The 55,917-nt window shown below is 44.6% G+C and overlaps 5 protein-coding genes across 6 annotated transcripts in view; 4 read left to right on the top strand and 1 right to left on the bottom strand.

Moving 5' to 3' along the window:
- The first annotated feature begins 3,460 nt into the window (after positions 1-3,460).
- LOC129840609 (claudin-10-like) lies at positions 3,461-5,749 on the top strand. 2 transcript variants are annotated; one of them, XM_055908603.1, is made up of 5 exons: positions 3,636-3,938; positions 4,509-4,670; positions 4,754-4,835; positions 4,968-5,066; positions 5,593-5,749. In XM_055908603.1, the coding sequence occupies exons 1-5, from the start codon at positions 3,719-3,721 to the stop codon at positions 5,747-5,749; spliced, it is 720 nt and encodes a 239-aa protein (XP_055764578.1). In that variant the 5' UTR covers positions 3,636-3,718. The 2 variants fall into 2 exon arrangements, with proteins under 2 accessions (XP_055764577.1, XP_055764578.1); XM_055908602.1 differs by lacking the exon at positions 5,593-5,749 and having other exon boundaries at positions 3,461-3,938; positions 4,968-5,126.
- A 3,034-nt stretch (positions 5,750-8,783) lies between these two features.
- Positions 8,784-11,149, top strand: cldn10e (claudin 10e). The gene is made up of 5 exons (XM_055908601.1): positions 8,784-9,015; positions 9,321-9,482; positions 9,588-9,669; positions 9,963-10,073; positions 10,180-11,149. Exons 1-5 carry the CDS (start codon positions 8,784-8,786, stop codon positions 10,577-10,579), a joined length of 987 nt encoding a protein of 328 aa, XP_055764576.1. The 3' UTR covers positions 10,580-11,149.
- Positions 11,150-13,682: 2,533 nt separating this feature from the next.
- On the top strand, positions 13,683-16,408 carry cldn10d (claudin 10d). The gene is made up of 5 exons (XM_055908174.1): positions 13,683-14,215; positions 15,265-15,426; positions 15,700-15,781; positions 15,884-15,991; positions 16,102-16,408. The coding sequence occupies exons 1-5, from the start codon at positions 13,984-13,986 to the stop codon at positions 16,280-16,282; spliced, it is 765 nt and encodes a 254-aa protein (XP_055764149.1). The 5' UTR covers positions 13,683-13,983; the 3' UTR covers positions 16,283-16,408.
- An 86-nt stretch (positions 16,409-16,494) lies between these two features.
- Positions 16,495-28,580, bottom strand: LOC129840359 (cilium assembly protein DZIP1-like). Its single transcript, XM_055908173.1, is given in 20 exon segments — positions 16,495-17,042; positions 17,133-17,295; positions 17,446-17,573; positions 17,757-18,142; positions 18,370-18,505; positions 21,435-21,639; positions 21,863-22,020; positions 22,410-22,469; positions 22,714-22,764; positions 22,934-22,982; positions 23,281-23,409; positions 23,574-23,636; positions 23,720-23,845; positions 23,970-24,116; positions 24,238-24,374; positions 24,702-24,786; positions 26,655-27,218; positions 27,220-27,252; positions 27,579-27,718; positions 28,455-28,580. Coding segments are annotated over 19 exon segments (2,715 nt in total). The 5' UTR covers positions 27,594-27,718; positions 28,455-28,580; the 3' UTR covers positions 16,495-16,962.
- A 17,422-nt stretch (positions 28,581-46,002) lies between these two features.
- Positions 46,003-55,917, top strand: part of LOC129840492 (heparan-sulfate 6-O-sulfotransferase 3-B-like) — a 33,042-nt gene continuing 23,127 nt past the window's right edge. Inside the window, exon 1 of the mRNA XM_055908409.1 lies at positions 46,003-47,180. Coding sequence (XP_055764384.1) covers positions 46,612-47,180 — 569 coding nt within the window. The 5' untranslated portion in view covers positions 46,003-46,611. The remainder of the gene's footprint in view (positions 47,181-55,917) is intronic.

Consider the following 55,917-nt stretch of genomic DNA (forward strand, 5'->3'; position numbering starts at 1 on the left):
ACACACACACACACACACACACACACACACACACACACACACACACACACACACACACACACAGAGATAATCTACCCATAACCTGTGCCTTTGCACCCACTATTTAGGGTCAGAAAGTGTGACCTCAATGGAAATTCACTGACCTTTGTAATGTCTACAACACAGTATACTAATGGTAGGAAAATGAAGTGGCATTCTGTCAACCGTAGAATCACTCTATTAAAAAACAGATTATCTTGTTATCTTATTATCTCGCACACCACATCCTCCCCTTGTTTATAGAGGTGCACATGGTCAATGTATCACCCTCTGTAATAGTTTATTGTAAATGGTTTTCTTGAGAGACGGACTCACTCTTCACAGGTTTTACTCACATCTACATTTCAGGTTTCTTTTTCTTTTTTGTTTGACTGGCTCTAATTACTGACACAGAGGGAAATTAGTCCACAATAGTGACTGTTCAGAGGAAAATGCAGTGCCTTTAATTGAACTGCCCCAACTGCATTTCTCCTATTTACTGAGTCAACTTAACAATTGCCGTTCAGGAGTGCAATAGCAGTGGGATGAGTCATTCAAACAGGTTGCTGGAAGTTGTAACGAGTGCGCTGAGAGTCGGGAAGCAAATTCAGGGAGTGTTTTAATAAATGAAACAATAAACACGTAACACAAACAACGCACCGACATGAAACAGAGTCAATAACATCTGAGGAAAGAACCAAGGGGAGTGACAGTGGTAAGGAAGATAATCAAGGACGTGATGGAGTCCAGGTGAGTGTCATGAGGCGCTGGTGCGCTTGACGATGGTGACAGGTGTGCGGGATAATCAGCAGCCTGATGACCTAGAGGCTGGAGGGGGAGTATACGGGACAGTAGCCCCTCCCCGACGCGCGGCTCCAGCCGCAGGACGCCATCAAAGGGAACGAACCCGGGGATCAGGAGCGGACCGGTCACCCCTGCTGAGGAACATGTCACGCCAGCTGAAGCACGGGAACCTGTCGAGTCAGCTGTGGTGCGGGAACCTGACAGATCGGTTGAGGCAGGGGAGCCTGGCGATCCGGCTGAGGCATGAGATCCTGACGGGCCGGTGGAAGCAGGGGAGCCTGGCGATCCGGTGGAGGCATGAGAGCCTGTAGCAGTTCCCAGATCCAATGTCATTACCCTGACATAAAAATAAAATAAAAAAATCACTCCCTGATGCTTCCCTTAGGTGAGGTGTTATTCTGTAACGAGTGCGCTGAGATGATGATAGTGATAGATGTGCAGATGATGATGTGCAAGTAGAGATACTGGGGTGCAAAAGAGCAAGAGGATGAATAACAATATGGGGATGAGGTGGTTGGGTGTGCTATTTCCAGATTGGCTGTGTACAGGTAAGCTGCTCTGACAGCTGATGCTTAAAGTTAGAGAGGGAGATATAAGACTCCAGCTTCAGTGATATTTGCAATTCGTTCCAGTCATTGGCAGCAGAGAACTGGAAGGAAAGGCGGCCAAAGTAAGTGTTGGCATTGGGGATGACCAGTGAAATATACCTGCTTGAGCGCGTGCTACGGGTGGGTTGCTATGGTGACCAGTGAGCTGAGATAAGGTGAGGCTTTACCTAGCAAAGACTTATAGATGACCTGGAGCCAGTGGGTTTGGCAATAAATATGTAGTGAGGGCCAGCCAATGAGAGCATACAGGTCGCAGTGGTGGGTAGTATATGGGGCTTTGGTGACAAAATGGATGGCATTGTGATAGACTACATCCAGTTTGCTGAGTAGAGTGTTGGAGGCTATTTTGCAAATGACATCGCCGAAGTCAAGGATCGGTAGGATAGTCAGTTTTAAGAGGGTATGTTTGGCAGCAGGAGTGAAGGAGGCTCTGTTGCGAAATAGGAAGCTAATTCTAGATTTAATTTTGGATTGGAGATGCTTAATGTGAGTCTGGAAGGAGAGTTTACAGTCTAACCAGACACCTAGGTATTTGTAGTTGTCCACATATTCTAGGTCAGAACTGTCCAGAGTAGTGATGCTGGTCGGGCGGGCGCGTGTGGGCAACAATCGGTTGAAGAGCATGCATTAAGTTGTACTAGTATTTAAAAGCAGGTGGAGTCCACGGAAGGAATGTTGTATGGCATTGAAGTTGCTGCAGGGGGTGCTGAGCTGTTGGCCTGGGCCTGGGTAGGGGTAGCCAGGTGTCCAGCCGTAGAAAAATGCTTATTTAAATGATTGATTATCGTAGATTTAACAGTGGTGACTACTCTTAACAGAGTTTTTGTAAAATGTTGTCACATAAAAAAACGGAGGAAGATTTTACCGTCATTTTGTTGCCAAACTTTACATTTGCACTGTTCTTCGAGCAAATGTGTTTTTGTAAAACTTGATGTGTAAATTGTTCAAAGTAGTCCTTGTGCATTAGACTGAGTCTCAGTCATTCTGTTACAGTGGAATTGCCCAGTAGCTATTCAGTCAGGTCCCTAGAATAGATACTTTGGTCTTTAATGTAAAACTGGACTTACAGTTTCTGGTCAATATGTAACCAGCCACAGGAAGACACATCCACAATAACAGGAAACTAAGGACAATATGTGTGATCTCTCTCGACCTCGACCTCCCTCCTTCAACCTCCCTCAGCCAAGCACCCCCTATCCACATGAATTACCATTTCTGCAGCAAAAATAAACAAACATGACAAAACATGTTGGCATTTGCTGAAATTTCAACTTCTACGTCATTTTCAATATACAGAAACAGCGTCTACTTTCCTTCCATCTGCACTGATGTGAAGGAAATTGCCCATGGCTTTCACCAATCCTGTGTTTGTTTGATCTGGATATTTTCAGATAAAACAAAGAGATGGCTCATCATGGCTCAGTACACCCTCATGTGGTTGCATGAATATTTTATATTTTCTCTCCACTGGGTGGGGCTGTGAGTCAACAGATAGGCCTACCGAACACCAGATAACTGCGACATTTATAACACATGTATGAAACATTTATAGCAGGACATTTTATAATCAAATCAATGAATTGTATAATTTCAACTAGCATAATTGTAAAGAAACTATGTGACACTAACCTTTGCAACCAGTGAACAACGGTCTTCCTCTGTCTATCTATATGCTGAACAGTCGCTTATTGTCAATTTCCTGTCATACACATGCCAGTGTCTTAGCGCTGTTTCCTGTCCACCAACAAACATTTCAAATCCTTTCAATTAGCTTACTGATCCACTCACTGACCCCCCTCCTATCACTCAAATCACTACTGTGGAGTGATGTGTGTGTGTGTGTGTGTGTGTGTGTGTTAGCGTGGCTGGGTGGATGGGTATGTGTGTGTGAAAGAGAGAGAGCATGTGTGTGTGTGTGTGTGTTTGATTCACTGTGTGTGTGTCAGTGTGTGTGTCTCTGTGTGTGTGCGTGTGTCTCAGTGTATATGTGTGTGTGTGTGTGTGTGTGTGTGTGTGTGTGTCAGTGAGTGATGTGTATCCTTGGGATTGGTCCACAGGTAGAGGTGCAGAGTCTTGAACACAGAGCCCTCCCTGTTGAGCATAAACCAGGCTACGACATCTTAACCACTGACACACTTCACCTCCTAACCATTCATCCTGGACTGCCTCTCTGCTCTGCTCTCCATCCACTATCCTCCACAGACATACAGTCTCATCTGCCACAATTGCTGTTTACCAGCTTACCTGACCCAGCTCTACAACAGACAGGACAGGACTATCTGAGGAGGATGAGCAACATGGCCACGGAGATCGTTGCCTTCATCGTGACCATATCTGGATGGATCCTGGTCTGCTCCACGTTGCCTACTGACTACTGGAAGGTGTCCTCCGTGGATGGGACGGTCATCACCACGGCGACCTTCTGGTCCAACCTGTGGAAGACCTGCGTCACGGATTCTACAGGAGTGTCCAACTGTAAAGATTTCCCCTCCATGCTGGCTCTGGACGGTCAGTTCAAGCTTTAGCTGGTTGCTATTTTAGCTGTGATGTTGTATTGTCATTGTAATTGTATGCGATTATGTGTATTTTTGTGTTTGCGTATGTGTTTGTGTGTGTGCATGCGTGTGTCTGTGATTATAATGGATATAAATATATATATATATGTGTGTGTGTGTGTGTGTGTGTGTATGTGTGTGTGTGTGTGTGCGTGTGTGTGCGTGTGTGATTTCTTTGACCTAATCACAGATGTGTTACATCCTGAGCATCCGTCTCCTAGGATGAATGGCTGGCTCTGAAAAAAGTGGTATTTGGAATTTGATAACCCTATTGGTTTGTTGGCTTAAGCCCAAGAGCCTCTAAAACATACACTACCAGAGGCCAGAGCAGCATTTGAACCGGGTGTTCAAGCTGCCATTTGAGGATACAATGCTTTTAAAGTGGCAATGAGAGGAAAACTGAGAAAGTCAGAGCACTTTTACAAGTGTGAGATAACTCTGTATTTGTCTCTTTATCTCTCTCTCCCTCACACCCACACACATCCACACATCCTCACACACACACACACACACACCCACCCAGTGTATATCCAGGTGTGTCGAGGCCTGATGATTGCGTCTGTGTGCCTGGGGTTCTTTGGAGCCACCCTGGCCCTGATGGGAATGAAGTGTACCAGGATCGGAGGCTCAGAGAGCACCAAGGCCAGACTAACAGGCCTCTCAGGCCTTCACTTCATACTCAATGGTGAATATTCATTATATTGTGTGCTTGTTGAACTACTCCTTGCTATTTAGACCAGAGCTGAGTCCTCTCCGTTTTCTCTGCAGGGCTTTGCTCCTTGACTGCATACTCCCTGTACGCACACAGGATCACATCAGAGTTCTTTGACCCACTCTTTTTTGCTCAAAAGTAAGTGTTCAGCTTAACTGTGCTACTTAATGTCCTACTGTACTGCATGTCGACAAATGAAAATGCAGCGAGCACATGTATTTACTAACTGGTCACTGGCTTTACTGGCTATGCCCGTCCTCTCGTGGCCAGGTTTGAACTGGGCGCAGCGCTCTTCATTGGCTGGGCTGGCTCTGTGCTCTGCATTTCAGGAGGACTCATATTCTGCCTCTCCTTGTCAGAGGGCTCCAGGCAAGTTTGTACAATTAATTAAATGATGATCAATTACAGAAAATGATTACTTCGATAGACGTGTCCCCCCCCCCCCTCCCATTTACTCAGTGTGTTATGTAATCTGTAAGTACTGTACATTTCTCAACATCATGTTGACTGAGACACAGAAATCGAAAGTAATCCATAATAGAGTAGACGGATCGTAAAGCTTGTCATTCAGTAAGTCAATGAAGCAGTTTAATATGAACTGTAATTAAGTTGTTTAAGTACTGGCATATCCAGGGATCACTGTCAACATCTTGTCTCATAGTGATAACAGTATAAAGACATGCACTGTATGTTGATGACTGAATATTTTCTTTGTGTATAGTATCAACGTATTTATGTGAAAGTCACCTTGGCTAGCGAGCCTAGGGAACTAGTGTATGGCGTGGGATGAATTGGCCTAGATCCGGAGACTTCTGTCTTCTGAACTAGAACTGTTTTTACCATGGAAATGTACACTGTATATCTCAAAGGAGTAACCCTTAGTGTTTTCCTCTAGTCGAGCAGAGTACTCCTACAGTGGTGCTACGTCTATGGTAACCAAGCGTCACAAACCCGGCAAGTCTGCCAACAGTTTCTACAAATCGCCAGTTTCCACAGACCCCCGAGACCCAGCAGAACACTCAAGGCAGTTTGGAAAGAATGCCTATGTGTGACAACGGACGGACCACTGGCATTGGCATATGGTCATATGAGGTGACCGTGGACTATTTGACCCTTGGGTTAAGCTTGTTGAGGTCACCTCTTCATACCTCTTCAACCAGAACCCCAATTCCTTATTGAGACGGATTCCTGTGTGATTACATTACCCAAGGGTGTGATGCATGCTCCCTGCTTTTATTTTCCTTAATATGGCCCTTCGTTCCAATGCACTGTTCATAGAACATCGTTTTTGATATGCCAAAGGAGACTCCTTCCTGTCCCTGTGTCTCTGCTGTATACCTGACGACTTGAGCGATGTCACCCCCTGTGGCACAAAGAATGCTGGGGGAAATAACCCTTGAAATCAGCAAGAGGAAATAGATTGTTGGCTCCTCTCTAAAACCACATTAGGTAATAGGTCTCTTCTGTCAACGGGCGATAAACTAAATAAATCAGATAAGATTGTTTTCTTCACAGGGCAGGAAATTCGGTTGGCTAGGATCACACTATGAGCTCCTGGGTCACCTTGAAGGGACAAACGAACTGGTGCTCTGCCAAATCCATTGTTGTTCATTAGATATGCCTCAAGAACAAATATCAGGAATATGTGTCCGTTTGAGGTCATCTAAAAACATTACTCAGTTGGTTAATTCCTGTACATCTCCCAATATGTTGTAATCAGTGGCAATGTCAATAAATGTTAGTTTTTTTTGCATACAAGAAGGAATTCAGTGATAATTTTCTCTGAATGATCTGTTGAAAGAACATTAATTCAGTATAAAGGAAATGGGGATTGAATAAGTGGACTTTTTAATTGGGGGATTTAACACTTTGACATGGAGCTCTGTATGAGTGTCTCATGACAATTACCTCCGGAACTCAACTGTGGAGCCAGTGCCTGTCTGCCGTATGCTGTCACTCTTTAGCAGACCACAAGTGAAGCCTAGATGAAGAAAGAGTCAAAAAGAACATTGTGTGCTCTCAAGAACTGTCAAGTTATTGTATTTTTGCAATATACCTCACACTGAAAGATGGCCCCCTACCAGCCACCACGGACAGAAAGGGGCTTCCGTTGTCTCGACTGATCACAGAGTTACCAATCAACAAGTCCTGCCCCAGTTGATCTTTGTTCAGACTCGGATATGGCAATCGGAAGTTTCCTCCACCGCCTGCCATCTATCTCCACCTTCTGATCAATTGAAACCTTAACCCTGTTACGTGAATCCTCTTGGCCCTCCGAGCCGGGGGACTCTCACCAGCTGGCATGGAGCTACAGCTGGCAGCCGCCCCGTGCTCCCTGCTCCAGTCCTGTGTATCCGTAAACAAGTGTTAGGTGTCCCGCAGCTCTGGTTGGTCAGAGGACCTACTCTGACTACACCACTAAGTTAGGATGATAGCCAGACATCTAGACAAAATCAATAATGGTGAGTGATTTCACATTTTGATGTCCATATTTTTCAGAATGAATCCAGAGATGAATGCACCATTTAAAAAAATATACAGTTTCATTGCGTGCAATAAGTCTAAGATTCCTCATTTGTATGGATTGAAGCATCAGAAGGGCCACCTGATTCACAAGCATCCATAATTCATGTCTATATTGTTACATCAGATTCTACATTCAAACATGAAGGCCACCAGCAGAATCCTTGCCCCAAAAAGCAGTTTATTTATGCCAAATGTACAGCTATTTGTTTGTGCCAGAAAACCCATTATGGACAATTATACTACTTTTAAACATACAAAAGAATCAAAGTACTTTTCCGTACAAAATACACAAGTTGAGTGTGATTTGGACTGTGGTTGAAGTACGGTTTGGTTGCCTTTCAACAAGACACCACCAGACCTCTATACTTTTATTTAGAGGACCATAGAATCAAATTATTGACAGATAGAAATTCAAACAATGTTCTGTGCATGCATCTTTGGATGGAATCTTACTTACATTTCTTAAATGATCATGGTAGGTTATTATGCAGCAGGTATTTGTGCTTAATAACCCATAATTAACGTGCGGCCCTGCCAGCGAACACAACCCCTCTTTTGTTCTTTCTCCATTATTAGCCCATCATTAATGAAAAGCATGAATTACCACCATATAGGTCCATGCATCACAACAGTGGGTCCATTCCAATGTCCCATCTACTTTGCCAATAACTTTGCCAATAAGCCGAGGGACTCGGTACAAAGAAGACCCTTCTCATCTTCACTCACCACAAGAAAATCCATCACTCCCCATGCAACTAATACCATCAGAGAGAGCCGTGGATTTAAGCATAATTATATGAGGTCAAAGACGTTATGTTTTAATTATATAAGTGAAGCAGGCAGCACACCTAGCTAATAACCTACCGCAGCCCGAGGCAATGTCAACGGACAATGGAGGCGCTTCAACAGACTCTGAAGTTGTAATTCCTCAGGTAATGAGTTCTTATTGAACTAGTTAAGGTCATACCAGCACTGTATTTAAAATAATAATAATCTTGAGATGAGGTCAAGTTTTGCCATAGCCTTTGGGCCATACTAGGTCATGTTTATGTCCTTCGAATACATTTGATTAGAATTAGTCAAATAATTCAAAACCCAAGGAATCAGCTTGGGACATAGAGATGGAGGTTTTTGAAACGTGAGATAAATGCTTAGGTCAACATTTTTAGCACCCAAACAAGGTCCTGGGAACCTGAGCAGCAACAGACCCATATCCACCCTCATGCAGTATGGGAAAAGTGACAACCAGGTAGAGCGACAAAATGACTGTCTCATTAGTCATACCTGCTACCAAGCTGTATGACTGGGATGAGCAGGTTTCTTCTCTATCACAGCACAGCACAGCACAGCACAGCACAGCACAGCACAGCAGGAGACTCAGGCTCCACTGGACGGTGGCTCCACCAAGGGGACACACCATTGTATAGACGAGAGAAAAAGGAATCGCCAATAAGTCAGATCTTGAGAAAAGAAACGCAACAGAGACGGTCATAATAAGATAACTTGAGGGTTATCTAGATATAGAGCATATAGACTGACTCCACACACCAGAGTATCAGGATGAAAATCCGCGTGATGCAGATCTGGGGCTTCCTGATGACAGTGCTGGGATGGATCTTTGTGGCATGCACCATGGCCATGGAGGGCTGGAAGATCACGTCCATCGGGGGCATGGGTGGCTCGGCTGTCATCAAGGTGGCCTGGTACTGGTCTAACCTGTGGAAGGCCTGCTTCACCGACTCCACTTCTGTCACCAACTGCCAAGACTTCCCTGTGCTGTGGTCCGTGGACAGTAAGTACCGTAGAGACATGCATAATATATAGTGTTCTAATTCTATTTCTATGGTGGGTATGAAGTTGTATGTAAACAAGAGGGACACATCTGAAGACAGCCTGTTATTAAGTTAATTTACCCCCCAAAAATAGGTTTAAAACGAATTATGTTAATATGTGACTATTACTGCACTCTATCTTTTAGGGAAACTTCTGTGAGTTTAGACTGTTTCAGTATAGTGACATTGGTTATTCCACTGAAGTTATAAAGCCTACTGTAGTGTAAAATGTGACCTTGCGTTCGGTTGTGTTCTAATCAACCAGACCACATCCAGATTGTGAGGGGCCTGCTGATGGGTGCTCTGTCTTTGGGGATGCTGGGGTTCGTACTCAGTCTCATTGGGATGGAGTGCACCTTCCTCGGGGGCAAGGACAAGGCAAAGCACAGGAAGCTCTTCACTGGAGGAGTCTGTCACATCATCAGCGGTAAACATATTCTTTCAGTTGACTTCTTCCTCTGTGAAAGCAACCTGGTAGATGCACACTGTAGCAGATTGAGAGTAGCTGACTGACTCACTTTGTCTTATGCAGGCTTTCTGGCTGCGTCAGGATATGCTGTCTACGCAAAATACGTCTCCGGGGAATACTTCAACCCCTATTTTGACGGATTAAAGTGAGTTGACTTGGATGCAGGTTTTTCCATTCAGTTACAATATAATATTGATTCTCTCTCTCTCTCTCTCTCTCTCTCTCTCTCTCTCTCTCTCTCTCTCTCTCTCCCTCTCTCTCTCTCTCTCTCTCTCTCTCTCTCTCTCTCTCTCTCTCTCTCTCTCTCTCTCTCTCTCTCTCTCTCTCTCTCTCTCTCTCTCTCTCTCTCTCTCTCTCTCTCTCTCACCCCTCTCTCTCTCTCTCTCTCTCTCTCTCTCTCTCTCTCTCTCTCTCTCTCACACTCTCTCACACACACAGGTTTGACCTGGGGACTCCTCTGTTTCTTGGCTGGGTGGGATCAGCTTTCCATATGACAGGGGGTTGGTTCTACTTGGCCTCTGTGTGCAAACTGCTCTGTGAGGACGAGAGGTGAGTACAAGCATAGCCAGCCTCACCATGGAATAGTTATTCATTTATTAATAACACACTTGTCATTGATTTGTTCTTTCTCATTTTGTATTGTTATCTCTCCCAGCAAAACTCTAGTCATCCCTGAACTTTCCGAGGTTGAGAGCGACCAGGCCAAGTCCACCACAGTACAGTCCCCAGTATCCCAGATCACCTCAAAGATCAAGGTTTCATCTGCATCTAAGATTTCTTCAAAATCTGCACGCTCAGATGTGTCTGCCATCTCCTCAAGGTCTGGTCAGTCCGGTCGCGCATCCAATTCAGAGCGGTCTGGACGGTCCTCGAACTCTGGGCAGTCCTCGAAATTTGGCGGTGGGTCTTTGACGTCTGGTCGTCCATCGAGGTCGAGGTCTCATGGGTCAGTGCACTCTGAGGTGAGCAGCGGCAGCAGTAGTACAGTGTCCTCTTTATCCAGTGGGTCAAGAAGGAGCGAGAGAGAACCGTTTATCAAAAACTCCTACTTATGACCTGGTTCTGTTCATTGTATGTGTGATATTGACTGGATCGAACTGAAGTAACAATTGTATATACTGTATATGATGATTAGGGCGGTCAGAGTTATCCGTTAACTCAAGTGAACTTTTTTGAATTTTAGTGAACTAATGTTTTTGAATCGCGATTAATCACATTGTCTGAAAGCTTTCAAAATACAGTGAAACTTCCAAAATACATAATTTATACAGCTAAAAACAACAATTCGATGTCAAAACAAGTTGACAATGAGGTTCAATTAAGTGTGCTTTGTCAATTTACCTGATTTGCTAACTGTTACTTAGGACAACTCAATTTGAGCAAATTCTGAATTTGCAATGAATCACAACAAATCCTTTTGATGAACTCAATTAAATGTTTGAATCGTTTGACAGCCCAATAATGATCCAATTGAGATTCTGTATGTGGGGGAAAGTCTCTGTATCTAATGGCCTGTTTCCTGGGAGTGTTTCATTATCATCAAATGAACTGCTTCATCACATGTATTGTTTCATGTATTGCTATTGATAATGTCATTAAAGCAGGGCTGTTGTGCCTTTCATCAAGTTCTGTCTGACTCCGTGTTGTGTTGTTCTCCCTTTCCAAATGATTCAACTGTAGTCTAATCAAAATCAAGATATTTTAAGATATAGAAATAATCACTTTTAGATGTTACTTTCCTAATATTGTCAGCACAGTCATATCTGCCCAAGCAGTCAGAGAGGTTGCCTGTAAACAGTCTCTGTTTTTGGTGTTGCCACTCAATTCTGCCCGGACACCGTTTCCTATTTAAACCAAGAGTGATATTCCGCACAGCTGACAGACAGATGCTCCAATCTTGTGCTCTTCTAAGTGAATATGAAATCATTTTTAATGGATGCATTTTTGTGAATTCCGTGACTAGATTGGATGAAATCAGTAACTTTGTAATAGCTCCAGTAACTTACCCTCGGTAGTCCCTGTGAGCGATCCTCTCCACCTGTCCAGACAGAGGAATGTGGAGGAAGTTGGTTCAGATCCTGGGCCTCGAGGTGTCCATGCTGGACTGGGTGTTTGTAGCCTGCACCCTGGCTATCGACTACTGGAGGGTGGCCCAGGTCGGGCGCCACGGTGGGTCCTCAATTGTCAGTGTGACCTGGTTCTGGTCCAACCTGTGGAAGCACTGCTCTGAGGACTCCACCACTGTGGTCAACTGTGTGGACTTCTGTGGATGGTGAAACGTGGTTTGAGTACTAGAATCTCTCGTCTCGTATCTGGTATCTCTGTGTGGAATAATCAGGAGTCTTATGGGTGCAGTGTCTGCTAATATGAATTTTTCTCTAAATTGAACTTAATTAATTAAAGCATATTGGCAAGTTAACACAGCTATGATACAGTGACTAATACAACAATACATGATAGTTGCGATTTATTTTATTTGGCTAAGCTAGGTTCGATTCAACTTACGTTGGAGGAAACCAGAGAACCAATGACAAGCTGCTATTAACAGCTGCCTCTCTCAGGACACATACAAATCACCTTAACTTAGAGGGTTTAAAGTTCTTCATCCCGACTGTGAAATGTTTTTTCTTCTTTGTTGTTGGTTCCTGATCACACAATAAACAAGTCAATGACACAGTAGAAAAAAGAAAGTCTATACACAGTGTGTGCATAAGGCATGAGGAGGTAGGCTATAAATAGGCCATAGGAGCGAATAATTACAATTTAGCAGATTAACATTGGAGTGATAAATGAGCAGATGATGATGTGCAAGTAGAGATACTGGTGTGCAAAAGAGCAGAAAAATAAATAAAATAAAAACAGTATGGGGATGAGGTAGGTAGATTGGGTGGGCTATTTACAGATGGACTATGTACAGCTGCAGCGATCAGTTAGTGCTCAGATAGTTGATGTTTAAAGTTGGTGAGGGAAATAAAAGTCTCCAACTTCAGCGATTTTTGCAATTTGTTCCAGTCACTGGCAGCAGAGAACTGGAAGGAAAGGCGGCCAAATGAGGTGTTGGCTTTGGGGATGATCAGTGAGATATACTGATAGGGAAGATGTTGGAATAACAAACTGTATGGGAATGCCAAGCTGTTTTTTGTCTACATTTTCCCTACTCAGGTATGATATTGGATCTGCTCTTTGGCTTGGCGTAGTGGGAGGCTTCCTCATCATATTAGGACCCATTCTGTTCTCTGCCACTATATTCACAGTAGCCCATTCAAAAGGGTTAAATGTACAGTACAGTATAAGCGACAATAAGCATACATGCCTAATTTACAAACACCACATAAGCATGCTTCTCTAAGTATTGCCTTACCTCTCTAATCTTACTACATTTGCACATACTGTATATAGATTTTTCTATTGTGTTGTTGACTGTACGTTTGTTTATCCCATGTGTTATCCCATCGCTGTGTTGTTGTTTTTGATTTAACTGCTATGCTTTATCTTGGCCAGGTCGTAGTTGTAAATGAGAACTTGTTCTCAACTGCCTACCTGGTTAAATAAAGGTGAAATAAAATTAAAATAAATAAATGAATGGTGTATTTTCAGTTATCAGTCTACAATGCAATTTTCATAAACGTTGAGTGCATGTTTTCTGAATATACATTAATTCGCTTAATATAATTTCTCTAGCAGGGTGGAATTGGCCCATTCCCCCAGATTTCCCATGGTGCCCCTCACCAGAGAATTCTCAACTGGAGAAAACAGCCAATCCAAACAGTCCCAGGAGCCAAAGGGATCCAACAAGACCCACGTCTACAGTGACTGGTTGTGATTGTGTGGCATGTGCACGTTGCACTGGGAATTAAGTGTTTTTGTATGTAACTGTTCCATGTGTATTAGCATGTTTTTCCATTTTAAAATGCTATTTTAATTCTTGTGGCAAAACAAATTGTCCAATAAAGATCTACTTTGGGATACTGTCCTCAGCTCTACTCTATAGGCTATATTACATAGATCATTATCAATTTGTCCAGAGAATATTGACATGAATCATGTATCTTGTGACCTTAGCTGGGAGGGAGCAGTTCATCCATTGTGATGTGAGATAAAGGGCTATGAGAGAGAGACCTAGTCAAACGCCCATACGAGGGGAGGGAGAGCGGGAAACAGTTTCACCACTTCCAATCCCTTACACTATCTCCCCCTGGATCGTGGGAAAAGACGTTTGCTTACTGAGCAAAACCATGTGAGATAAGCCAAATGTCCACAATGCTGGTTTGACTGGGTGACATAACAATGCAAGTGCCTGGCTGCACCTTGACTTCCACAGAACGAAGATCCCTGAGCAACTTCACTCCAGCTTTGTTCACTACACCCATCTCTCTGGTAAATCCTCTTCGTAAACGTAGCTTTTTTCCCCGGAACCACTGCCAAGCTCAAGGAGAGCATCCTCCTTATCACCATCACCATGAAGCACAGGACGGTGATGATGTACATGGAGATAGGCTGCTTTGTGTCGTGTCTGTCTGGCTGGATTCTGGTGAGCTCCACCCTGGCTATAGAGTACTGGACCTGGTCTGAAGTGGGCAGCGTGGTGCTCACCACTGGCAACTACTTCTCTAACCTCTGGAAGGACTGTGTCTCAGACTCCACTGGGGTGTCCGACTGCAAAGAGTACCCCTCCATGCTGGGACTACCAGGTATGTTCTGGTCAGCTTGTCACAACTTCCATGGATGTGTGATTCTGTCCTAATATGGACACCGTACATCTCATGATACATGATGGGATAGTGACGCTTACAACTTGGAGGGTTATTTCGATCTTCAGTGCAGTTCGGTGCAGTTGATTGTCATTCAGCAGATGCTCTTATACAGTATTACATTAAAGGCAGATAATGGGGCAGAGCAGAAGTATGAATATCATGATCAACATTTTGCAGACGGAAGTAGCGATACCATAGAGTGGAATCCACAAACTCCAATTTACACTGACTGTACAAACCATTAAAAACACCTGCTCTTTCCATGACAGACTGACCAGGTGAATCCAGGTGAAAGCTATGATCCCTTATTGATGTCACTTGCTAAATCCACTTCAATCAGTGTAGAGGAGGAGAAAGCTTAAAGAATGATTTTTAAGCCTTGAGACAATTAAAACATCGATTGTGTATGTGTGTCATTCAGAGGGTGAATGGGCAAGACAAAAGCCTTAAATGCCCTTTGACAGGGTATGGTAGTAGGTGCCAGGTGCACCAGTTTGTGTCAAGAACTGCAATGCTGCTGGCTTTTTCACACTTAACAGCTTCCTGTGTGCATCAAGAATGGTCCACCACCCAAAGGAAATCTAGCCAACTTGACACAATTTTGGGAAGCATTGGAGTGAACATGGGCCAGCATCCCTGTGGAAGGCTTTTGGCACATATCTTCTTTCAGATTTCAGTCATTTAACAGACACTCTTATCCAGAGCAACTTAGTGCATACATTTTCATACTGGTCCTCCATGTGAATTGAACACACAACCCTGGCTTTGCAAGTGCCATGCTCTAACAATTGAGCCACACGGGACTTGTAGTACATTATAGAGTCCATACTCTGATGAATTGTAGCTGTTCTGAGGGCAAAAGGGGGTTGGTACAACTCAATATTAGGAAGCTGTTCCTAATGTTTCGTATATTCAGTGTATAATACTTAACTGTAGTCCTGTACTTTGGCTTCCTGTTTAACTGAGTGTTCTACTCTCTGCATCAGTGTTCCTTCACTCAGTAAGGGCTCTGTCCATCTGTTCTGTCATCCTTGGGTTCTTCGCTGGAGTCCTCACACTGATAGGGATGAAGTGCACCAAGATTGGAGGGTCAGAGCTCGCCAACGCACGGGTCACCTTCGCCGGGGGAATCACCTATCTGGCGTCTGGTAAGATATGTTTATGGAGTACCTGATTAGTAACCAAAGTGGCCCAGCGGTCCCGAGTGGGGCAGCGGTCTAAGGCACTGCATCTCAGTGCTAGAGGTGTCACTACAGAGCCTGGTTCGATTCCAGGCTGTATCACAAGTGGCTGTGATTGGGAGTCCTATAGGGCAGTGCACAATTGGCCCACTGTCGTCTGGGTTAGGCCGTCACTGTAAATAAGAATTAGTTCTTAACTGACTTAGTTAAATATGATAATAATAGCTGTTTTCCTCCTAGGATTTGCTGGCCTGATCGTGTACTCCTGGTGGGGTAACAAAGTAAGATCAGAGTTTGTGGATCCCAATTTCAAGGCACAGAAGTGAGTGAATTTCTTTCAATGAGACTGCTGGAACACACTAGAACAACATTTATTTCAAGTAGTTAAGTATACAGTATATGCTTTCTAATTCTTTCTCTTCAGATTTGAAATCGGAGCAGCGGTTTTTATTGGCTGGGGAGGCTCGATCTTGCTCATCACCGGTGGTTTCGTACTCAGCTTCTTCTCTGGAAAGGAGGGCCTACGCTCAACGTAATACATTCCACAAAATTCCTGCTTCACTCAAAAGACAATAGTTGGCATCAGAGGAATATATTTTGTGTCGCATATGTTCATCTCAGTTCTCTTGCTCCGTCTTCCAGATCAAAGAAAAGGCCCCGCAGACCTAACTCCTATGCCACAGCTCGGACCAGACGCACATACATGATGCCAAACTCTTCCAGAGTGACTCCAATGCCACAATTGGTCCAAGGGAGCAGAGGTGGCAGAAAGATCAGGACAACAAGAACCACTGGGACGTTTAGCAGGGACGATTTTGTTTGAGCTGCAGTAGCTCCTGTACCGCAGGAAATACACTGCTTCATATCATTGGTCGTTAGTTACCATGAAAACATTGTGAGAACTGAATCAATTTGATTTGGTAACTGTCTCGCCACCTACACCTTGTAGATAGATACCTTATGTATGAATGTTTTACTAACATATAACTGTGTTCCTTTTGTGAACTGAATTGACATCAAGGAAAGGGATGAATGTTTTCATTTGATAAAAAAATAAATAATGTTTATTGCTAGCATGTATAAATATTTTAGATAAAAGAAAATGTGTTTTTGTCTTTCATAGAACACACAAATGTCTTACAAATGCCATGTAAATTGTTTTGACACAAATCATACAAGTACCTCACATGGAGTGCAATATCACATTTCATAAAACCTCTAAGTTGACAATTCACTATAGCTAATATATAATCTGTATATGAAATAAAAACACTGAAAACCGCCATAAGGCAGATGGCTACCACTGTCATAGGTGTATGTCTCTAGAGATCCACTGTGTTCCCGAGCAGAGGATCTCTTCGTTAAGTCTCTTTTATATGCAACTGCAATTCTAACAGTATCGGTAAATCATGTATAAGTATATTTGCCTTCCAAAGAATTCCTATGGGCGTCATATTGAGTTTTATCATTGTAGAACTGTAAACCTGTATCACCTCCATATTACTATATATCATCGTCACTCCAGTCGCTGACAGAGACCAGACTGCTCTTCAGAGTGCTGCCGGTTCCTGCTTCATTCAAACCTGGGGAATGGATAAACATCATCAGAGGCTGAAGGTGAAGGATAAAGGGACCTGAATGGAGCCGGATCTGTGAGAGTGAGTGAGACTGACCTGTTTTCGGTCCCTTCCCGGTGGATGTTCCCCAGACACTGGTAGTGCTGTCTGAGTCCAGGCTCTTCCTCACGGGAAAGGTGGGCTTGCCCACGGGGGCGGGTACCGATAGGTCATCCAACGAGGAGATATCCCAGTCATCCTCATCATCATCGTTTGTATACTGAAACGCCACATAACAGTCCAGACGAACACGATTAGGATATTCTGACGTCATTCTGACGTCAGCAAATGTTCTGTTTGTTCTCTGTGTCTTATGTTACTCTGAGTTGATGATGACACTGCAGAGAGGAGACGAGAGAGGATTTCTCACCTTGAGTTCCCGTACAACGTCTTTGTCTTTCCTCTCTGGTAAGGTGCTCACTCCCCCTAGTGGCTTCTTTGGTCCTCTGTCTGCAAGCTGCTTCTCCAGGCTCTTAGTCAAGTCCTTGACCAGGTTATCTGGAAAGACAAATATGGTCAGCACAACGCATAAAAACCTATGGGCAACAGTTTTCAATAAACACACAACTAAAAAAGAAAAGGCTGTAGACTTGGTATATGTGTGTTGTTATCTGAAATTAGCACTTAATACCACACAAAGGAGTAAATCATAGCAGTAAAAACAACAAAAGTCCCTCTTACTATTTGTAGTCTTCTGTACGTTCCCATTCTTGTCTTTGTAGTTCTGGAGCTGTTGTGGGTCGATCTCCTCCAACTCACTCCCCTCTGTCCACTCTCCCTCACTCTCTGCCACAGTGACCCCCATCTTGGATGTGTTGACCGCAGCGCTTCTGGGCTGCTGGGGTTTATATGGCTGAGCCTGGGTGGTCCTGGGCTGGCCAGATCTGGCCTGGGCCGGTTTGGACTGGGTGAGTTTGTGATGGGGGGTGGTCTTGGGTTGTGTTGGTTTGGGCTGGGACGCTCTGTGATGAGGGACTCTCTGCTGCTGCCTGGGTTTCTGAGGTAGCTTCTCCTCTTCAGACTCCTCCTCCTCTGTTGACTTGTCGTCTGAGCTAAAGGGAGGGGTCCTATGAGGCCAAAGGCAATGTCATAATTTGAAATGAACATACAATCAATCACTCTCTTATAAAGGTAATAAGACACAGCTTGTAAGACAACTCACTTTCTATGGTATCCTTCTCAATGCAACAGACTACGTACTCAGATTTATGATACCACATAAATGAAGCCAGTGGCGAGGTAGTCTCTGGCATGCATTGAGACACACAGCAGGAGATTCTGACTAGGTACGTACTTGGGAGTGGAGGTCTTGGGCAGGGTACTGGTAAGGGTCCGGGGGGCAGGCTGTTTGGCAGGCGCTGCTGGTGGTCCTGACATCACTTGGGTCACCTTGGAGGAAAGGCTGCTGGACCGTTGTCTGGCCTGGGTCACTTTCGGGAGGGACAGAACAACAACAATCAGCTGATTAGTTCATTTGAGGACGTCTCGAGTCCGAAGTAGGTTAAAACGGTGACGGACATGACTCCTGTTGGGAGCAGCTTAAGGCTTAAATGTTACATTGATTAAGGGGTCCTTGTTTAATGTCACCAGCAGCGTCCTAGCAAACTATCACAAGAGAATGGAATGGACTCATGAGATGAAACATGAACCCCTCAGCAAAATCCACATAGAACTTTTGACTCATTCAAAGTCCTCATACTCCCCACATGCTATAGACCACCAAGTGCTAACAGTCAGTATCTGGATAATATCTGTGAAATGCTTGACAATGTATGTGATATCAGAGAAGTATATTTCCTGGGTGATTTAAATATTGACTTGCTCTCATCAAGCTGCTCACTCAAGAACAAACTTCAAACTGTAACCAGTGCCTGCAACCTGGTTACATACAACACAGGAATGAACTCATCAACATGTATTGATCACATCTTTACTAATGCTGCAGAATTGTGCTTTAAAGCAGTATCCAAATCCATAGGATGTAGTGATTACAATATAATATCCATATCTAGGGAAACCAAAGTTCCAAAGGCTGGGCCTAATATAGTGTATAAGAGGTCATACAATACGTTTTGTAGCATCAACATTCATATGTTGATGATGTAAAGAATATTTGCTGGTCTGTGGTTTGTAATGTGGAGCAACCAGACGTTGCACTTAATGCATTTATGTAAATGGCTTATTCCAGTTACTAATAAGCACGCACCCATTAAGAAAATGACTGTAAAAACTGTTCAATCCCCTTGGCTTGATGAGGAAATTGAAAAATTGTATGGTTGAGAGGGATGAGGCAAAAGGTATGGCAAATAAGCTGGCAGTCCAACTGACTGGCAAACTTACTGAAAATTAAGAACTAAGCTAAATAAAAATAAAAACTATACTATGAAACAAAGAAGTGATATAAAGAATGATAGTAAAAAGCTTTGGAGCACCTTAAATTACATTTCGGGTAAAAAAGCCAACTCGGCTCCATCATTCATTGAATCAGATGGCTCATTTATCACAAAACCCACTGATATTGCCACCTACTTTAATTACTTTTTCATTGGCAAGACAAGCAAACTTCGGGATGACATGCCACATCCAAGTATATTAGACCAAATTATGAAAGACAAGACCTGTACTTTTGAATTCCGTAGAGTCAGTGTAGAAGAGGTGAAAAAAACAATTGTTTTCTATCAACAATGACAAGCCACCAGGGTCTGACAATCTGGGTGGAAAATTACTGAGGATAATAGCGGACAATATTGCCACATCTTCAATTTAAGCCTACTAGAAAGTGTGTGCCCTCAGGCCTGGAGGGAAGCTAAAGTTATTCCGCTACCCAAGAATAGTAAAGCCCCCTTTACCGGCTCAAATAGTAGACCAATCAGCCCGTTACCAAACCTTAGTAAACTTCTGAAAAAAATAGTGTTTGACCAGATACAATGCTATTTCACAGTAAACAAATTGACAACAGACATTCAGCACGCATATTGGGAAGGACACTCAACAAGCATAGCACTTACACAAATGGCTGATGATTGGCTGAGAAATTGATGATAAAATGATTGTGAGGGCTGTCTTGTTAGACTTCAGTGCAACTTTTGACATTATCGATCATAGTCTGCTGCTGGAAAAACATATGTTATGGCTTTGCACCCCCTGTTATAATGTGGAGAAAGAGTTACATGTCTAACAGAACACAGAGGGTTTTCTTTAATGGAAGCCTCTCCAACATAATCCAGGTAGAAGCAGGAATTCCCCAGGGTATCTGTTTAGGACCCTTGCTTTTTTCAATCTTTACTATCGACATGCCACTGGCTTTGAGTAAGGCCAGTGTGTCTATGTATGCGGATGACTCAACACTATACGCGTCAGCTACTACAGAGACTGAAATGGGTAGAAAGGAATAAGTTAGTCCTAAATATTTCCAAAACTAAAAGCATTGTATTTGGGACAAATCATTCACTAAACCCTAAACCTCAACTACATCTCTAAATGAATAATGTGGAAATTGAGCAAGTTGAGGTGACTAAACTGCTTGGAGTAACACTGAACTGTAAACTGTCATGGTTAAAAACATATTGAAACAACAGTAGCCAAGATGGGGAGAAGTCTGTCCATAAAAAAAGCGCTGCTCTGCCTTCTTAACAACACTATCAACAAGGCAGGTCCTACAGGCCCTGGTTTTGTCGCACAGACTACTGTTCAGTAGTGTGGTCAGGTGCTACAAAGAGGGACTTGGGAAAATTGCAGTTGGCTCAGAACAGTGCAGCACGACTGGCCCTTAAAGGTACACGGAGAGCTAACATTAATGACATGTATGTCAATCTCTCATGGCTCACAGTGGATGAGAGATTGACTGCATCATTACTTGTCTTTGTAAGAGGTGTTGACATGCTGAAGGCACCGCCCCCCTGCATACCCCACAATACATGCCACCAGAGGTCTCTTCACAGTCCCCAAGTCCAGAACAGACTATGGGAGGCGCACAGTACTACATAGAGCCATGACTACATGGAACTCTATTCCACATCAGGTAACTGATGCAAGCAGTAGAATCAGATTTAAAAAACAGATAACAATACAACTTATGGAACAGCGAGGACTGTGAAGCAACACTAGCAGGCACAGACACATGCATACACACACATGATAACATACGCACTATACACACACGTACAATGGATTTTGCGTTGTGGATGTGTGGTAGTGGTGTATGGGCCTGAGGGCACACACTTAGTGTGTTGTGACTTACGTAATGGTTGTATTGTAATGTTTTTAAAATTGTATAACTGCCTTAACTTTGCCGGACCCCAGGAAGAGTAGCTGCTGCCTTGGCAGCACCTAATGGGGATTCATAATAAATACATCTACCTTGAGTGGGTTGTTTTGGTTTGACCCGCTGCTCGGGGGCAGAGTCACTCCCCGTCCTCTTGTCCTTCAGTCTCAGACGCAGTGTGTGAGCCACATCCTCACGGTGACGCCAGTAGTCCGGAATGTCCCTCGCTGTACTCTCTCTCTCCATGCGCACCTTAGCCATGAGATCACTGTACTCACTGCCTCCGAGTCCCCTCAGCCCCTACAGAGTTGTGTAGATTAGAAAACAGAAGACGCTTAAATATCATAAGGATTATCTTTACTGGGGAGACAAATGATCCCTTAAGTCTATTAGTGAAGTCAATTTGTTGTATGTTTTTGATGGTGCATCGCTCAGGCTGACTCTTTAATGGCATAGATCTTCCACAGAGTGTGATTTTAAAGATTCCATTGTGTATCTGTACTCATGAAGGTACAGTACATACCGGTTTGACTCCCAGGGACTCAAGCTTCTCTAGGAGTGCCTGCTCCAGGGCGGGACGCAGCTCCCTCTTGATGTTGGGGTTCTTCCTCAGGACACTGGTCACCGAAGACGGCTGCTTCATTACAACAACTGGCTTCTTCTCAGACACGCTGGACGAGTCTATGACAAGCAACAGACAGGTACAGTACACGTACACACATACACTTGATAACACACTCAAAATAACACTGACGCCTTTGTAGTTTCAGAGGACAGGCTGGGCAAGCATGAAAATGATTTGAGAGAGGTGCATATGACCTTCCTTTTCTTCCATCTACAAAGGACCTGTGCCATAGATAACTACAGCTAACAGCCACAGGATTCTGGAGAGCGTTGGGCAGAAGAGGAGAACATCTTGCTGCTTTTTTGGGCCAACGTGGCTTTGACTGACTCGACTTCACAAATGCTCACTGACTACATGGCAGGCATCACAGACCGACTCACACGTCCGTGCAGAGAGCATGCATGGAGCAGACAGACAGACGCTGCTGCCGTCTAGACTGTGTTACCTTTGTCCTCCTCAGACAGCTCCTCTATAGGATCCAGTTTAGGAGCAGAGGGAGGCTGCTCTGATTGGACAACACAGGGGGTCAGAGGTCAGACAAGAGCGGGAATTAGGAGGAGGGAACTCAGTAAAGGGAACAATAACATTGATCTTTAATGGTGTCTCGTTGGGAGGTCTGATCATTTGGGAGAGATCGCTGACAGAACAGTCTTGTTACGTGCTTGCCTACCTTTTCTCTGAGCAAAAGGACGCAGACGTCTAAATTGACTGAGCTACATATGGTTGGGAATCTCCTGCTAATAACCTACCCTTCACTACTCTCTTTGGTTTAGGCTCTGGTGCTGGGGCTGTTATGATCACTGAAACATACAAAGTAGGAACAATTGTCAGTAATAACAGGTTCTTTACAGAACTACAAACCGCTAATATCCAAGTTCAAGCTAACATCCAGATTCAAGCTAATATCCAAATTTGACAAATATAAACATAGTCATACAAAAAATAAAGTCAATGAAAAAGTATGCATACCTGGAACTTCAACTAATTTAGTAGGTGGATTTGAGGACATATGCTTTATCTGTGAAATGAAGAAGTATAATTAGCTACCTTACTTAATTATATATATTTTTATGTTTTGTATTCAAAGCTGTTGAACCCCAAGGGCATGATCTAATTTAATTGAACTTCTTAACATGCTTATGAAGTCAGAGTGGCCCTGACGACTACACTATATGAGCGTGTGAAAACATGACACGTCCATCCGGCGCCATCAATCCAGGATTTCCTGTATGAGGGCCAAGTAGGTGCCCTGTTTCCTGATATTCCCAGCTGCCCCGGTGGCCGGGTCGCCAGGGGGTGGTGGTGAGTGAACTGACCTGCTCTCTCTGAGAGAAGATGATTAGGTCCCGCTCCTGAAGCCGCTGGTCACTCTCCTCCTTCTGCCTCTGGCTCTGCTGCTGCCACTCCACCACAGACGACTCCAACCTGCTAAACTGATCCTGCCACTGAGAGGAGACATAGGACAGACGTAGACGCTAGAGATCCCACTGCGATGGCTGCCTCTTTCAAGGCTCTCCGCTGACCATTAACTATTCAACAGAACTCACAAGTAGTTCTGTTAACCAGTATTCTTCATGAAAGCTTCACAGATATGTCATCCACATCTTACCTGATTCTTCTCGCTCTCATGGTTAGCCTTCATTTTTTCTATTTTTGATGTAAACCTTTCTTCCTGTAACAAAATAAATAGTTGATCTTTAAAAAAAAATCACAACTTGAAATATTTAAGAGAAGAAGTACTGCTTAGCTGCTTACCAGTTTCTTGTGTTTCTGATCCATCTTCTGGACCACAACCTTGTGTTTTTCATCCCTGTCTTGGTCAGTCTGCTGGGGAGCAGCACTGGGCCTCCTCTCAGGAGTGGTCAACTGGACATCCACTTTCTGTACAGATCACATCCAATCATTCAAACAAAAACCTCCCTGAATTACAGAACCAAATCACCAACGCATCAGTTTGAACTGGACATAGAACCATGAAAGTCAGCGCTTTGACAAATGGACTAACTTGTTGAAGAAGAGCGTTCCTGTTGTGAAGCATCTCGATCTCCCCCCGGAAACCCTCTCTCATCTCCTCCATCTTCCTGTGTTCTTCTTCCTTCCAGCTCTCTAGCTTTCTCATCAAATCCTGGTGCATGGACTGCTGGTCTCTTTCCTACAGATGAAAGAGAATGAAAATGGTCAAAAGCTCTAAACAAATACGCAAGTGCAAACATTGCGTTCAATAACAAAGTTGATCAATGCCATGGAAACAAGCACGGTTCTTATTGTCCCACCTGAGAGGCTTTGGCCAAGAGGGCTTGCCTCTGTGACTCCAGCTCAGATGTGGTGTAACTCAGCTGCCCTTTCAGCCGACTGATCTCCTCCTCATCTGCAATGCTCTTCACTTTCCTCTGGTTGACTGTCCTTAACTCTGAGAGAAACAATCACAGAGACATACTAATGAAGAAAAAGTTAGCCTAACTATCAAAGATACACCTCTCTCTTTCTGCTAGACTGTGTGGGAGTGTGTGACATGTCTACTGCTGCAAACTAGAGCGGGATGTCATGGGAACTGGTTTTCCAGCATTGAAGGAACACTGTGGTGCGCTTGGGGACAGCCATACCAGTGGCTCCCTATGGGACTGTCAGGGGAGACAGGGTGGTTGGCTGTAGCGAACCTTCTTACCTGACTGATGGTTACTTCCCTACCGTTGTCTCTAAACTGATGATCAAACCTTTTAAAGCTCTCTTGACTTACGGCTGTCGTACTCGTCTGGATGGCGACGTTGCATATGATTCTGGAGAAAGGAGGAATTCATGAAGGCTTTATCACAATGTTGACACTAAAGGAAAAGAAAAGGAAACGTAATTATAGATCTACAGTACATTCCCATGCAAAGATTGCAATGAATCAATGGTCTGAATACATGTTGTTTGCTACCTTCACTTATAGATCAAATGTAAAGCCAATTTCGTAATAGGCAACTTGGGTTGTGTGTAAAAATTGAACACATCTGAACCAGAAGCTTAAGCCACGACTATACCATCTACCATTAAACTTTAGGAACTGTTTCCTGGGAGACAGATCAACATAGCGTGAGTGACGTGATTCTCCCCGGATGCCTGGCATCACCTCGCTCCAGCTCACAGGGGGAGTGACAGACGGGGCAGATTAAACGCTGGAGCAACCACATCACACACCACATTTAACGCCCGACACCAACACAGCTTGCATCTGTGCCTTCATTCAAATTGAACTGCACTGCCACCTTGTTGCCTTGCGTGCTGGTGCTCTACCATGCTGCAGGGGAAGTGGTGGTTTCTACAACAGAGACCCTTGTTGTTGTGTGCTGTAATTACATTGCTGCTCTTGAATAACTTTGGAAATCGCCAGTGAAATTGAATTAGGTCTGGTCATTGATAGAATCAAGGCGATTGTGTATCTGTTGGCATCCGTTTGCCGTGTCTTGATGTGCGAGACGGTAAATAAAAAAGCGGACTTAAACGTTCATTTTCTAGATTGCATTGACAACACACAGGCTGAAATAGGCAGGACGTTTCTTGAATGATAAAAGCACTACAATTTAGGCAACATTTCTGTGCTTTGCAGACAATTAGGCTAGATACTGTGTATCAAATACACTGTGCATTCTGTATATCTGTTGAAGTTTCTGTATCATGTAAAATGTAGCTTGACGCAATACATTTGAGTACCTGTGTGAAACAATAAACCCATCTAGGTCTATTTTTGGATGCATGGTGGCCCATCAATAATTGAGCTGTACAGACGCCTCGGTTATCAACGTGCCTGTTAGCCGGGCAGGGCACTCTCACCTAGCAACAATGCTCAGTCATATGAAACACTAGTTGTTGTCTTGGCCAAAGCTGGGCCCTATTCAACAGCAATGCCCTTTAAAAGTATAAGGATATATCCTTCTATTCTACATCTTTTCAATAAATGCATACATTTCTGGTGTAGAAAATAGAACATCAAAACGTCACGTTGACTCGAGACCAATGTCATTATGAAAACATGAATGAGGGTAGGGGAGGTGGTTCAGCCATTTTGGTTATGTCTCTTGCCACCCTTTTGTAAGTGGGCTGAAAGAAGTAGGTCTAATTATCCCCAGCTGACACCACCTGCTCAGAGCACAATCCTATTGTTTAAGTCCCAAAACAAGGCTGATAATGATTACGTCTACCAATCCTTATAAAGTGGCCACATTACAGCTACGGGACGAGGTGAACCTATTTCCAACACTATGTCTCTGATTTAAATGGTATAATTAATTTAAACCAAATCAAATTCGATTTGTCACATGCGTCGTAAACAACAGTAGACTAACAGTAGACTAACAGTGAAATGCTTACTTATGGGCCCTTCCCAACAATGCAGAGATAAAAACAATAACAATTATAGGAAAATAATAACACGAGGAATAAATACAGATTGAGTAATGATAACTTGGCTATATACACAGGGGTACGAGGTAATTGAGTTAGATATGTACAAAGATGAACCTCCTGTTAGCATTCTCACTCCTCTGACAATGATAATTGAACAAAACTAAAGTAGCTCTGAATACCGCCTGGAGAACAATGGCTAAGAGGAGGACCCAGGAGGAAGGGGGGTGGGGGGGACTAACTGTTGTACAATACACATGGAAACAGACACCGAGAAGAAGCGGCAGCGTGAGGAGGTGTTCAGTACCTTATGGCAATTAGTCATGTTGATCATAGCCTGCTGGTTGAGGGCAATGATTTTCTTCCTCTGCTTTAGCTCCGTCTTCAGTACCTTGGCCTGGTCCGCCTGCTTCTGCTGCTGGGCCAGGAGCTGCTGGTGCTCGCGGGCCTGGGTCTGCAGCCTCTCCTCAGCCACCCCCAGGCTCAGGGTCAAGTACTCCTGGGAGTGCAGCAGGTACTCCACTGTCAGCTGGGCCAGACGGAAGAGCTTGAGCAGCGCTGGGTCCACGGGGCTCTGGCAGCGGACACAACGCTCTCCCTCCACGTTGCAGAAGGTCACCCCTGTGATGTGCTCCTGCAGGGTCTGGAAGTCCAGTTCGCTGGCCACCAGGTCCACGTCCACCGCGCTGATCCGGCGCCAGTCAACGCTCTCGCGCCGCGGACGGAAATTGAAGGGCGGGTTGGTGGTGGATGTGGAGGCAGACATGGCTGGTGCTGGAAAACACCGGCTGCTGGAGGAGGGCTGGCTCAGGGGGGAGTTTAGGGGGGAGGGGAACACAGCTGATGAGTGGGTACCTTGTGTCTCTGGCTGGCTGGTATGGGTAATAGACGTTATTGTAAAATGGCTGAAAAAAACAAGACATTTATACTAGGTTATTACTTTGGATTTGACTTGTGACAGACAACAACGAAGAGATTATTGTGTGCTACAGATTAGAAATGCAGCATCTCAATCAAGGTCAGGGAGAAACAAACCTTCTGCAGGGATCACAGCAGTACAACAGCTGCATGAACAGAGTATAGAATATGGAAGAAGATAGCAAAGATTCCACCTCTCAGCACATGAATGAACCATATGAGACGACACAAAAAAGCCTAAGCATTTACATTTGTATTCGATGGTAATCTACCCAGTTCTGCTGATGTCGAGTTGATGCCGTGTTGTCCTTACCATCGTGGATTTCATGAGCCTTTATGCGATTGAACATAGAGAACGAGTAGTCGTTACCTATTGGTGCACGCCGCGACACCGAGGCAGGGCGTCCTCTCGATCACCATGGAGACAGAAGTGGGTCTCACTTTACGGGCTCCCTGGGGAGACACTTTATCAAAATATTGCACCTAATCAATCCTAAATGATTCCACAATGCACGCGACTGCAGCATCAACAGCATCCTCGCAAGCAAGCTGGATGTTTTCAATGTTTTTGTGAAGCCACTCATGCCACTGACACTGCAGTAATAACATATGACCATTTTTAATTAATGTTCTGTTATTCTACCCACGTGATATCTGATAAAATGCTTAAACGTCAGTCTTTTTTATATTTCCCTCAAATTACGGGCACTGTGCCTCAAAACAGTTCAAGTTGGGACAAGTTGAGCCCAACAAAAGAACAGAACGTATGTGGAGAAAAAGTGTATTTTTTTTTAACGTTAGCTAACGTTACCTAGCTATAAATGTAACTTGGCTATATTAGTTAATAGCGGAGTAACTAGTTATTTGGCTAGCTAAGTAACGTTTATTTTGTAGACATGAACAAAATAGCAACCAGTAAGTTAGCTAGCTCACACGTCTGTATTTTCAAAAACATCCCTAACTAGTTAGCGGACTAAACTCCACTCCATGGTGAAGGAATGAGTTTAGTCCGTTAGTTACTACTGTCAGCTCGCTAACATTAGCTAGCTAAATTGGTTTACAGACATTTAATTTAGCAGCAAACAAATATATTGAACATGGACTTCATTGTATGTGCCTTTTGAATGTATCTCATAAAATAAATACCATTCTGATCTAATTCTAAGTTTTAGTTAGAACGCAAACTTACCGCCCGCAACGTTTTTAAAGTCCATAAAAACTGTTTTTCCACGAGCCTCAAACTTTACTGAGCTCTTCGGTTGGAGAGACTGGAGAGACCGCGGTGACGTAGCAGCTGCTGCACACATTCCAAATGCTCTGCTCATCGCGTGTCCCCTCTCAAAAGAGGGTGGAGGGGAATTAGGGAACTCAAACTGCTGAGATTTAGGAAAGGGGGATTGACAAATGTGGGTGTTAGTCTATTATCCCCTGAATACGCAAGTGCATATACCATATACCATATACACATTTAGAGTCACAGTGCTTTTAACATTTTGTTGGCTGTTGGCCGTTACTTTTTAGCCACAGTCGTTGTTTTTATAGGCAAGAAAAGCAACGGCGCAAAGGACAGCGCTCAAAGTGGTGTTCGTTTTTAAGCGGTTTTTAGTGGCTAAATGACTCCCCCCTGTGGTGTAGATTATGAACTTCCCCACATAGATGTGTGCCTTGTTCTGCCAGAAGATGTCAGTAGTAGGTCCTTTATAAAAATGTTTATCCATCACTGGCATGTCAGCTAGGAAACATGTCAGCTGTTTTAGTTGAGGGCAGTCAGGCCAAACAGCTGTGGGGGCAGGGAGAGAACACAGCACCTCCTTGTCAAAAGAGACAGAAAGACACTGTGGTGTGCATCGTTCCAGTCAGCACACTCAGGCATACACACACACACACACACACACACACACACACACACACACACACACACACACACACACACACACACACACACACACACACACACACACACACACACACACACACACACACACACACACACACACACACACACACACACACACACACACACACACACACACAGTGAACATTACATTGTTCATTTAACAGATCATCTAGTGCTGAACCTGCTGTTGGAGTCCCGCTGCTGTGGTAGACTGACAGTAGACGCTATGTGAGCAGTGGATCCTGGTACATTTCCCTGGTCAGTCCCCAGACTGCAACACTAGCAGCAGATAGAGGTCCTGATAAATAGAGGATTTAATTCAGACAGACAGACAGGATAGCCCCAGGCAGGCAGACAGACAGACTGACAGGATAGCCCCAGGCAGACAGACAGAGACTTTTCTCTCAGGGGCTTTTCCAGGAGCAGGCAGGAAGCCCATGCTGGTGTGGTGTGGCATCCCAATGAAGCATCCTACAGTTCAGCAAAAGGACAACATGTTGAAGTTGATGTGTAGAGGTCCAAGTTTCACCCAAAGGCGCCTGACCACAGGCCCATTAGATGCTTACTCCAAAGGTCGATATTGTCGATGTCTGGGGCCCTTTGGAAGGTAAAACCATCTGAGCCAATTCAGCAACTATCAAGCTGAGTGACAAGAAAAATTGCAAGACAATTGAGTGCTACACTGTCATCGCTATGCGTCTTATCCTCCACTTTTCTCCATATCTCGAGCCTAGTGAGTGCAGTATAACAATTGTGCAGTATCTCAGAGCTGAACATTCTATAGAAATGGTCCTTTTCCTTTCATCCAAACCACTTTGTTGTCTATTTTTGACAGGCGAGCCGAGGAGTGTTTAGATACAGTGTAGCGAGGTGACTCGGCCTCGTAGGAAGAGAACATGAAAGGAAAAAGTGACGAGGACAGAGGCAACCCACGGATCCTTTTATTGTCTACCCACAAACACATGTTGTTCACTGGGAACCGAGGACTCTGTGTTCACAACAGGTTGTACTTGATTTGTTGCTGGAGCTAGGGCGGAGAAGGCTCTAAGAGTGTGAGAGAGAAGGACATAGAAGTAGAGAGATTACCAATAATCTCAAAAGTAATAAGAGGTAAGAGTCAGGGAGAGGTACCTGTATACTGCATGTGGACTAGGACTGTGCTTTAGTGCTATAAAATGGCTGCTTCTTCTTCTATCCTTTCCTGGAAGGTGCAAGGTCTTGTTGTTTTCACGCATCTCCAACCTGGTTTTATATCACAGGTCCTCAAACCAAAGGTCAAATAGGGGTTGCTTATATTTGTCCTGTTTCACACATGTACAAGTGTGTACCCTGTATAAGTGCGTGGTGTGAATTGGAAATGTGTTTGGAAATGTGTTTGCATATCCCACTCCCCCTGAGAAACCCTCGGTGAGTGGGGGCTGCGGTCAGGGATCAGCCATTATTGACAGCGACCCTGGAGAAATTAGGGTTAAGTGCCTTGCTCAAGGGCAAATCGGACGCTTTTTTTCACCTAATCGGCTCGGTGATTCGAGCAAGTGAAGTAGCAACTTTTCAGTTATTGGCCCAATGCTGGTCAGCGATAAGGAAGGGAAGATAGTTCACAGTTCCCTTAACTCACCTTATCTCTTTTTCTACTGTATTATTGACTGTCTGTTTGTTTTACTCCATGTGTAACTCTGTGTTGTTGTGTGTGTCAAACTGCTTTGCTTTATCTTGGCCAGGTCGCAATTGTAAATGAGAACTTGTTCTCAACTTGCCTACCTGGTTAAATAAAGGTGAAATTAAAAAATTTAAAAAACAAGAGTCACAGCTTAAGAGTGTAGGTGGGCTCCGACACTCATGGAGGAACTGTGAGACATGAGAACTTCTCACCATCTTCCAAGATAGTGCTACGTGCAACACTAAACAGTATCATTTGTATGTTAGTGAGTAGCACTCACCGGTTCTGATGATGGTTATTTTTACATCAGTGCAATATGCGTCTCAACGTTGCTGCTTACAGCCCTGTATGCACTAGATGTAAATCTGGGCTGGGGCACGTCTTCTTAATGACGATAGATCCATGTGCTTTATGTCATGTGACATCACATCAAGCTGTGTTTTGCTCCCTTTGGCCTGGCTCCAGCACACAAACAAGTAATCATCTCATCATAACACGTCTCTTATAAGCAGTAGTCATTTCTAAATGGCTCCTCCACGCTTGTCTCCCGGAATATTCAGTTATACAGCTTTTAATCATTATGTGTGGGTGTCTTCTTGACTTCTGTGATGCAACGCTTTCAGACATTCAGTCTCTCTATGTAACTCACTGTGTAAAGTCTGTTACAGTATCACTCTGGTGTTGGAGATAGAGAGTTCACACAACTGCAGTGAGCCAAGCATGGCAGGAGGGGAAGTGCTTGAGTACTGGCTGTTGCTATCCAATAGGGAGATGGGAAGTTGACATCGACATATATTAACAGAGATCATAGTGTATATCGATGTACCTTGTTAGGAATGTTAGCAAATAAATAGGTTATGGCTCCACTTTCTATTCAATTGAAATACTTAGATACTTAGTTCCTCTCTAGGTTTCTTCCTAGGTTTTGGCCTTTCTAGGGAGTTTCTAGGGAGCCACAGTGCTTCTACACCTGCATTGCTTGCTGTTTGGGGTTTTAGGCTGGGTTTCTGTACAGGACTTCGAGATATTAGCTGATGTACGAAGGGCTATATAAAATAAACTTGAAAAAAATAAACTTGAAATACTTGAGTTCTCTATCTCAGTGTGCAGGTAGAGAGCACCAGTAGCTATCTTAATTTGACAGGTTGAAAGACAATAAAGGGTGTAGATCTGAACGGGCGATATCCGACATAGTCCCTGGCAACTCTCAGCCTGATTCTCTTCCAATTCTGAGAAGGGATCTCATTCCTGTCAAGCCAGGACAAGAGAAGCACTTAACTTGACATTTAGAAAGGCTCAGAGGTTTTCTCTAGAGGCCAGGGGAAAAAGAATTGAAAAGAAGAGGATGTTATCGCAGACATGTGTTTAAATGCCAAATGGGCTGGTAGCTCTGTGACCACGGAGATAGCAAAAACCTGTCCTCTGGCCTATTTGGAGTTCACATATTAAGCTTTCTCTACATATTCTCTTTTTTATCAAACATTATCTTCCAAGGCTTAATGCTTAGCGAAAGGTCATCATCACAGAACAATCTTCTTACATAGCATATTAATGCTGCTTCGGCCCTTTCAGATACTACTGCAATACAAATTGATTTGAAACTGTCCACACATTCGGGCCGGATGAGATTTCACTGATCTTCATGACTCACAATCGAAAACATAATAACAGACATATATAGCTGAACAAGGTTAATATACTGTTCTGTCCCACATGGGACCCCATGCCCAATAGAGTGCACTACTTTTGACAGGAGCCCTAGGGTCCCGGTCAAAAGTAGTGCACTACATAGGGAGATAGGATGCCCTTTGGAACGTATACTACATCTACTTCAGGTGTCCTTTTGAAGCAGTCATGTTTTAAGACCTCTCTAGATATTCAACCACTACTCTTGAAAAATAGAGCACTAGCTGCATCATTCATTCATCGTTCCAACTGCTGCTTGTTGAAAGAATCCTTACAATGTTATTTCAAAGGGTGTTCCTTTATTTTGATATACGGTACCAGTCAAACGTTTGGACACACCTACTCATTCAAGGGTTTTACTTTATTTTTTACTATTTTCTACATTGTAGAATAATAGTGAAGACCTCACAACTATGAAATAACACACCTGGAATCATGTAGTAAACAAATAAGTGTTAAACAAATAAAAATATATGTTATATTTTTCAAAGTAGCCCCGCTTTGCCTTGATGACAGCTTTGCACACTCTTGGCATTCTCTCAACCAGCTTCACCTGGAATGCTTTTCCAACAGTCTTGAAGGAGTTTCTACATATGCTGAGCACTTGTTGACTACTTTTCCTTCACTCTGCGGTCCAACTCATCACAAACCATCTCGATTGGGTTGAGGTCAGGTGATTGTGGAGGCCAGGTCATCTGATGCTGTAACGATTCTCGTCTGGTGAAGGAGAAGAGGACCAAAATGCAGCGTGGTAAGTGTTCGTCATAATTTAATTGAAAACTGAACACTACACAAAATAACTACAAGGAGAAAACTAAACAGTTCTGCAAGGTGAACAGACACTAAAACAGAAAATAAACACCCACAACCAAAATGGGGAAAACAGGCTACCTAAGTATGATTCTCAATCAGAGACAACGATCGACAGCTGCCTCTGATTGAGAACCATACCAGGCCAAACACAGAAATATAACAACATAGAAAAAAGAACATAGACTACCCACCCCAACTCACGCCCTGACCAACCTAACACAAAGACATAAAAAAAGGAGCTATGGTCAGAACGTGACAGATGCAGCACTCCATCACTCTCCTTGTTGGTCAAATAGCCCTTACACAGCCTGTAGGTGTGTTGGGTCATTGTCCTTTTGAAAAACAAATGATAGCCCTACTAAGCGCAAACCAGATGGGATAGTGTATCGCTGCAGAATGCTGTGGTAGCCATTCTGGTTAAGTGTGCCTTGAATTATAAATTGATCACTGACAGTGTCACCAGCAAAGCACTCCCACACCATCACAGCTCCTCCTCCATGCTTCACGGTGGGAACCACACATGCGGAGATCATCAATTTCTGGGGCTGGTAACCGCCACTGGTAACTCTAATGAACTTATCCTCTGCAGTAGAGGTAACTCTGGGTCTTCCTTTCCAGTGGCGGTCCTCATGAGAGCCAGTTTCATCATAGTGCTTGATGGTTTTTGTTACTGCACTTGAAGAAACTTTCAAAGTTCATGACATTTTCTGATTGACTGACCTTCATGTCTTAAAGTAATGATGGACTGTTGTTTCTCTTTGCTTATTTGAGCTGTTCTTGCCATAATATGGACTTGGTCTTTTACCAAATAGGGCTACCTTCTGTATACCAACCCTACCTTGTCACAACACAACTGATTGGCTCAAACCCATTAAGAAGGAAAGAAATTACACAAATGAACTTTTAACAAGGCACACCTGTTAATTGAAATGCATTCCAGGTGACTACCTCATGAAGCTGGATGAGAGAATACCAAGAGTGTGCAAAGCTATCATTAGTCAAAGGGTGGGTACTTTTAAGAATCTCAAATATAAAATATGTTTTCATTTGTGTCACGTCCTGACCATAGTGCTTATGTGTTTTGCTTGTTTTAGTGTTGGTCAGGACGTGAGCTGGGCGGGCATTCTATGTTGTGTGTCTAGTTTGTCTGTTTCTGTGTTCAGCCTAATATGGTTCTCAATCAGAGGAAGCTGTCAATCGTTGTCCCTGATTGAGAATCATATATAGGTGGCTTGTTTTGTGTTGGGGATTGTGGGTGGTTGTCTTCTGTCTTTGTGTTCTGCACCAGATAGGACTGCTTTCAGTTTGCACATTTTCTTGTTTTGTTGATTGTAGTGTTCTCATGTATTCTTTATTAAATCATGTTGAACACTAGCCGCGCTGCGTGTTGGTCCTCTCCTTCATCCCAGGAAGAAAACCGTTACAATTTGTTTAACACTTCTTTGGTTACTACATGTTTCCATATGTGTTATTTCATAGTTTGATGTATTCACTATTATTCTACAACGTAGAAAATTGTAAAATAAAGAAAAACCCTGGAATGAGTAGGTGTGTCCAAACTTTTGACTGGTACTGTAATTGGCTTCATTAATAATTTAAAGGTCAACAAACGTTTGTTTTTAAGTTTTGTTTCTGCTAACCAACAATCTATTCTACTAAGGGGTGTTGAGGACACAATGTCACGGATTCCACCGGTACTGCTGCTCATTCCGTGTACCAGTTCCGGAGGTCTTCGTCACAGGCCTTCTAGGTGTCACTGAACTGTCTCATTACGCTCACCTGATTCCAATTCCCCTGATTAGTAATTGTATATATGTGCCCTCTGTTCACCATTGTCTTGTGGGTTATTGTTCCCATGTCTGTTGGTCTTATGAGTACCTGTGCTTTGTTTCGGCTTTCGTGCTGCGTGTATTGTGTACTCGTTATTACGGGTCTCGTAAAAACTATTTTGTTTGGGTTACATCCCTGTGTTTTTGTATACATGTTTGCTTTGGGATTTGTCCCCATACCTTTTCATGGCATGTGTCACGTTCCTGACCTGTTTTCTCTTGTTTTATATGTCTTTATTGGTCAGGGCGTGAGTGTTGGGTGGGCAGTCTATGTTTTCTATTTCTATGTGGGGTTTTGTGTTCGGCCTGGTATGATTCTCAATTAGAGACAGGTGTGTATCGTTTGTCTCTGATTGAGAGTCATACTAAGGCAGCCAGGGTTTCACTGGTGTTTTGTGGGTGTTTGTTTCCTGTCTCAGTGTTTGTTCTGCACCAGATAGGACTGTCTCGGTTTTCACGGTTTGTTATTTTGTTATTTGTTAAGTGTTCATGGTTATTGTTTAATTAAACATGTTGAGCACTGGCTACGCTGCATTTTGGTCCTCTCCTTTACCCCTGGAAGAAAACCTTCACAGAAACACCCACCAAACCCGGACCAAGCAGCGTAGCAACGGGGAGCAGCAGCGGCCCAGTACACAGGACTACTGGACACAGGAGGAATGGCCTTGGGAGATCATGGACGGAAAAGGACCCTGGGGAAGGGTTGGAGAGAATCGCCGCTCTCGGGAGAAGGAGGCAGCCACAGCCCAGGAGCGCTGGTATGAGGAGGCAGCACGTAAGAGAGGCTGGAAGCCCGAGAGGCTCACCCAAAAATTTCTTGGGGGGGGGGGGCTAAAGGGGAGTGTGGCGAAGCCGGGTTGGTCACCTGAGCCAACTCCCCGGGCTTACCGTGGAGTGAGAGGGCGTCGTACTGGTCAGACACCGTGTTATGCGGTAAAGCGCACGGTGTCCCCAGTACGCGTGCTTAGCCCAGTGCGGGCTATTCCACCTTGCCGCACTGGGAGGGCTAGGTTGGGCATCGAGCCGGATGTCATGAAGCCGGCCCAACGTATCTGGCCTCCAGTACGTCTCCTCGGGCCGGCGTACATGGCACCAGCCTTACAGGTGGTGTCCCCGGTTCGCCTGCATAGCCCAGTGCGGGCTATTCCACCTCGCCGCACTGGCAGGGCTAAGGGGACCATTCAACCTGGTAGGGTTGGGGAGGCTCGGTGCTCAAGAGCACGTGTCCTCCTTCACGGTCCGGTATATCCGGCGCCACCTTCCCACCCCAGCTCAGTACCACCAGTGCCTACACCACGCACCAGGCTTCCAGTGCATCACCAGAGCCCTGTTCCTCCTCCCCGCACTCGCTCTGAGGTGCGTGCCCTCAGCCCGGTACCTCCAGTTCCGGCACCACGCATCAGGCCTATAGTGCGTCTCAGCCGGCCAGAGTCTGCCGTCTGCCCAGCGGCGCCTGAACTGCCCGTCTGCCCAGCGGCGCCTGAACTGCCCGTCTGCCCAGCGGCGCCTGAACTGCCCGTCTGCCCAGCGCCGTCTGAGCCATCCGTCTGCCCAGCGCCGTCTGAGCCATCCGTCTGCCCAGCGCCGTCTGAGCCATCCGTCTGCCCAGCGCCGTCTGAGCCATCCGTCTGCCCAGCGCCGTCTGAGCCATCCGTCTGCCCAGCGCCGTCTGAGCCATCCGTCTGCCCAGCGCCGTCTGAGCCATCCGTCTGCCCAGCGCCGTCTGAGCCATCCGTCTGCCCAGCGCCGTCTGAGCCATCCGTCTGCTCAGCGCCGTCTGAGCCATCCGTCTGCCCAGCGCCGTCTGAGCCATCCGTCTGCCCAGCGCCGTCTGAGCCATCCGTCTGCCCAGCGCCGTCTGAGCCATCCGTCTGCCCAGCGCCGTCTGAGCCATCCGTCTGCCCAGCGCCGTCTGAGCCATCCGTCTGCCCAGCGCCGTCTGAGCCATCCGTCTGCCCAGCGCCGTCTGAGCCATCCGTCTGCCCAGCGCCGTCTGAGCCATCCGTCTGCCCAGCGCCGTCTGAGCCATCTGTCTGCTCAGCGCCATCTGAGTCATCCGTCTGCCACGAGCCATTAGAGCCGTCCGTCTGTCCCGAGCCAGTAGAGCCGTCCGTCAGTCAGGAGCCGCCAGAGACGCCCGCCAGTCAGGAGCCGCCAGAGACGCCCGCCAGTCAGGAGCCGCCAGAGACGCCCGCCAGTCAGGAGCCGCCAGAGACGCCCGCCAGTCAGGAGCCGCCAGAGACGCCCGCCAGTCAGGAGCCGCCAGAGACGCCCGCCAGTCAGGAGCCGCCAGAGACGCCCGCCAGTCAGGAGCCGCCAGAGACGCCCGCCAGTCAGGAGCTGCCAGAGACGCCCGCCAGTCAGGAGCTGCCAGAGACGCCCGCCAGTCAGGAGCTGCCAGAGACGCCCGCCAGTCAGGAGCTGCCAGAGACGCCCGCCAGTCAGGAGCTGCCAGAGACGCCCGCCAGTCATGAGCTGCCCTCCAATCATGAGCTGCCCTCCAATCATGAGCTGCCCTCCAATCATGAGCTGCCCTCCAGTCATGAGCTGCCCTCCAGTCATGAGCTGCCCTCCAGTCATGAGCTGCCCTCCAGTCATGAGCTGCCCTCCAGTCATGAGCTGCCCTCCAGTCATGAGCTGCCCTCCAGTCATGAGCTGCCCCTTATCCCGGAGCTGCTGCCCCTTATCCCGGAGCTGCTGCCCCTTATCCCGGAGCTGCTGCCCCTTATCCCGGAGCTGCTGCCCCTTATCCCGGAGCTGCTGCCCCTTATCCCGGTGCTGGCCCTTATCCCGATGCTGCCCCTTCATTTAGGTGGGTTGAGTTGGAGGGTGGTCATTGGGAGGGGGATACGGAAGCGGGGAGTGACTATGGTGGGGTGGGGACCTCGCCCAGAGCCTGAGCCACCACCGTGGTCAGATGCCCACCCAGACCCTCCCCTAGACTTTGTGCTGGTGCGCCCGGAGTTCGCACCTTAAGGGGGGGGGTATGTCACGTTCCTGACCTGTTTTCTCTTGTTTTATATGTCTTTATTGGTCAGGGCGTGAGTGTTGGGTGGGCAGTCTATGTTTTCTATTTCTATGTGGGGTTTTGTGTTCGGCCTGGTATGATTCTCAATTAGAGACAGGTGTGTATCGTTTGTCTCTGATTGAGAGTCATACTAAGGCAGCCAGGGTTTCACTGGTGTTTTGTGGGTGTTTGTTTCCTGTCTCAGTGTTTGTTCTGCACCAGATAGGACTGTCTCGGTTTTCACGGTTTGTTATTTTGTTATTTGTTAAGTGTTCATGGTTATTGTTTAATTAAACATGTTGAGCACTGGCTACGCTGCATTTTGGTCCTCTCCTTTACCCTTGGAAGAAAACCTTCACAGCATGTTGTATATTTTGGTGGTGTATTAAACCCCCCTATTACAAATTCCTGCACCTGTCTCCAATCATTTATACAACGTGACACACAAAATTCTCTATTTTCTATTTCTGTCAGCTCTCACCATTCTCTATCCCAAATGGCACCATATTCCCTAAAAGTGCCCTACTTTTAACCAGAGCCCTATGGACCCTGCTCAAAGGTAATACACTATATGGGTAATAGGGTGCTATTTGGGATGCATCCCATGTCACTGTGGAACATGTCACTCAGGGAATGTACTATAAAAGATTCCCTGTTGGCTGCCTTATGGAATGTGCCAAGATGAGATTCACTATATTTACGGCCGGAGGGAGATGACTAATCCATTAGTATATTTTTCTTACCATTTCTGCTCTGCTCACTGAATATTTTGAGGCTTTGATGTACAGTTGTCCAATGCACTTACCTAAGCAGCCCAGGCATAACAAGCTTTCACAGATTTCCCAGTGCAATTCTCCTAGTTTTGTGCAATGTGACTGCATTCTAATATTAAGATATCCGTTTGAAGCTTCCTTGCTCCTCCTCTGGGGAAGGTGTTTTCAGTAGATAATGACTTTCTGTGATTCAGACTGGATCCACAGGCTGTTCACCTTGTTTTCTTACCCAAGTTGCTTGTTAAAGTCCTGAATACCCACACATATTACTGCATGAATTCCACCATGATTCATTGACATTATTACACATACTGCTTTGGGAAAAACAGCAGCAATAACAGCTGTAATAACAGAAAATCATTTCAAACAAATACACATTTTGTTTGTATATATACTGTAGTTGGGATATGACTTTAACAACATATAAATACATATTTTGAGATTATATTGAGATTTGAAGCACTATGGAATGATTGAATGTTGGCCCTAGTCTTTAGTGGTGGAGTAATACATTGGCTGGTGAGGGCTAGTCTGGTGCCAGGGTCTGTGTGGCACAGCTCCCACTTCCTCTTTGACTCAGGTGGTACCCTGGGTTAACTCAGCACCCACGCACCCACACACGCACACCTGCAAGCACCCACCCATGCACACACACACGCACGCACGCACACACCCATGCACGCACACACCCATGCACGCACACATTCACGCATGCACACATTCATGCACGCACACATTCACACACACACACATCAAGGTATTTAGCCCTACCATTACCAAGAAAGGCCAGTGAGTGTAGTCTCTATCCTATTCTGCATCCTATGAATGTCCTTCCCTATAGATGGGTTAGTTGATCGCTAGCTGATTGCTAGCCAGCATGACAAGAAACTGCCATGCAGGGATTCGTAAGTGACTCATTTCAGATGGTTTCGTCTTGTTCTTCATAACATGTCTTGTTTTGAGATGTTTTGACTGATTTCATGCCAATTCTATGGCAAAAATGTGTTAGCTAGCGAACCAACAACTGGAACGAAGTATTTAAGAGACAAGTGCTCATTGTGGAAATGTATTTGTTTTCAAAAAACATTGGAGACGAAATATAGTTTACATGTTGTCAACAATCTAAGCCAAGCCTGTCTGTTTTTCCCCATAGTTAGTTGCACATGCGTTGGTTTTGTTGCTAAACAACCAACCCGTCTATGCATCTTTCCTATTTACCAGACCTGGGTTCAAATACTATTTGAAATCATTTCAAAGACCAAAACTGCAAACCCACCCATTTGGCACTCCAGACAGACTCTGTCACGTTCGTTGTATGGAGGAAGAGAGGAGGACCAAGGCGCAGTGTGATACGAATACATTCTTCTATTTATTAATAACGAAACGAAGAACACTTAAACAAACTAATCAAAACAACAAAATGAACGTGAAGCTATATATATAAAGTGCAGACACAAGCAACAAATACATAGACAATAACCCACAAAATCCCTAAAGAATATGGCTGCCTAAATATGGTTCCCAATCAGAGACAATGATAAACAGCTGCCTCTAATTGAGAACCAATCTAGGCAACCATAGACATACAAACACCTAGATTAGTAAACACCACATAAACATACAAAACCCCTAGACAAGACCAAACACATAAATCCCCCATGTCACACCCTGAACTAACCAAAATAATAAAGAAAACAAAGATAACTAAGGCCAGGGTGTGACACACTCAAACACTTATATTTGAAAGATTTTAAATAGTATTTGAACCCAGCTCTGCTATATACATCTATCGGAATCCTATGCTAATCCAAAATACTTTTATGTATACCCGTTTCACCCATTACTGAGTCATCTATGGTTTTACTTGAGACCTTCTTTTCAATGCATCCATTACACAACTATAGCACGATTTCTAATGAACACTGACATATCTTTTAAAGAATTCTATCAGGGCCAAGGCAAAAGGACACCTGAGAATTCACTCTCACAGCTTCACACTTTTGACCCACTTTAAATGGATCCTTTGAAATGTGACATATACAGTAATATACAGTACATGGCTGAAATTCTCAAGAATATGATTAAAATCACTTGTATGTGGTTGAGTTTTTTCACACTTTGTTTTTATTTTCTTCTTGAAATCTTTGCACCTCACAGTCAAGGAATTACTACAATGGCCCTTGCTACAATGGATCATTTCCCCTCTGCCCGGAGACTGCCTGCAGAGGAGACTGCCTGCAGAGAGGACTGCCTGCAGTGGTGTGGGGGTGTGCTTTGGCAAAGTGGGTGGGGTTATATCCTTCCTGTTTGGCCCTGTCCGGGGGTATCATCGGATGGGGCCACAGTATCTCCTGACCCTCCTGTCTCAGCCTCCAGTATTTATGCTGCAGTAGTTTATGTGTCGGGGGCTAGGGTCAGTTTGTTATATCTGGAGTACTTCTCCTGTCTTATCCGGTGTCCTGTGTGAATTTAAGTATGCTCTCTCTAATTCTCTCTTTCTCTCTTTCTTTCTCTCTCTCGGAGGACCTGAGCCCTAGGACCATGCCTCAGGACGACCTGGCATGATGACTCCTTGCTGTCCCCAGTCCATCTGGCCGTGCTGCTGCTCCAGTTTCAACTGTTCTGCCTGCGGCTATTGAACCCTGACCTGTTCACCGGACATGCTACCTGTCCCAGACCTGCTGTTTTCAACTCTCTAGAGACCGCAGGAGCGGTAGAGATACTCTTAATGATCGGCTATGAAAAGCCAACTGACATTTACTCCCGAGGTGCTGACTTGCTGCACCCTCGACAACTACTGTGATTATTATTATTTGACCATGCTGGTCATTTATGAACATTTGAACATCTTGGCCATATTCTGTTATAATTTCCACTTGGCTAAGCCAGAAGAGGAATGGCCACCCCTCATAGCCTGGTTCCTCTCTAGGTTTCTTCCAAGGTTTTGGCCATTCTAGGGAGTTTTTCCTAGCCATCGTGCTTCTACACCTGCATTGCTTGCTGTTTGGGGTTTTAGGCTGTGTTTCTGTACAGCACTTTGAGATATCAGCTGATGTACGAAGGGCTATATAAATACATTTTATTCGAAAAAAATAAAATACATTTGATTTGATTTGATTTGACGACACCCCAGCACTGGATCACTCCTGTGAAATCAACAGCAGGAGACAGAGAGGGAGGTAAAACACCTTCGGAAACACTTGATGACACATCTAAGCTCTTTATCTCACACAGCAGCACTTGTAATTATCATATTTTGAGGTAAAAAAAACATGGAGGCATTAATTCACAGGAAGGATTCTGATGCTTGTGTGTCCATGGATTGCACCATACAGTATGTCAAATCTGCCAGTACATGTGTTTCAACTAGTTTAATTCTAGCTTTAAGTAGACCGGTAGGACAGCAATTACTTGTGGGCCTTTTCACATGTGATTTTCCCCCCGCAGAGAGGCCTTACCCTAGGAGGCACACAGAGCAATCATAGCTGCCATGGTAACCTTGGTGGGCAGAGCATGAGCGAGAAGGCTTTTATACAGGCCCGAGAGGAAGACTTGGGAGCTTTACCATTGTGTAGTTGGACCATGGGGGACAGCGGGGGACAGTGGGGGGCAGAAGCTTGGCCTGGAGCTCCACAGGGCAGTGGGTCTTTACAGAAGCAAAGGGCTTCTATCTAACTAATTTATGTGTTGGACACACACGCACACACACACACACACAGTCAGTTATATGCAGTCAAGGCGAATGGCACAGTGTGTGATTCATGCACCTATGGAGTTAGATGTCACTTCCTGTCCAGAAAGTATTGATTTGGAGAGCCATCTCAGCTCTCCAATGAGGATTTCTCTTTGACCTCTTCAACCAGAGCTACTCATAACTATTGAAACTGAGAGGACATGTTATGTACCCCCTCAATGTGATCCAGTTCTAGGACAGAAATACAACACATACACAGAGCATGAATGCAAACAGTCACATGATCTGTCCTCACTTCTCAGGACTCCAGGGAACGTAAAAAAAAAGATATATAAAAAATATCTAATTTCCTGTAGTCGCCTGTGCCCGCCGGGGCTGTATATCAGTGGTGAGGTGCTGAGTCTTCACTCTGAGGGGTTGTTCCTCATACCGCTGCCTGCTTGTCTGAGTCTCAGGCCCTATAAACATCACAGCCACAGGATTACAAGACTCTTTACCACACCTCACTAACTGGGACCGGTGCCAAGGGGGTAGCAGAATGTTCCCGCAACGATTCTGAGAACCAACAAGCCGGGATAGCTGATGTTGATGTTTACAGTCACCCGGACTGGAATTTTTTATTCTGTTCCTGATTAGACTGGATTAAATTGAATAATAAGATCCCAACCTTATTGAGTAATGTACATTAGCTCAATCTTATGGCTGTAATCAATGATTGTAGTATTGGGAATGTCTCCAACTACCAAATGTCTTTTCAAAGGTGTCCATGTGACCATCAAACAGTTTGGCAAGTGGGTTAATGTTCAACCAACAAGGAGAGGAAAATGGCGAGAACTTATCTGTATAGTTTTTTTAATGATGTTATGTTTGAACTTATTCAACTGTGTGTGATTGTAACGGTTTTCTTCTGTGGACGAAGGAGAGGACCAAAGCGCAGCGTAGCCAACAAGGGCACTGCGTTCATCCACCTCTGGCCTGCTCGCCTCCCTACCACTGAGGAAGTACAGTTCCCGCTCAGCCCAGTCAAAACTGTTCGCTGCTCTGGCCCCCCAATGGTGGAACAAACTCCCTCACGACGCCAGGACAGCGGAGTCAATCACCACCTTCCGGAGACACCTGAAACCCCACCTCTTTAAGGAATACCTAGGATAGGATAAAGTAATCCTTCTGACCCCCCCCCCCTTAAAAGATTTAGATGCACTGTTTGTAAAGTGGCTGTTCCACTGGATGTCATAAGGTGAACGCACCAATTTGTAAGTCGCTCTGGATAAGAGCGTCTGCTAAATGACTTAAATGTAAATGTAAATGTAAATGTTCATCATGTTTAATGAAGACCATAAACTTGAACACTACAAAATGCATAAACAACAAAACGTGAAAACCGAAATATTCCTATCTGGTGCATATACACAAAGACAGAAAACAACCACCCACAAAACCCCAACACAAAACAGGCTACCTAAATATGGTTCCCAATCAGAGACAACGCAAAACACCTGTCTCTGATTGAGAACCATATCAGGCCAAACAAGAAACCCCACATAGAAACAGACAACATAGAATGCCCACTCAGCTCATGTCCTGACCAACACTAAAACAACGAAAACACAAAAGAACTATGGTCAGAACGTGACAGTGATCCCTTGACAGTGGGGATCTCTGCTCTGTAAGAGGACACAGCTGTTGTCTTCATCCCTTTCTACAACACAACTTCTGCTGTATTATCCACAGTCTCTCACCGCTAAAGGCCGGCATGTGTTTATCTAACACTCACAGCTTATGGCTTTGTTCTCCTGGCTGCAGTGACACAAACCACAATGTCACATTTTCCGATGCTGATCAAAGCTGTGATTATGTTACCGCAGGACAGGACAGTCATGTGCTGGAGCAGTCACGGCAACAAGACAATGGAATACTAAAGTGTTTCACCACATCGTCATAAAAGCCTTTGATGGTGGTGTTTCAGGGAAATCACAACAAAAGCTAGAGATCGGTATAAAAGCTTAAGAAACAAGCATTTGTTAAAAAGCTTAGTGGAAGCACTTACAGTCTTTATGATACAGATTGAGAACAGCATGAGAGTAGACTATATTCATGCACACTATCCTGCACAAGTAGGCTATGCATTGCAATGAAAATCATCAGCAAATGATTACACACACACACTTGCGCTCGCACGCACACGCACACACACAGGCTGCCGGCCTAGACGGCATCCCTAGCCGGGTCCTCAGAGCATGTGCAGACCAGCTGGCTGGAGTGTTTATGGACATATTCAATCTCTCCCTATCCCAGTCTGCTGCCCCACTTGCTTCAAGATGTCCACCATTGTTCCTGTACCCAGGAAAGCAAAGGTAACTGAACTAAATGACTATCGCCCTGTAGCACTCACTTCTGTCATCATGAATTGCTTTGAGAGGCTAGTTAAGGATCATATTACCTCTACCTTAACTGGCACCTTAGACCCTTAGACCCGCTACCATCCAGAAGGTGAGGTCAGTACAGGTGCATCAAAGCTGGGACCGAGAGACTGAAAAACAGCTTCTATCTCAAGGCCATCAGACTGTTAAATAGCCATCACTAGCCGGTACCACCAGGTTACTCAACCCTGCACCTTAGAGGCTGCTGCCCTATGTACATAGATATGGAATCACCGGTGACTTTAATAATGGAACACTAATCACTTTAATAATGTTTACATACCTCTTTACTCATTTCATATGTATATACTGTATTCTATTCTACTGTATTCTAGTCAGTGCCACTCCAACATTGCTCATCCTAATATTTATATATTTCTTAACTCCCATTCTTTTACTTTAGATTTGTGTATATTGTTGTGAATTGTTAGATATTACTGCACTGTTGGAGCTAGGAATACAAGCAATTTGCCACACCAGCAATAACATCTGCTAAATATGTGTTAGTGACCAATAACATTTGATTTGATTTGACACACATACACACACTAATGTACTGGTTACAAAGGTGCTTTGCCTTCCTATAATCTAGGTACTGTCTGTCGCTATTGGACTTGTCCAAGGTTCTGAAACGCTATAGCCTAGTATAGACCGTTCAGGTCAGCACAGGGCTCACTTTAAAACCATACGACATTTGTATAACAGTCATTTAGTTACTATTGGGCATTTGATGAACCAGAAGTTTGACATCAGAAACTCCGTTGCAAGCTGACCGCAAAGGAATTTGATTTCCATTTAATGGGGGTGGCCGGTGTAGGTCTATAGGCATAATCACATATCCCCTGTTTGGATTGGCTTAAAAAGTAATGTTTCACTGCGAACATTGGTATGGTGGCCTGGGTATGGGTATTTCACGTAGGCTATGTTCATGGATTGGTTGATTTTGCAGCAAGTGATAATAAATGTTTGGTTCATATGCAGAGGGTTCTCTATCCTCCGCTTTCAATTTATTGTCCTGCGCACAGAAGAACAATTGTTGTTGAGATGCTGACTTGAAGAGCCAGCCTTAAGCGACACAATTTTTTTATTTAAAAACATTGTCGCGTTGACTCAAAGGTTTCAAATTAACAGTGGACTGGTCGGCTATAGAGAGATGCATGGGTAGTGCGTGTGCGCCTGGTGGTTATGCTACTAATGACAGCGTGATACACTTCTGCGAGCTTGCACTCGCCGCCTCCGGACAGAGCCGTGTAGAAGAAGATGTTGAATCAGCTACGCGCTCGTGAGACTACCCTGGATAGGCTATGTCTCCGTTTCAAATTTCACAAATGTCTCCCTTGCTTCTGACAATAGAAGACGATACATTGGCACAGCGTTGGGAACAGTTCATTATTACATTTTGCTGCTGGAAATAAATCGGCTGCCTGTCTAGAGAGACGTGCATCGCCCCAAAGGAGACATCAAGTTTGACAACTGTAACCATCTAGACTAAGATGAAGCCGGGTGCACGAGGAGTTGGAGCATTTGGTTTGGCTGGAGACTTTATGTTACCGCTTTTATCAATGGCATGACTATTTCACCACGCACAATGGAGGATAAATCAAACAAACTAATTTTGATTCCGATACTGGCCGTGGTCTTCTTGATGATAGGCTATCAGTACATTTGTCCAGCCGGCAGTAACTCTTGTCGCTTTCTAACTGGGGACAAGTTGAGTGGAATGTTCCGCCAATATCACTCGGGGGACGACATTTACGCGTACCAAGATGGCATGGACGAGGAGGGTTCCTCAAAAATTCTGTCCAAATTCAATTTTACTGAACGAGACCTTGAGCGACACGTGGATTTCAACATCAAAGGAGATGACGTTATAGTGTTCCTCCACATCCAGAAGACCGGTGGGACTACTTTCGGACGACACCTTGTCAGAAACATTCACCTCGAACAGCCGTGTGATTGTATGCCCGGACAGAAGAAATGTAGCTGTCACCGCCCGGGCAAAGCGGAGTCCTGGCTTTTCTCCAGGTTCTCTACTGGCTGGAGTTGTGGTCTGCATGCGGACTGGACCGAGCTGACTAACTGCGTGCCTGCAGTGATGAACAAGAAAGACAAGAAGGATGCTCAGAGGAACGGACGGTAAGGGGTCTCAATTTGATTCTTGTTCCTGTAGCTAATCAGTAGAGCCTAAACTGTTTGTGGCCAGGAGAAACAGTGTGAGATTCAAGTGTACATTGACAGAATTCAATCCAGTGATCAGATAGGTTTGAAAGAATACTGTAGCCTATACTACATTTCTATAACAGGAACAATAGCATGCAGAGGGTGTAAAACCCTGGCTCTCAGGGGCTGCAGTGGGCAGGCTTTTGTTCCAACTCAGCATGAACACTGATTAAAATCGTTATGGTTTGTATTAAAAGACTATGATTAGCCTCTCTTCTGAATAGAGCGTGCTACAAGCTTGATTAAACGTATAGAAGACAAGGAGCTTGACTAAAAATATGAACAATTTCCCCCCTTGCACTCATGTTCCTGTTGAAAATGAATTTGCACTTTTCTGAAGGCTTTAACAGGCAATAGTTATCCTCACAGAGGGCTACTGAACATGACGCCTTTATAAATGGTTATAAACACATTATAAACTGCACCTATGTCAGGGTAATTCCATTCTGGGGTAGAAAGGCTGAAACACTTCTAGTTAAAAAAAGAAAAACTTGTTCCGTTTTTACTTTTGGGTTCTGCTTGACATTACAATCATTTAATCTTGTATTTTTGTTGGTGCATTTGTCCTCTTGTTGGTCCTGATCCCATACTTCTTACTGTAGCTTTAGGATGTACTGTAACCATAGGGATAATACAAGTAGAGTACTGTAGATTATCCCCGTGGTTTTTATTGGTATCAAGAGTTCAAAGATAATCAATGATTATGAGGGTGTTATAAAAGACCATAAAGACTGAGATAGTAAAACTTGAAACAGTAAATCTGGTAACAATGCACTTAAGTATTACAGAAATATGATCTGCTTGTATAAGAAGAATAAGCATGGAAATGAAACAGATCAAACAGACAAACCATGGCACTGGTTTGTTAAAGTTCCAATGCAGTCATTTTCATCTCAATATCAAATCATTTCTGGGTAGCAATTAATTGCCTTTATTTGAGAATTTTTTTTAATGGTCAAATATAAACAAAAATTGCTTGTTAGCAAAGAGCAATTTCTCAACAAAGATATTTGCTAAGATTGTCTGGGTGTCGTCTGAGTGGGGAGGGGAAAACTGAAAATAAACTGTTATTGGCAGAGAGGTTTGGAACTTTCTTTCTTTCTTTTATTGGTCTAGGCAAGCCAGGCAAGCCAAAATTCCATCCCACCAAAACAGACTGAAATTTCAGGCGGCCTTTTCAAACAGCTCTTACTATAAAGGGCACTATCATAATTTTCACAATTTTACAGTATTATTCCAACCTCATAGTGGGGAAATATATAAAACACATGAAAAACATGTTTTTAACTGCACTGGGCCTTGACATTGGAAATTGAGAGGTTGTCACTCTGAGAGTCTCCGTGCCTATAGGCTAGCATGGAGCATCTATGGGGACATGATGGTCTTTAGTGGAGCCAAAGCTGCCATCTGTCTATTGTTGCCCTCGGGTCATCTCACAGACACCCCATCATCTGGTCTCCCCTGGTCGAGGCTGTGTCAGGGCTGGTGCCAGGGCTCTGACAACGTTGGCATTTCCAGGCAGTCCCCATGCAGCTCCAGAGCATGGGACGCTTCAGTCAGGCTAACGCATGAAAGGTCACATCCATCCCAGCAGATCCTGTCACATCAGACTACTTTCGTTGGAACGCCCACCGTGGCTGAATGTGGATGTATCTCCTGTTCCTAACCAACATGATCAGGATTAGGCTCTGCCCTAATGCTAAAATCTCTCTCTCCCTCCCTCCCTCCCTCCCTCCCTCACTCCCTCCCTCCCTCCCTCCCTCCCTCCCTCCCTCCCTCCCTTCTTCCGTCCTACTTTCCACATAATTTACCTTCACTTGACCAACCGCATCAGTGAGTCATGTGAGGTTACTGCCAATTACTAATAAGATCACCGTGCCACAGAGTCCAGCATGACGTGCTGCTCACAGCAGAAACACACTGCTCCAGCCTTAGAATCTGCTTCATTTGTCACTTCTGCTCTTGCACGGTCAGCTGCAATGGTAGGAAAGAAAGAAAGAGAGAGAGAGAGAGAGAGAGAGAGAGAGAGAGAGAGAGAGAGAGAGAGAGAGGAGGCAAACCTCACTGTCTCACCCAAGTATAAAGATAACATAATTACCTGTTCTGGGGTCAATTCCATCTCAGAACAATCAAATTCAAATTGCATTGAATCACCGGCTATGAACTGGAAAACTGCACATTATCTTTGACATTTTTTTTTTCTTCAATTCATTGAAAATGTACCCTGAGGCTGACGGACACGGCTTTTACTCAGAGCCTGTGAACATTGGCTAATGTGTTTCTTCCATAAAGAGACACCACTATTAGAATAGACAAATATATTATTAACATTTTGCTTTGTTTTAAAGGAGGAGAGATTAAACATCCTACCCAGGACCCACAGCAGCCTAGTAGTCTAATAATATGGGTTTAGTGCACAAAATCCAGTACACTGATGATTCAGCGTTGTCTTCCTCCTCCACGTTTCACTGGCACTGGGACCCAAAGCAGACCATGAGAAAATGAGAAAAAACCCATCTGGTGGCAAATCTCTGACATTAAGCATGTCCTGCACTTAAGTAAATTTCTCATCCGTTAAATCTCTCAGCTCAAGATTCCCATCTGAAGAGAAGGCTGTTTTATGTAAGCTCCTCTCCCAGTTAGTTCAGAGGGTAGATTGAAATTCTAACTGTATTTACAACCCATTTCACAAACACATATAACAAGGAAGTCACATCAGATAGGACGAAAATTAATAGGAATTAGTCAATAAAACGGATAATATATGATCAGAAGGTGATTATCAGTGGAGGTGTAGCCCCAGGTGTATTCATGTACAGCAGATGTCTCACACTCCGAGGTATGTGTGTGTTCCAGACACTCTGTGTAGATCAGCCACACGCACGCACACACACATGCACACAGAGCTCGGAGCATGCTCTTCACACATCATTAGACACAGCATCCCGGTTCTGAGACTCATTTACCCTTTTTTTCTTCGCAGAAGGATAGAGAGAGAGAGAGGTATGATTTCTGACCTTAATTAGCCAAGTTGGTATAAGGTAATTCTGTCATTAGTGTGTTCCCTCTGTGTAGTTTCTATAGATCTGGAGTTAACCTGACCAGGGCTTCCCAAACTCAGTCCCGGGGCCTCCCAGGGGTGCACGTTTGGTGTTTTTCTCCAGCACGACACAGCTGATTCAATTAGTCAAAGCCTGATGAAGAGTTGGTTATTTGAATCAGCTGTCTAGTGCTAGGGCAAAAAACAGAACCTGCACCCAGGACCGAGTTTGGGGAACCCTGAACTAGACCAAAGGTCCATTCAGTTATTATTTCCCATAGAAGTTGGTCAATTGATCATATGCCTTAATAAAGTCTTGTGTCAGCAACACTTTCTCCCAGCAATTGCCTGGGAAGTCTTGGTTAGGATCATATTCCAAAAATGTATCAGTCCCTAATCAGAACATGCAAAAACGTAATATATTCCATTGTAATGTAATATCATGCATTCTGCAGAGGTATTCAGAGGATAGTAGTAATCTCCACACTCCTTTACGGGAGATTAGAGATTACATCCTTTTATCATCTGGAGGCAGATTAAGGAGCAGATCCCGATTTATACACAAACTTGTTGTTCTTCATGTGTATGTACAGCACGTCACTAAAGCCCCGAATACAAGCCTGCTGTTCTTCATGTGTATGTGCAGCACGTCACTAAAGCCCTGAATACAAGCCTGCTGTTCTTCATGTGTATGTACAGCACGCCACTAAAGTCCCGAATACAAGCCTGCTGTTCTTCATGTGTATGTACAGCACGCCACTAAAGCCCCGAATACAAGCCTGCTGTTCTTCATGTGTATGTACAGCACGCCACTAAAGCCCCGAATACAAGCCTGCTGTTCTTCATGTGTATGTACAGCACGCCACTAAAGCCCCGAATATAAGCCTGCTGTTCTTCATGTGTATGTACAGCACGTCACTAAAGTCCAGAATACAAGCCTGATGTTCTTCATGTGTATGTGCAGCACGTCACTAAAGTCCAGAATACAAGCCTGATGTTCTTCATGTGTATGTACAGCACGTCACTAAAGCCCTGAATACAAGCCTGCTGTTCTTCATGTGTATGTACAGCACGTCACTAAAGTCCAGAATACAAGCCTGATGTTCTTCATGTGTATGTACAGCACGTCACTAAAGCCCCGAATACAAGCCTGCTGTTCTTCATGTGTATGTACAGCACGTCACTAAAGTCCAGAATACAAGCCTGCTGTTCTTCATGTGTATGTACAGCACGTCACTAAAGTCCAGAATACAAGCCTGATGTTCTTCATGTGTATGTACAGCACGTCACTAAAGTCCTGAATACAAGCCTGCTGTTCTTCATGTGTATGTACAGCACGTCACTAAAGTCCCAAATACAAGCCTGCTGTTCTTCATGTGTATGTACAGCACGCCACTAAAGCCCTGAATACAAGCCTGCTGTTCTTCATGTGTATGTACAGCACGTCACTAAAGTCCCAAATACAAGCCTGCTGTTCTTCATGTGTATGTACAGCACGCCACTAAAGCCCTGAATACAAGCCTGCTGTTCTTCATGTGTATGTACAGCACGCCACTAAAGCCCTGAATACAAGCCTGATGTTCTTCATGTGTATGTACAGCACGTCACTAAAGCCCTGAATACAAGCCTGCTGTTCTTCATGTGTATGTACAGCACGCCACTAAAGCCCTGAATACAAGCCTGCTGTTCTCCATGTGTATGTACAGCACGTCACTAAAGCCCTGAATACAAGCCTGCTGTTCTTCATGTGTATGTACAGCACGTCACTAAAGCCCTGAATACAAGCCTGTTGTTCTTCATGTGTATGTACAGCACGTCACTAAAGCCCTGAATACAAGCCTGATGTTCTTCATGTGTATGTACAGCACGCCACTAAAGCCCTGAATACAAGCCTGTTGTTCTTCATGTGTATGTACAGCACGTCACTAAAGCCCTGAATACAAGCCTGCTGTTCTTCATGTGTATGTACAGCACGCCACTAAAGCCCTGAATACAAGCCTGCTGTTCTCCATGTGTATGTACAGCACGTCACTAAAGCCCTGAATACAAGCCTGCTGTTCTTCATGTTAATGTACAGCACGTCACTAAAGTCCAGAATACAAGCCTGTTGTTCTTCATGTGTATGTACAGCACGTCACTAAAGCCCCGAATACAAGCCTGCTGTTCTTCATGTGTATGTACAGCACGTCACTAAAGTCCAGAATACAAGCCTGATGTTCTTCATGTGTATGTACAGCACGTCACTAAAGCCCTGAATACAAGCCTGCTGTTCTTCATGTGTATGTACAGCACGTCACTAAAGCCCTGAATACAAGCCTGTTGTTCTTCATGTGTATGTACAGCACGTCACTAAAGCCCCGAATACAAGCCTGATGTTCTTCATGTGTATGTACAGCACGTCACTAAAGCCCTGAATACAAGCCTGCTGTTCTTCATGTGTATGTACAGCACATCACTAAAGCCCCGAATACAAGCCTGCTGTTCTTCATGTGTATGTACAGCACGTCACTAAAGCCCTGAATACAAGCCTGCTGTTCTCCATGTGTATGTACAGCACGTCACTAAAGCCCTGAATACAAGCCTGCTGTTCTTCATGTGTATGTACAGCACGTCACTAAAGCCCTGAATACAAGCCTGTTGTTCTTCATGTGTATGTACAGCACGTCACTAAAGCCCTGAATACAAGCCTGATGTTCTTCATGTGTATGTACAGCACGCCACTAAAGCCCTGAATACAAGCCTGTTGTTCTTCATGTGTATGTACAGCACGTCACTAAAGCCCCGAATACAAGCCTGCTGTTCTTCATGTGTATGTACAGCACGTCACTAAAGCCCTGAATACAAGCCTGTTGTTCTTCATGTGTATGTACAGCACGTCACTAAAGCCCCGAATACAAGCCTGATGTTCTTCATGTGTATGTACAGCACGTCACTAAAGCCCTGAATACAAGCCTGCTGTTCTTCATGTGTATGTACAGCACGTCACTAAAGCCCCGAATACAAGCCTGCTGTTCTTCATGTGTATGTACAGCACGTCACTAAAGCCCTGAATACAAGCCTGCTGTTCTTCATGTGTATGTACAGCACGTCACTAAAGTCCAGAATACAAGCCTGCTGTTCTTCATGTGTATGTACAGTACGTCACTAAAGCCCCGAATACAAGCCTGCTGTTCTTCATGTGTATGTACAGCACGTCACTAAAGCCCTGAATACAAGCCTGCTGTTCTTCATGTGTATGTACAGCACGTCACTAAAGCCCCGAATACAAGCCTGCTGTTCTTCATGTGTATGTACAGCACGTCACTAAAGCCCCGAATACAAGCCTGCTGTTCTTCATGTGTATGTACAGCACGTCACTAAAGCCCTGAATACAAGCCTGATGTTCTTCATGTGTATGTGCAGCACGTCACTAAAGTCCAGAATACAAGCCTGATGTTCTTCATGTGTATGTACAGCACGTCACTAAAGCCCTGAATACAAGCCTGCTGTTCTTCATGTGTATGTACAACACGTCACTAAAGTCCAGAATACAAGCCTGATGTTCTTCATGTGTATGTACAGCACGTCACTAAAGCCCCGAATACAAGCCTGCTGTTCTTCATGTGTATGTACAGCACGTCACTAAAGTCCAGAATACAAGCCTGATGTTCTTCATGTGTATGTACAGCACGTCACTAAAGCCCTGAATACAAGCCTGCTGTTCTTCATGTGTATGTACAGCACGTCACTAAAGTCCAGAATACAAGCCTGATGTTCTTCATGTGTATGTACAGCACGTCACTAAAGTCCCAAATACAAGCCTGCTGTTCTTCATGTGTATGTACAGCACGCCACTAAAGCCCTGAATACAAGCCTGCTGTTCTTCATGTGTATGTACAGCACGTCACTAAAGTCCCAAATACAAGCCTGCTGTTCTTCATGTGTATGTACAGCACGCCACTAAAGCCCTGAATACAAGCCTGCTGTTCTTCATGTGTATGTACAGCACGCCACTAAAGCCCTGAATACAAGCCTGATGTTCTTCATGTGTATGTACAGCACGTCACTAAAGCCCTGAATACAAGCCTGCTGTTCTTCATGTGTATGTACAGCACGCCACTAAAGCCCTGAATACAAGCCTGCTGTTCTCCATGTGTATGTACAGCACGTCACTAAAGCCCTGAATACAAGCCTGCTGTTCTTCATGTGTATGTACAGCACGTCACTAAAGCCCTGAATACAAGCCTGTTGTTCTTCATGTGTATGTACAGCACGTCACTAAAGCCCCGAATACAAGCCTGATGTTCTTCATGTGTATGTACAGCACGCCACTAAAGCCCTGAATACAAGCCTGTTGTTCTTCATGTGTATGTACAGCACGTCACTAAAGCCCTGAATACAAGCCTGCTGTTCTTCATGTGTATGTACAGCACGCCACTAAAGCCCTGAATACAAGCCTGCTGTTCTCCATGTGTATGTACAGCACGTCACTAAAGCCCTGAATACAAGCCTGCTGTTCTTCATGTGTATGTACAGCACGTCACTAAAGCCCTGAATACAAGCCTGTTGTTCTTCATGTGTATGTACAGCACGTCACTAAAGCCCCGAATACAAGCCTGATGTTCTTCATGTGTATGTACAGCACGCCACTAAAGCCCTGAATACAAGCCTGTTGTTCTTCATGTGTATGTACAGCACGTCACTAAAGCCCTGAATACAAGCCTGCTGTTCTTCATGTGTATGTACAGCACGTCACTAAAGCCCTGAATACAAGCCTGTTGTTCTTCATGTGTATGTACAGCACGTCACTAAAGCCCCGAATACAAGCCTGATGTTCTTCATGTGTATGTACAGCACGTCACTAAAGCCCTGAATACAAGCCTGCTGTTCTTCATGTGTATGTACAGCACATCACTAAAGCCCCGAATACAAGCCTGCTGTTCTTCATGTGTATGTACAGCACGTCACTAAAGCCCTGAATACAAGCCTGCTGTTCTTCATGTGTATGTACAGCACGTCACTAAAGTCCAGAATACAAGCCTGCTGTTCTTCATGTGTATGTACAGTACGTCACTAAAGCCCCGAATACAAGCCTGCTGTTCTTCATGTGTATGTACAGCACGTCACTAAAGCCCTGAATACAAGCCTGCTGTTCTTCATGTGTATGTACAGCACGTCACTAAAGCCCCGAATACAAGCCTGCTGTTCTTCATGTGTATGTACAGCACGTCACTAAAGCCCCGAATACAAGCCTGCTGTTCTTCATGTGTATGTACAGCACGTCACTAAAGCCCCGAATACAAGCCTGCTGTTCTTCATGTGTATGTACAGCACGTCACTAAAGCCCCGAATACAAGCCTGCTTTTCTTCATGTGTATGTACAGCACGTCACTAAAGTCCAGAATACAAGCCTGATGTTCTTCATGTGTATGTACAGCACGTCACTAAAGCCCTGAATACAAGCCTGCTGTTCTTCATGTGTATGTACAGCACGTCACTAAAGTCCAGAATACAAGCCTGATGTTCTTCATGTGTATGTGCAGCACGTCACTAAAGTCCAGAATACAAGCCTGATGTTCTTCATGTGTATGTACAGCACGTCACTAAAGCCCTGAATACAAGCCTGCTGTTCTT

This window comes from Salvelinus fontinalis, chromosome 41 (genome assembly GCF_029448725.1).
Source record: "Salvelinus fontinalis isolate EN_2023a chromosome 41, ASM2944872v1, whole genome shotgun sequence".
Taxonomy (NCBI): domain Eukaryota; kingdom Metazoa; phylum Chordata; class Actinopteri; order Salmoniformes; family Salmonidae; genus Salvelinus; species Salvelinus fontinalis.

Coding starts and splice junctions, on each gene's coding strand:
- LOC129840609 (XM_055908602.1), top strand. CDS start 3,461: ATGTGTATCCTTGGGATTGGTCCACAGGTAGAGGTGCAGAGTCTTGAA. Junction 3,939..4,508: donor CTCCATGCTGGCTCTGGACG/GTCAGTTCAAGC, acceptor ACACCCACCCAG/TGTATATCCAGGTGTGTCGA. Junction 4,836..4,967: donor CCACTCTTTTTTGCTCAAAA/GTAAGTGTTCAG, acceptor TCTCGTGGCCAG/GTTTGAACTGGGCGCAGCGC.
- cldn10e (XM_055908601.1), top strand. CDS start 8,784: ATGAAAATCCGCGTGATGCAGATCTGGGGCTTCCTGATGACAGTGCTG. Junction 9,483..9,587: donor AGTCTGTCACATCATCAGCG/GTAAACATATTC, acceptor TGTCTTATGCAG/GCTTTCTGGCTGCGTCAGGA. Junction 10,074..10,179: donor CTGCTCTGTGAGGACGAGAG/GTGAGTACAAGC, acceptor TATCTCTCCCAG/CAAAACTCTAGTCATCCCTG.
- cldn10d (XM_055908174.1), top strand. CDS start 13,984: ATGAAGCACAGGACGGTGATGATGTACATGGAGATAGGCTGCTTTGTG. Junction 15,427..15,699: donor AATCACCTATCTGGCGTCTG/GTAAGATATGTT, acceptor TTTTCCTCCTAG/GATTTGCTGGCCTGATCGTG. Junction 15,992..16,101: donor AAGGAGGGCCTACGCTCAAC/GTAATACATTCC, acceptor TCCGTCTTCCAG/ATCAAAGAAAAGGCCCCGCA.